Below are 72,089 nucleotides of genomic sequence, written 5' to 3'. Positions count from 1 at the left end.
TACCCTCTCCAAGGCCTTTACATCCTTCTTAAAATGTGGTGCCCAGTGTTGGATACAATACTCCAGCTGAGGCCTAACCAGTCTTTTGTAAGGGTTTAACATGACTTCCCTATTTTTTTATTCAATGCCCCTCTTTTACAAACCCATGTATCCCATCCGCTTGCTTAACCACCTTATCAACTTGCCCTGCCACCTTCAAAGATTTGTGAATATGCGCCCCCAGGTCCCTCTGCTCTTCCACCACCCCCAAAATAGTACATTGAGTTCCATCGAGTTACTTCGAAATTACAGCACAGAAACTGGCCATTCGGTCCAACTTGTTTATGCCAGCATGTATGCTCCATACGAGCCTCCTCCCTCCCTACTCCATCTAACCCTATCAGGATACGATATTCCATTATGCCTCTTGTGCTTATCTACCTTCCCCTTAAATGCATCTACGTTATTTCCCTCAAGTACTCCTTGTGGTAGCGCATTTCACATTCTTACCACTCATTCGGTAAAGAAGTTCCACCTGAATTCCATATTGGATTTATCAGTGACAGTCTTATATTTATGAACTCTAATTTTATACTCCCTCCCAAGTGGAAGCATTTTCTCTTCATCTACCCGACCAAATTCTATCATTATCTTAAAGACTTCTATCAGGTCACCCCTCAGCCTTCTCTTTTCAAAAGAAAAAGTGTCCCAGCCTGTTCAGCCTTTCCTGATTAGGATATCCCCTCAGTTCTGGTATCATCCCTGTGAATCTTTTCTGCACCCTCTCCAATCCCTGTATATCCTTTCTATAATATGGAGACCAGACTGTGCACAATAATCCAAGTGTGGCCGAACCAAGGCTCCACACAAGTTTAACATAACTTCTTTGTTTATCAATTCTATCCCTCGAGAATTCAACCCCAGTGTTTGACTCGCCTTTTTGTAAACCTGCGTCGCTACTTTTAGTGATTGGTCTGTTTGTGCCACAAAATTTTATTAAAATTTCAAAATATGCTTTATTTCATAAAATTTAATGATACACACATTTCAATGAAAATGTCACAATTACCGTTCAAAACAATACAATACAGGTCGTGCACACTAAGATCTCATTATTACAATTCAAAACACAGTACATATGTTCAAATACATTCTGTACCATACAAAGTGACATGTCCTTACATGGTCGCCTTTCCTCAAAGAACCTTTACGTAGGCAGCACCTCACTTCAGTGCGTCCCTCAGAACATACTCCTGGACCTTGGAATGTGCCATTCGGTAACAGTCGGTCGTGGACAGCTCCTTCAACTGGAATCCAAGCAGGGAGTGGCCCTGGGAGTCCTCAACATTGACTCTGGTACCCATGAAATCTCATGGCATCAGGTCAAACATTGGCAAGGAAACCTCCTGCTGATTACCACCTACCGTCCTCCCTCAGCTGATGAATCAGTCCTCCTCCATGTTGAGCACCACTTGGAGGAAGCACTAAGGGTAGCAAGGGCACAAAATGTACTCTGGATGGGCGAATTCAATGTCCATCACCAAGAGTGGCTCGGTTGCGCCACTACTGACCGAGCTGGCCGAGTCCTGAAGGATACAGCTGGCAGACTGGGCCTGCGGCAGGTGGTGAGCGAACCAACACGAGGGAAAACCTGCTTGACCTCGTCCTCACCAATCCACCTGTCGCAAATGCATCTGTCAATTACAGTATTGGTCGGAGTGACCAGCGCATCGTCCTCGTGGAGATGAAGTCCCGTGTTCGCACTGAGGACACCATTCAACGTGTTGTGTGGCACTACCAACGTGCTAAATGGGATAGATTCAGAACATAGAATCATAGAATCATAGAAGTTTACAACATGGAAACAGACCCTTCGGCCCAACATGTCCATGTCGCCCAGTTTATAACACTAAGCTAGTCCCAATTGCCTGCACTTGGCCCATATCCCTCTATACCCATCTTACCCATGTAACTGTCCAAATGCTTTTTAAAAGACAAAATTGTACCCGCCTCTACTACTGCCTCTGGCAGCTCGTTCCAGACACTCACCACCCTTTGAGTGAAAAAAATTGTCCCTCTGGACCCTTTTGTATCTCTCCCCTCTCACCTTAAATCTATGCCCCCTCGTTATAGACTCCCCTACCTTTGGGAAAAGATTTTGACGATCGACCTTATCTATGCCCCTCATTATTTTATAGACTTCTATAAGATCACCCCTTAACCTCCTACTCTCCAGGGAAAAAAGTCTCAGTCTATCCAACCTCTCCCTATAAGTCAAACCATCAAGTCCCGGTAGCATCCTAGTAAATCTTTTCTGCACTCTTTCTAGTTTAACAATATCCTTTCTATAATAGGGTGATCAGAACTGTACACAGTATTCCAAGTGTGGCCTAACTAATGTCTTGTACAACTTCAACAAGACATCCCAACTCCTGTATTCAATGTTCTGACCAATGAAACCAAGCATGCTGAATGCCTTCTTCTCCACCCTATCCACCTGTGACTCCACTTTCAAGGAGCTATGAACCTGTACTCCTAGATCTCTTTGTTCTTTCACTCTCCCCAACGCCCTACCATTAACGGAGTAGGTCCTAGCCCGATTCGATCTACCAAAATGCATCACCTCACATTTATCTAAATTTAACTCCATCTGCCATTCATCGGCCCACTGGCCCAATTTATCAAGATCCCGTTGCAATCCTAGATAACCTTCTTCACTGTCCACAATGCCACCAATCTTGGTTTCATCTGCAAACTTACTAACCATCCCTCCTAAATTCTCATCCAAATCATTAATATAAATAACAAATAACAGCGGACCCAGCACCGATCCCTGAGGCACACCGCTGGTCACAGGCCTCCAGTTTGAATAAGAACCCTCTACAACCACCCTCTGTCTTCTGCCGTCAATCCAATTTGTATCCAATTGGCTACCTCACCTTGGATCCCGTGAGGTCTAACCTTATCTAACAACCTACTATGTGGTACCTTGTCAAAGGCTTTGCTAAAGTCCATGTAGACCACGTCTACTGCACAGCCCTCATCTATCTTCTTGATCTAGCAGCTCAAAACTGGGCATCCGTGAGGCAATGTGAGCCAGCGGCAGCAGCAGAATTGTATTTCAGCACAATCTGTAACCTCATGGCCCAGCATATTCCTCACTCTACCATTACCAACAAGCCAGGGGATCAATCCTAGTTCAATGAAGGGTGTAGAAGAGCATGCCAGGGGCAGCACCAGGCATACCTAAAAATGAGGTGCCAACCTGGTGAAGCTACAACTCAGGACTACATGCATGCTAAACAGCGGAAGCAACATGCTACAGACAGAGCTAAGCGAGTTCACAACCTACGACTCAGATCAAAGCTCTGCAGTCCTGCCACATCCAGTCGTGAATGGTGGTGGACAATGAAACAACTAACGGAAGCAGGAGGCTCTGTGAACATCCCCATCCTCAATGATGGTTGAGTCCAGCACATGAGTGCAAAAGACAAGGCTGAAGCGTTTGCAACCATCTTCAGCCAGAAGTGCCGAGTAGATGATCCATCTCTGCCTCCTCCTGATATCTCCACCATCACAGAAGCCAGTCTTCAGCCAATTCGATTCACTCCACGTGATATCAAGAAACGGCTGAGTGCACTGGATACAGCAAAGGCTATGGGCCCCGACAACATCCCAACTGTCGTGCTGAAGACTTGTGTTGCAGAACTAGCTGCGCCTCGAGCCATGCTGTTCCAGTGCAGCTGCAACACTGGCATCAACCCCACAATGTGGAAAATTGCCCACGTATGTCCTTTCCACAAAAAGCAAGACAAATCCAATCCGGTCAATTACCGCCCTATCAGTCTGCTGTCAATCATCAGCAAAGTGATGGAAGGTGTCATCGACAGTGCTATCAAGCGGCACTTACTCACCAATAACCTGCTCACCGATGCTCAGTTTGGGTTCCGCCAGGACCACTCGACTCCAGACCTCATTACAGCCTTGGTCCAAATATGGACAAAAGAGCTGAATTCCTGAGGTGAGGTGAGAGTGACTGCCCTTGACATCAAGGCAGCATTTGACCGAGTTTGGCACCAAGGAGCCCTAGTATATAGAAGTCAATGGGAATCAGGGGGAAAACTCTCAAGTGGCTGGAGTCATACCGAGCACAAAGGAAGATGGTAGTGGTTGTTGGAGGCCAATCATCTCAGCCCCAGGGCATTGCAGCAGGAGTTCCTCAGGGAAGTGTCCCAGCCCCAAGCATCTTCAGTTGCTTCATCAATGACCTTCCCTCCATCATAAGGTCAGAAATGGGGATGTTCACTGATGATTCCTCAGTGTTCAGTTCCATTCGCATCCCCTCCCCCTCAAATAATGAAGCAGTCCGAGCCCGTTTGCAGCAAGACCTGGACAACATCCAGGCTTGGACTCATAAGTGGCAAGGAAAATTCGCGCCAGACAATTGCCAGGCAATGACCATCTCCAACAAGAGAGAGTCTAACCACCTCCCCTTGACATTCAACGGCATTACCAGCGACGAATCCCCCACCATCAACATCCTGGGGGTCACCATTGACCAGAAACTTAAATGGTCCAGCCACGTAAATACTGTGGCGACAAAAGCAGGTCAGAGGCTGGGTATTCTGCAGCGGGTGACCCACCTCCTGACTCCCCAGAGCCTTTGCACCATCTACAAGGCACAAGTCAGGAGTGTGATGGAATACTCTCCACTTGCCTGGATGGGTGCAGCTCCAACACTCAAGAAGCTCGTCACCATCCAGGACAAAGCAGCCCGCTTGATTGGCACCCCATCCACCACCCTAAACATTCACTCCCTTAACCACCGGTGCACTGTGGCTGCAGTGTGTACAGTCCACAGGATGCACTGCAGCAACTCGCCAAGGCTTCTTCGACAGCACCTCCCAAACCGGCGACCTGTACCACCTAAAAGGACAAGAGCAGCAGGTATATAGGAACAACAGCACCTGCACGTTCCCCTTCCAAGTGACACACTATCCCGACTTGGAAATATATCACCGTTCCTTCATCGTCGCTGGGTCGAAATCCTGGAACTCCCGTCCTAACAGCACCGTGGGTGAACCTTCACCCCACGGACTGCAGCGTTTCAAGACGGCGGTTCACCACCACCATCTCAAGGGCAATTAGGGATGGGCAATAAATGCCGACCTCGACAGCGATGCCCACATCCCATGAAGGAATAAAAAAAACACACGTAGCGTTGTAAATAAAGTTCGTGAGCTGCAGGCTCAAGTCGCCACATGGGACTATGATCTAGTGGCAATAACAGAGACGTGCTTCAAAGAAGGGGAGGATAATATTTAAAAATATTTATTTAAAAAGTCGTCACCTTGTAGCTCGGTTGAAAATGTAGTCAACTTGAAATTGTAGTTAGCAGTGAGGAGGATAGTAGCAGACTTCAGACAGACTGGTAATAAAATGGGCAGACACATGGCAGATGATATTTAATACAGAGACGTGTGAAGAGATGCATTTTGGGAGGAAGAATGAGGCGAGGCAATATAAACTAAATAGTGCAATTTTAAAGGTGTTGCAGGAACAGACAGACCTGGGGGTGTATGTGCACAAATCATGATAGGTGGCAGTACAAGTCAATAAATCTGTTAAATAAAACTTATAGGATCATTGGCTTTAAAAATAGAGGTATAGGGAAAAGAAGCAAAGAGGTTATGCTAAACCTTTATAAATCATTGTTTTGACCGCAGCTGAAGTGTTGCATCCAATTCTGGGCACCACATTTTAGGAAGGATGTCAAGACCTTACAGAAGGTACAGAGGAAATTTATTGGAATGATATCAAGGATAGGGAACGTCAATTAATTGGAGAGACTGGAGAAGCTGGAATTGTTCTCCTTGGAGCAGAGAATGTTAAAGGGCCATTTCATAGAGGTGTTCACAACCATGAAGGGGTTTGATAGAGTAAATAAGGAGAACATGTTTCCACTGGCAGAAGAGTCGGTGGCCAGAGGGTCAGATTGAAAATTTTTGGCAAAAGAACCAGAGGCGAGATGAGGAGAATTTGTGTACACAGTGAGGCCTATCAAGATGTCCGTTTGCAAATAATTCCAATAATCCATGGTCACTTTCAAAAGGTGGCCTTGAGCCTATTGACACAAAACAGCGTGAAAAGTTCTTCAAAATGCACAAAAGCCCCGGTTTGGGACAGAGTGAAACCGTCACTGAAAGATAAAGGAAAGCAGCTGGGTTGGGTGTGTGTCCAAACATTGTGCATTTTTACAGATTCCCACATCTCCACACCATGAAACAGAATTGCATTAGAAGTGTCGGAGCTCTATTATGGGATGGATGGATCGATGCATTAACGGTGGGAATTGATATGGAAATATTGGGGATTAAAAGCTTCATGCTGATCCCAACGGGCAACTGCAGCACTGAGTTTATTGAAGGACATTAGTCTCCACCCACTGTGCAGATCTAGATCTCAGTGATATGGTCAGCTCTAGCATACTGAAAGAGGAAGTGGAGTCTAAATAATGAGAACCGAATGGTGGTAGAATCCACTGGAAACCGGTACTTTGAGAGACACTTTACTCACTGTCACGAACATCATAATATGAGTGTCATCGCTTTGGAGGGCGGACTAAAAATACAAGATAAATAAGTAAAGAATTTGAAAGTATTATATGGTACATTTTGGTAGAAGGATTAAGGAGGCCACGTACTCCCTGGAAAATAAGAGTCTAAATTGGACACAGGAGCGAAGCAATGTAGGGGTCCAGATTCACAAATCATTAACAGCAGCAAATAAAGTTAACAAGGCCATAAATTGCAAACAAAGCACTGGGGTTCATTTCTAGAGCAATAGAATTGAAAAGCAGATGAGTTATGTTAAACTTATATAGAACCTTGGTTGGACCACACTTAGAATACTGTGCACACTTTTGGTCGCCATATTAAAAAAAGGATGCAGAGGCAGTGTAGAAGGTGCAAAAAAGATTTACAAGAATGAAACCAGAACTGAGTGGTTACGCCCATCAGGAAAGATTGAACATGCTGTGGATCTTTTCTCTGGAAAAGAGAAGGCTGAGGGGTGACATGATAAAGGTTTTAAACATTATGAAGTGGTTCGATAGGGTAATCGTAGAGAAAACACTCCCACTTGTGAGACAGTCCAAATCCAGGAGCCCTAAATATAGAATAGTCACAATAAATCCAATAGGGAATTCAGGAGAAACTTCTTTACACAGAGAGTGGTGAGAATGTGAAACTTGTTACCACATGGAGTAGTTGGGGCGAATAGTGTAGATGCCTTTAAGGGGAGGCTAGATAGGTACATGAGAGATAAAGGTGTAGAAGGAAATGCTGATCGGGTTAGCTGATGTAGGATGGGGCGAGACTCGCGTGGAGCATAAACACCGGCACAGACCATTTACGCCGAATGGCCTGTTTCCATGCTGTAAATTCTATATAACATCAGGTTGAAGTTACCAGTGAGAGCAAATACATAAAAAGGAAACCTGAGGTTAAACATTTTGAACGTAAATTCACTGTGTTAATCTTTCTGATATGCTTTCAACTGAAAGTTAATTTCAAATAATTATTTAATTATTTGAAAACCACCAATATTCGAGGTGTAGTAACAGACTTATTCATGGTCATTGATTTATTAATAAATTCAATTCAATTCACTTGAAATACGTAGACATATTTAATATTGCAACTAATATCGCCTAAGCCATGAATAAGGAGATGTATTTAGGTACAGCATTCAATCAGAATAGGAGAAAGCAGAGGAAACAAACAGTCTCACGGCAAGAGGAGGACAGTACCTGAGGAAACTGACCATTCACAATTTCACCTGGTTTGGGGCTCGGAATGGAAGTTGGGTAGTCAGCTGTTTCCACCGAATAAGGTCAAGGGAGCAGGAGGTGGGTCTAATGGGCAAGCTCAGCTCGGAAAGTACATGCGTGGAGATCGGAGGGAAACTCGAAAAAGGCTCAGGATCAGGGCTGGATGATGGGGGAGCCTTAGGAGAGGTTGGGCTTGGTGATATTGGGAATTGTGGGATGCAGCACAGGCATCTGAATGGATGGTCTTAATCTTAGTGACTTCGGTTATGTAGAGAGACTGGAAAAACTGGGATAGTTCTCCTTAGAGCAGAGAAGGTTAAGTGGAAATTTAATAGGGGTGTTCAAAATTATGAGGGGTTTTGTTCGAGTGTGTAGTGAGAAACTGTTTCCACTGGCAGGAGGGTCGGGAATCAGAGGATACAGATTTATGTTAATTGGCAAAAGAATCAGAAGGAGATGAGGATAAATTTTGTTACGCCACAAGTTGTTATGATCTGGAATGGTGGTGGAAGCAGATTCAATAGTAACTTCCAAAAGTGGATTGGATAGAAAGTTGTAAAGGGAAAGAATGCAGAGCGATGTGGAAAGATCAAGGGAGTGGGATTAATTTGATAGCTCATTTAAAAGCTGGCACATGCATGACGAGCCGAAAGGCCTTCCTCTGTGCTGTAAGGCTTCATGAAGTTCAGTAGGTCCTCGTATGTTTTGTTGGAGGAGAGTGTGGAGGGGGCTGGGAAAGAGATTTATGGAGATTGTGTGTTGTGGGCAAAAGAAGCTGGAGGTTATCTTTGGTCCCCAGGGTCATTCTGGAGCAGCAGGCGGTTTTCAGAGAGGACATAGTGCTTGTTCTAATTCTGGGTCAGCCATATCTGGTGATGGATGGCTGAACCAGTGGTGATCCAGATATGCTCAAGTCTGCACCCCTTGGAATTAAACCAGCAGGAACGATCAGGATAGAAGAGAGTAAACGTTTTACTCGGGGCAAAGGCATCATCGGTTGAAGAACGGGAGTGGTTGAGAAGTTACACAGCCTCAGAAGTATGATGACAAATGGCGGGTCAAAGTCAAGGCAACAGGGAATGTGAAAGTGTTTATTCCAAAGTTGGAACGCAGAAGTAATTTGATTTGAAGTAAGTAAGGAGATGTGGGTTATGATGGTTGCAAGGAAGTGACCGAGGCCTTGGCAGTGTACAACTCTGGGCACCACACTTTAGGAAGGATGTCAAGGTCTTGGAGCGGGTATAGAGGAGTTTTACCCGGATGATACCAGGGATGAGGGACTTCAGTTATGTGGAGAGATTGGAGAAGCTGGGGTTGTTCTCCTTAGAGCAGGTAAGTGTAAAGGCAGACCTAATAGAGGAATTCAAAATCATGCGGAGCTTTGATAGAGCAAGTAGTGTGAAATTTTTCCGCTGGCAAGTGGTCTGTAACCAGAGGTCACAGATTTCAAATAGTTGGCTAAAGAACTAGAGGGAAATGAGGAGAAATGTTTACATAAAGAGGTTTGCGAAGATCTGGAACACACTACCTGAAAGGGTGATGGAAGCAGATTCCATAGGAACTTTCAAAGGGCAATTGGACATGTACTTGAAGGGGACTAATTTGCAGGGTCATGCGGAAAATAATTGGGGTGTGTTACTAATTTGGATAGCTCGTTCAAGAAGCCAGCATAGACTCGACGGGCCGAAAGGCCTCCTTCCACGTTGTAAGATTCTATGATTCTATGATTCTTGTCAACTTGAAATTTTAGTAAGCAATGAGAAGGTTATTGGCAGAGCTCAGGAGGGCATTGGTAGATTGGTGAAATGGGCAAACACATGGCAGATGACATTTAATGTAGAGAAGTGTGAAGTGATGAATTTTGGAAAGAAGAGTGAGAAAAGGCAATATAACCTGAATGATCCAGTTGCACAGCGGGAACATTAACAGAGAGACCTGGCGATTAAAATACACAAATCTTTAAGGTGGTATTTGAAGATTAAACGTTAAATGCCGACCCTCCTGCCAGTGAAAACAGTCTCTTCATCTCCTCGATTAAAACCTTTCATTATTTTTTTCTGAGCAACTGCCAGCAGTAGCACTGTGTCTGTTGAAGGACATTAGTCTCACCCACTGTGCAGATCTATATCTCAGTGATATGGTCAATTGCAGCATAGTGAAGGAGGAGGTGGAGTCTAAATAATGAGAACAGAATGGTGTTTGAACTCACTGGGAACCGATACTTTTACAAACAGTTTACTCATTGTTACAAATGTCACAATTCGGGTGAACGGTATGGAAGGAGGAAGTAAATTGAACATGAATAAGTAAAGAATCTGAAAATATTGCAGGCAGAATTTAACAATGATATCAAATACTTAGAACGGAAGCCAATGGTTTCAGCTCAGAAGCGCTTCACCTCGGACAAAGAGGAAGTTTAACCGCGACAGTAAGGACAGTCAGCAGAACAAGAGTGTGTTTAAACACACTGAATGAAAATTCATTGTGCCAATCTTTCTGATTTTCTTCCAACCGATGGTTATATTCATTAATTCTTTGAAAGCTACCACTATTAGAGGTGCAGTAACGGATATATTCTCAGGCATTCATTTATTAATAAAATACAATTCAAGGGACTTAAAATGAATAAAAATATTTAACATTGCAACTAACATCTCCGAAGCTTTCATTAAGGGAATCTATTTAGGGACAGCACTCAAACAGAATGGGAACCCCTGACAGTAAGAACATTGTAGCAGAACCAAGAATGTGTTGAAATATATTGAATGAAAATACATTGTGGCAATCTTTCTGATAGGCTTTTAACCGAGTAATTAATTAATTCTTTGAAATCCACCCCTAATAGTGGTGCAGTAGCACACTGATTATCAGGCATTCATTTATTAATGAAATTGAATTGAATTCACTTGAAATTGATAGAGATGTTTAATATTCCACCTAATATCTCCTAAGCTAGCAATAAGGGGATATATTAGATTGTGCCCCCTTGTTCTCCATTTCACCACCATAACTTAATAAGGTCTATCGAGAGGTGTAAATTTGTAACTAATTCCATTAATCCATGGTAATTATCAATTGGTGCACTTGGGTCTAATTACACAAAACAGCATGAAAAGTTGGAGATAAGGGGTTAATGCTGAGCCCAACTTGCAGCTGCAGCACTGTGTTTATTGAGGAACATTAATCTCCACCCACTGTGTAGATCTGTATCTTAGTGACATGGTCAATTCCAGCACACTGAAGGAGGAAGTGGAGTTAAAATAAATTCCTAGAGCTGAATGCCGTCAGAATTATTGACCAGAAACATTTAGTTGTACAGACAGTACACACACGCACATAAATATCACAAAACCCCTAAAATCGAGATGCAAGATGGAATAGAGGACGAAAAATAAGCAAGCAAACTGAAAATGGCCAGTCCTGAAGAGAACAGGAAGAGCAGTTGGCTTCATGGCGGAAGACAGCGGTTTCAACTTAGCGGTGGGTTAGTTCAAAGAAAGAGGAACTTAAACTCTGACAGAGGGAACAATGTCTCAACACCAACTGAGTCGCTAAAAATATATTTACCAGATTATCCACTGAATGTGTTCAAATGTTTCTTCTCCCCATTTTTTTCTCTCTATCTCCCCCAAAGACGTGTATTCACGAAGGGAGTTGCTCAGGGCCGCCCTCCAATACCCCACCGCATTATCTGCTCATGTCTGAGTGCAGGGGGTTGATTGACCTGAGGTCAGCCGTGGTGACCCCTGGATAACTGCACCCTCCTAACGCGCATGCTCACTTCCAAGCATGGAACATTTCGTATCAGAGAATCAGAGAAGGTGACTGCACGGCAGGAGGTCATTCGGCCCATCGAGTCCGTGCTGGCTCCATGAATGAGCAATCCAGCTAGTCCCACTGCCCCGCCAAAAATAGCAGGGCTCGTTCGAGATGAAATAAGATGCGATAAGGCGACACTTGGCCGATATTTCATTCAATGGCTTTGGGGCTCTGAGCCCAATGGTATCGTTGCTATCACCCATCGCCCCCACTCCACCCCGCCCCTCCCCCCCGCCTTGATAGAGATCAGCAAACTCAGCGGATGTTGATCGTGGAATTTTCCTTTTATATACATCTTACTTCTACACTGTAGACAGTAACTGGGCTATCGGGAGACCAATATCTCCAATTTTCACCCCGTCTCAAGGCGCTTCACGGGAGCGTTATCAAACAAAATGTGACACCGAGCTGCTAAATGAGATATTAGGTCAGGTGACCAACAGTTGGTCAAAGCTGTAGGTTTTAACAGACAGATTCTCATGGATTCAATTGTCAAAGAAAAACTAGATCCGAGATACTTTAATACCGATATGAAGAGAGATTGTCCCCTCACCGTTACACTCCCCTCACCGTTACCCGCAGAGAATTCAGCACAAGCAAGCAACCGCTCTGAATGCTTTCCAATGTCGAGGGCTCCACGCCAAATTATGAGTTGCTTTCATCCACTGAGATACCGGAGTTCGGACACCGCCTGGTTCAGTCGCACTCTCCCGCTTACAGTTGCCCACTCAGACCGGGAATTGGTATAAAATTGTTTCACGACTCACCAAACAGCAGTAAAAAGCCGGTTGTATCCATTTTCGAAGAAGTGCTCCTTTGAGGCATGAGAGCTGCAAGGAACGGTGACTGAATCACTTGCTCCAACTCACAGAAGGACAAACCCGGAAGGGTTGAGAGACTTGAGAGCGGATATGGAGGATGGGTGGGAATGAGTTGGTCCCCACAATTAAAGCAACAACACAGAGTTTTGTGCAACCTGAAATAAGATGTGGTTTGGAACATTGCAATGATCTAATATGGCGGCCTTTGACTATTAGACGGTGATCATAGGATGAAGGGGTTAGAATGGACCATGTACCCAGAAAACAGCGGAAATCATTTGTGTTCAGTTAGAACGATTGCTCCCATCATGGTCAGGATCTCCATTGCTGGGAAGGGACTGTGTCCCACTTCAGGCACTCGGTGTCAGCATCAAGCACCCAAAATTCAGGCGCAGGAAAATGTAACAACAAAGTGCCTCAACCCAAACCTCAGAAGAGCTACTGTATCGATCATTGCTTTTCTATTTCCCAAAACAGCCCTCTCGTGGGCTTGTTTCGTGAAGTGTTTTCCTTATTACATTACAGACGATTAAAAATAAAACTGGAACATCCAAACCCGGTAGCAATTTAGTTCCACGGATGTCTGGTATAATGAATGTAGAAAGATATGTTCAATGTGACTCTGATATTGAGTTGGTTTACTCTCTCATATCGCCCTGGTAACGACTGTGAGAATGAAAATACCACCTCCAGCTTTCTCCAACCGCCAATTTCAAACCGTTTCTCGATAATAGAACCAAAACACAGCGCTCCGCACAAACCCTTACAGACTCGGGCTTCATATTCAAGGATTCCCAGAAGCCCGGAGCTTTTAAATAAACCCCGTTACAATTAACATTCAGTAATATTTCTGCCTAAATACAGTCCCTTCGATAACAAGTCAACCCGCCTCCTTCCATTGCAGTCCCAGACCCGATTCTATCTCCCCACACATCCCCTCGCAGAAGGGTTCAGCAGTTTACAAACACCTTATTCCAGCTGATATGGTGAATCTCGTGTGTTGGTGTTTGAGTTGTGGCGCAGAATTTCTCCGCCAGTGTTACCGTCTCACAGAGACTCTCGCCCTGAATCTGTTAAAAAAAATGAGCATGAACTGGGACTGGAGCCGAACACATCCCCAGTTACAGTGAGGCCCGGCCCGGACATCTCATTCTCTCTATTTTATATCAGACGGTCTCCCACCTTCATGTTCAGCACTAGAGAGAGACAAACACACACTGTCAGTCTTACACTTCCAATCAGTGTGTCTATATTACGCTTGCCAGCAGTATCCAACATACGTAGACAGCACCAGAGAGAGAGAGAACGACAGACATAAACAGTATTTGTTCCAGACTGATCTGTAAAGTTGCGTTTTATCCAGAAAGATCCCGTTGGAGAGACAAAAGATGCGGTCTCATCTCTCACTGTTATTGTACCAGAGACAGGCACGCATTTAATCCCAAACTCAGGGACAGTGCAGAGAGTGACAAAAACAATTGGCGACATTGAACCCTCTTTTGCCTGTTCTACCATCTGCAGTTATGCAGCTCAGGGCCTTTTGGTATAACTCTCATTGACCGAGAGTTTCACTCCGGTTAAGTTAATCTGTGACTTTTACTGTCAGATATGAATGCTATACGGTCCCAACAAACACACCGACTCACTCTTTCCTCGTATGTTTCTCCAGGATTGGTTTGAGAAATCATCGCATCTGTTTTATCAGTAAAGGGGCCAAGAATGAACAGAATCCATAGGTTCATTTCAGAACCGCTCACTTTATCTCTGAAAGACTCTTTACCATCAGAAGATTCTGAGAGAAACAGCAGGGATGGAAACATCTAGTTCAATAGTTAGAGATTGTAAAGTCAGTCTGGATTCCAGCGTTAGGCACTGGTGGAATCCCATCTGTTTTCCATTCTGGTGCCTGTTCCTGCACTGCCTGTGGACCCCATTCCCTCTGACCTTTCCCCCAGACCCACTTCCTTTGCTCAGACTCGGAAAAATTCCAATTGGGGAAAGTTTCCATCGATTTTTGTATTGGGAATTAAACCAGATATCTGCGCATGCGTGACTCAGCCCCGCCCGCAGCGCTGGTCGTTGGTGAGCAGAAGAGCGCATGCGCGCTCCCCTCCCCCAGCTCGGTCTGTGGGCGCCATTCCCTCAGTGAGCGGAAGAAGATGGTTTAAAACAGCCGGGAATGGAGAGATCACGGCCCCCGGGGGAAGGGAGCAAAGAGCAGCCTCGTTACAGCAGCTCATCGCTTCGGGACCGTGTCCGCAGATGGGCTCAGAGATCGGCATTGAGTCCGGGGGAAGGTCAGGGGGAGTCCGGGGGCTGTTTGTAAGAGGCGGAGTGGATCAGGAACTGGTCCTGGAACATGGAGTGAGCGGGGGAAGTGAGAGGTCATTCTCGGGCTGTGTGTGTCCAGGGTGTGTCCAGGGTAAGGGAGACAGAATGGGAAGAACCTGCTATTTAAAATCATTGCTGCTTTCTCTCCCCAAACCAGCAGTGAATGTTCCTGGTTTAGTTCCAGTCTCACCCTGTTTATTGTTATTGGACAGTGAAGAGTGGAAACAGAGCCGGACAGTCAGGATGTGGGGAGTTATACAAAGAGCATCTATTGCAGGCACCAGGTGAGAAGTGTGAAGGACACATTTTAAATAGCTTCTGTTTGCTTTCAGTTGAACGGTTAGTCCCATGGGAGAGGGGATTAGAAACCTGACCTGGACAAAGGTCCCTGCCGCATCGGGTAGTCCCACTCATGGATCAGTGCAGGAGTTGAGTTGTGTCTCGAGGTCACGAAATTGTTTTAAAATCGCCCAACACACCTGGTGTGCAGAAGCTGAGTGCTGCAGTACTGCAGTGGAGTCAGACACTGACACCGTTTGTATCACTGGTTTTCATTTGTGGATATTCAAAATAATTATTAACATGGATATTGAACTGATCACTTCTGTATTTTCTACCTCACCTGTTCTTGAGTTACAAGATATATGTTTCTTTCTACAGGCAAACCCTTGAAGGAGCCAGAATGAAAGTGAAGTTTCCTCCATCCGAGGCAAAGGAACATTGCAGCCAGCTCCTTCTCACGCACAGTAAGTACATTATCACTCACAGAGCACAGAGATACAGACAGATCATCAGTTCCACAGTCTCAGACAGCAGAAGTATTCAGTCCCACACTGATCCCAAGTTCCAGAGACACATTTTCAATCCAACAGTCAAACAGAGCAGGTGAGGCAGACGCTGTTCCATTTCCCCCTCACTCAGTCCCGCTGACAGGGAGATACAAAAATCCCAGTCCAAAGTCATGCTTTCAGATTGTCAATTTCAATAAAGGACAACTTTAGCCATGAATTAAATCCCAGATACCCCAAGATTCCGATTGTATGCGAGCCCAAAACTCTCTCACACACACACGTGAGTTTAATACATGAAGTATCCATTCGAATTGTGCACCATTCGAATACAAATTGCAAGTCCAAAACTCATGTACAGTATCAGATTGAGAAATGCTGTGACAGTGTAACCTGAGAAACACATTAGATACCAGTTTATAATAAACTCATAGTATGAGATTTAAAGATAAAGTATCAATTCTGTGAGCACACATTACACACGAGTCCAAAAATCTTATAATAAAACTTAAAGATGCAGTATCAATTCCTTCAGTGCAGACTGATCTACACATTATATACCAATTCAAAAATGTCACCATATCAGGTTGAAAGATATATTATCATTCACAACAATACTGACAGAGATACAGATTTAATAGTAGTCCAAAATCATACAAATTATCTGATTAAAACCTCCAGCATCAAATCCTAAAGTGTATCCATATTTACCAATTAAATAATGAGAAAAACTACTTTAGCATTAAGATATTAAAGCTACAGTATTGAATACCATAATGTAATCTGAGAGAATAATGATGGACAGATACAGAATGAATCTCACACTCAGATACAGTACAGAGACACACAAACACAGAATGAATCTCACACTCACATACCGTACCAGAGACTGACAGATGCAGAAGGAATCCCAAGCACACATACAGTACGAGAGGTTGCCAGACACAGAGTGAATCCCACACTCAATTATGGAACCAGAGATGACAGAAACAGAATGAATCCCAAACGGGCTGACAGTACCAAGGACTGACAGATACTGAGTTCATCCCACACTCACACACAATACCAAGGACTGACAGATATGAGTTCATCCCATACTCTCATAAAGCACCAGAGACTGGCAGATGCAGAAAGAATCCAACACTCACATACAGTACCAGAGACTGACCAATACAGAATGAATCCCTCACTCACAACCAGTACTAGATGCTGACAGATACAGAATGAATCCCACAGTCACAAAGAGAATCAGGAACTGACAGTCACAGAATGAGTCTTACATACCAGTTCAAAGATATCATCGTGTCAGATTGAAAGATATAGTATAAATTCCATTAGTGCAGACTGAGCTACATATTAGATATATTAGTAAATACTCATAGAGTATTATACTGAAATAAACATTATCAATACCATTGGTTCAGACTGAGCTACACATTACATACGAGTCCAAAAACCTCATAAATGATCAGACTGGAAGATACAGTATCAATTCTATTAGCACTGCCTGACCTGTACATTACATACCAGACTGAAAATCCCATACAATATTAGACTGAAAGATACATTATCAATTCCATCAGTGCAGACTGAGCCACACATAATATAGCAGTCCAAGAATCTCATACCCGATCAGACTCAAAGATACAATATCAATTCCATAGCACGTACTGAGCTCCATGTTACTCACCAGTCCAAAAATCACAGAGAATATCAGATCGAAACATTCAGTATCACTTCCATTATTGAAGACTGAGCTACACATCTCATTCCAGTCCAAAAATCTCATACAGTGTCAGACTGATAGATACAGTATTAATTCCTTTAGTGCAGGCTGAGCTACATATTACATACCAGTGCATAAATCTCATACAATAACAGATTGAGATACAGAATTAATCCCATTATTGCAGACTGAGCTAAACATTACATACCAATCCAATAATTTCACTGTGAACAGATTGAAAGGTACATAATCTCTTAACTCTATTGTGAATGATAAAAATGTAATACTACTCCAAAGCTCACACATATTTGATTAAAGAAAATCGAAAAGTGTATCTATATTTACAAATCAAACACGAGATGAAGAACTGTATATAAATTAAAGTATTAAAGATACAGTTTCAAATTCGATACTGTAAACTGAAATAAGAATACAGAATGAATTCAGACTTGCACATTGTCTCAGAGACTGAATTACAGAATGAATCCCACACTCAGATAATGTAGCAGAGAATGGCAGATCCAGAATGAATCCTACACTCACACACGGTACCAGAGACTGAAAGATAATGAATCCCACACTCACACACAGGAGCAGAGACTGACAGATACGGAATGAATCCCACACTCACTCACAGTACCTGAGACTGACAGATACGGATTGATTCCCACACTCACACACAGGAGCAGAGACTGACAGATACAGAATGAATCCCACACTCACACACAGTGCCTGATACCTGCAGATACAGAATGAATCCCACACTCACACACAGAGCAGAGACTGACAGATACAGAATGAATCCCACACTCAAACACAGAGCAGAGACTGACAGATACAGAATGAATCCCACACTCACACACAGTACCAGAGACTGACAGACACAGAATGAATCCCACACTCACACACAGTACCAGAGACTGACAGATACAGAATGAATCCCACACACACACAGTAACAGAGACTGACAGATACAGAATGAATCCCACACTCACAGACTGTACTGGAGACTACAGATACAGTATGAATGTCACAGTCACATTACTACAGACTGAGTTACACTTTACAGACCAGTCCAAAGATCTCATTGTGGCAGATTGAAAGATACAGTATCAATTCTATTGGTGCAGACTGAGCTACATATTAGATATATTGGTAAATACTCGTGTGATACTGAAATAAACATTATCAATACCATTGGTACAGACTGAGCTATACATTACATACGAGTCCAAAATTCACAAATGACCAGACTGGAAGATATAATTTAAATTCTATTAGCACCGCCTGAGCTCAACATTATATATCAGTCCAACAATCTCATACAATTTTAGACTGAAAGATACAGAATCGATTCAATTAGTGCAGACTGAGCCACACATTATATAGCAGTCCAAGAATCTCATCCCGTATCAGACTCAAAGATACAATATCAATTCCATTAACACAGACTGATCTGTATGTTACTCATCAGTTCAAAAATTTCACACAGTATCAGACTGATAGATACAGTATCAATTCCTTTAGTGCAGGATGAGCTACATATTACATACCAGTCCAAAAATCACCTACAGTGTTAGACTCAGATACAGAATTATTGCAGATTGAAATACACATTGCATACCAGTCCAGTAATTTCACTGTGAACAGATTGAAAGGTACATTATCATTCACAATCGAGTTCAGAGATTAAGATGTAATACTACTCCAAAACTCACACACGTCGTTTGATTAAGGAAAATCGAAAATGTATCCACATTAACAAACTAAATGCTCGATGAAGAACTGTATATAATTTAAAGTGTTAAAGATACAGTATCAAATACGATACTGCAAATTGAAATAAGAATACAGAATGAATCCAGACTTGCACATTGTCTCAGAGACTGAATTACAGAATGAATCCCAAACTGAGATAAAGTAGCAGGGAATGGCAGATACAGAATGTATCCCACAACAGACAGTACCAGAGACTGACAGATACAGAATGAATGCATCAATTATATATAGTACCTGGAGACTGACAGATGCAGAATATACCCCATGCTCACACTCAGTAACAATGACTGACAGATACAGAATAAATCCCACTCTCATATACAGTACCAGAGACTGAAATATACAGAATAAATCCCACTCTCATATACAGTACCAGAGACTGACCTCTATTGGCGGTAATCGACAACTGTAATGAGGGAACAAATTCACATGATCTGTCATGGTTGCAGAAACAGGACAATGTGCAATGTGAGGAAAGTTTCTGTCTGTAACTTTTACTCTCGTATTTTTGCACTTTTTGACGGTGAAAAATGAAGACAATTGATTCATAATAAAGTTTTTGTTTCACTCATTCGATAGTTGTGAATTTGCCCCATTATATTTCACTGTACATTGCACAGTGTTTGTCTCTGATTTCTCAGGATGATTTACATTGCTCCTCTACCCCATTTAGAATCTTATTTTCCAAGCAGTATGTGGCCTCCTTATTCCCCCCAGCGAAATGCCCCACCTCACACCTTTCTATATTGAAATTCAATGGCCATTGACAGGGCCGTTCTGCAAGTTTATTTTGTCCCAGTCTTCCTCAGTATAATTGTAAACAATTTTACAACACCAAGTTATAGTCCAGCAATTTTATTTTAAATTCACAAGCTTTCGGAGATTTTCTCCTTCCTCAGGCAAATGTTCCTCAGTATAGACAGTATCCCCTCAATCAATTACAGAATGAGTGTTTGAATGACAGACAGAGCATGAAGTGCGGGAGGGGAGGAGACTGGCTCAGAATGACGGACAAGTGGACGTGTAACTTCAAGCTCCGCCTCCAGGAATTAGTCACCGTCCTTTATAAAATTTTCACCAGCATCAAATCAAATGCGAAATATAAATTCAGACACAATCCTTACAGACTCCGGCTTAATATTCAAGGATTGCTCGAAAAAAAAGGCGGAAAATACAATTTAAATTCAATAATTGAGGCACACTACAGTTCCAATACAATCACTATCATAACAGAATCAATCAGTGCCGCTCCGGGACCGTTGGAAGAGGGAGTTTTAGTTTTCAGATTTGTACCTGACAGAAGGCGACCAAAAGTTCAATAAACTTGAATCGGTGTGGAAGGCACCCGATACCTTTCCGTGCTTGGGTCAGTATGGGACTGGATAGATTCAGGCACCGGGATGGATGGAGAATTATCCTGTGTGGGGACTGGATTCAAGGACTTGGATGGACAGAGACTTGTCCTTGGCCACTGTGAAGCGGAATCATAAAACGTCGCAACCTCAGCGTCTAATTTGACCCTGAGATAAGCATCTGACCCCATTTCCGCTCCACCACCAAGACCGCCAACTTCCACCTCCGAAACTTCGCGCGTTTACCCCCCTGCCTCAGCTGTTCTGGTGCTGAAACCCTCATCCACGCCCTTGTTGCCTCCAGACTTGCCTATTCCAATGCTCTCCTGGTCAGCCTCCTATTTTACGCCCTCTGCAAACTTCAACTCCTCCAAAACTCCATTCCCCCATCCCAACTCCCAACAAGACCCGTTCACCGATCACCCATGTGCTCGGTGACTTACATTGGCTCTCACTAGTTTAACCGCTGTAGCGATGTAATATATTAACGTAGAACGGGGATAACTGTAATCAATAGGTCAGTCTCTCCAGACAGTAACCAGCCCATTCATAGATACAGTGGGTGGCTCTGAAAAGAGCCTTTGGGTTATCAGATTAAATCTTGGCCGCTTTACTTGCTCTTGGAGCTCACAGTGCTGGTTTTCTTCGGCAGCAGCACGGCCTGGATATTAGGCAGCACCCCGCCCTGGGCGATGGTCACCCGTCCCAGCAGCTTGTTGAGCTCCTCGTCGTTGCGGATGGCCAGCTGCAGGTGTCTGGGGATGATGCGGGTCTTCTTGTTGTCCCGGGCCGCGTTGCCGGCCAGCTCGAGGATTTCAGCCGTCAGATACTCGAGCACAGCAGCCAGATAGACCGGGGCTCCGGCACCCACACGTTCAGCGTAGTTCCCCTTTCGTAGGTGCCTGTGAACACGGCCCACAGGGAACTGCAGTCCGGCCCGGGATGAGCGAGACTTGGCCTTGGCCCGAGCTTTACCGCCAGTTTTTCCTCTTCCAGACATTTCCACAATCTCACAAACACTTTCACAAAGAATGAAGAATGATTTCCGTATTTACCCTTCTTGTAGACTGAAAGGTCATCTGATTGGTTGTTCTTTAATACACCTCATTTGCCAATTTCATTAACCAATCAGATAGCTGGGAATCAGAAGAGGGCGGGATTTTCCGGCCTCAACGGTCAGACAAGGAATTTGATCAATTTCAAAAAGCCCGCCAATTTCAGTGTAGTAAAGGACCGGATTTCGATCAATGTTCTCCCTGAGCACAAGATTTTAAACCCGTTCTTTTTATCTTGTCTTATTCAGCGCTCCCCGTCACCAATCGCTGGCGCCGTTTTAAAATCTGCTTTAAATTATCGCTAATTTTTCATCGCTTTCAAACTGTACCGTTCGGGACGAAATCTCCATTCACAGCATTCCGTGAAGGGACACGTTTCAATTTAGTCTTTATAAAAGTGACACGTTATAGATTGGTCCCTTCTCACAGGGCCGGGAGTGTTTCTGTGAAAAGAGGGACCCGGACGGAGTTCTCATTCTGCCCCGACTCCGCTGTGTTTCTGCAAGGGGTGGGTTTGCTTTTAATGTGGGGAGACTGAATTCATACAGATCATGGAAATGCTAAGGGGTCATTCAGGGTGTGTTCGTCGCCGGAATAGTAACGCTGTAAGAACAAAGCTAATGGGAAGGAGCGGATCAGAAACTCGTGTTCAGTTTATGGGTCAGAAATTTCAACGGCGTAGAGTATCAGTTTTCGATTGGAATAATATCGCGGTGTTAAAAACATACTATGTAAATATATCGGAAATGCAGCTCCTTCAGAGAGGTTGTGGGTGGCTCTTAAAAGAGCCGTTGTTTTTTTTTCAGTACATTGTGGAGTTTTACTTGGAGCTGGTGTACTTGGTCACCGCCTTTGTCCCTTCCGACACGGCGTGCTTGGCCAGTTCCCCGGGCAGCAGCAGGCGCACGGCGGTCTGGATCTCCCGGGAGCTGATGGTGTGCCGTTTATTATAATGGGCCAGGCGGGAAGCCTCACCCGCGATGCGCTCGAAAATATCGTTCACAAAGGAGTTCATGATGCTCATGGCCTTGGAGGAGATGCCGGTGTCGGGGTGAACCTGCTTCATCACTTTGTAGACGTAGATGGAGTAACTCTCCTTCCTCGACTTTCTCCGCTTCTTGCCGCCCTTGGCTGGTGCTTTACTCAAGGTTTTCTTGGCGCCCTTCTTGGGAGCTGCTTTCTTGTCCTCAGGCATTTTCAAACTCAATTTCAGACCCAGAAATGACCCAAATCCGCTCCGAGCTCGGATTAAATAGGCAGCCCCACAGCCCTATGGTAATGAGGGATGGGGGAAGGCAATGATTGTGATTGGTTCATTGGGAGTGAGGTCACAATAATTATTAACTGTAACTCTCTGAATGGATATCTGAAGAAACCAATCAGATTTAGTACCTGCCACCAATCACAAACACGCTCACACTGCACATTGTCCGGTTTCAGCAATTTGTTCCGAACTGTTGCAGTTCTGCTTCCGGCCAGTAGATGTCCCCAAACCCCGGGTCATTGAAGTTTACAGATGAGAGAGGGACAGAAGATAAACTCATTCTTCACATTATATTGCACGGGTGGGATTTAGAAAAACTGGGAATGGAGACGAGCTGCAAGTACATTTTGTTAGATCAAACATTAGTTTTAATGCTGTGTTAAATTCTTGTAATTAATTTAGCGGTTGTTGTCTATACTGAGGAAGACTGCGACAAAATACAAGAAGACTTGAATAAGCTTGCCGAAAGGCCGTGTAAATGGAGTTTGAATTTCCTTATCAAAAGTTTTGAGGTGGTGCATTTTGCTCTGGGGAATAAGGAGGCCAAGCACTGCTTTGAAAATAAGAGCCTAAACGGGGTAGAAGAGCAAAGGGATTTAGGGGTACAGATTGACAAATCATTAAAAGTAGCAACACAGGTTGATGAGGCCACAGAAAGCAAACACAACACTGGGGTTTATTTCTAGAGGAATGGAATTGAAAAGCAGATAAGTTATGTTGAACTGTAATTTAAACTGTCAAACCTTGTGCCAAACTGTTAAACCTTCCCTTTCTGAAATCCGTGCTGACTATTCTTTATTATATTTTCGGTTTTCAGATGTTTTTCTATTGCTTCATTGAGTAAAGAATTCCATGATCATTCCTACCACCGACCTCCAGTTAACTGGTCTATAGTTCCCTGGACTTGTTCTATCTCCTGTTTTAAAATATAAGAATCACATTAACTGTCATCCTGTCCTCTGGCACTATTCCTTTTTGTGATGATTTTTTCTATATATGTAACAGTGCCTCTGCTGTCCCTTTCCTTGCTTCATTTAATATGTGCAGATGCAATTCATCTGGACCAGGAGTTTAACCACCCTTTCTAACTTAAATGTCTTGATATCTTTATTGACCTCTTCCTCTAATATCATGTTCACCCTGTTAATCTCCCGGGTAAATACTGAGGAAAAGTAATAATTCAATATTTCTGGCATTTCACTGACGTTACCACTGAGTTTATTTTGTGCATCCCTTTGTGGCACTGAAGCTGTTCTGATTTTCTTGTTTTATTTATGCATCTGTAGAATAATTTACGATTTCTTTTGATATTCCTTGATAAATTAATTTCGTAGTTCCTCTTTGCTTCCGCAATTGTTCTTGTGAAATCTTCCTGACCGTTTCCTGTTCTCTTTTGTCATCCTCTTATTTAATATTTATAAATGAGAAATTCCACCAGCTTGTTGTGTCTGTTCAGGGGCTGGTGTTTGGGAACTATTTATTGTCTATGATTAAAGTGCCAGAAACTCAAAACCCAAACTCCACAGAAACACTCTATTTCTCCCTCCTAGTGAACTAAGGCGCTATAATGGTGAGTATAGCTGCCTTCCAAACAGTTAATTCCAACAAGTTTGAATCCCAGTTCGCTTAATTCAGAAACACCAAGACTGGTACCGAATTTGATGCTGTTCAGAGCGATAGTGTTTCCAAAACACAAAGGGTCGAATTTACATTTGAAAAAATACTTTTAAAGCTCATTTATATCCCCCATAATGTTAAATTTATCTCTGTCCCTTTGTATTTTTATTTCCCCTGATCTGTACTGTGGATATTGGACACAATTGTCCGGATTCAGTGAAATTAATTGATTTTCTGAAGTTTTTCCCTCTGCTGATTCCCGTTCCTTATTTAAATTATGTCGGATTAACCTTTCTGATCTATAGAAGGGTCATAGTCCTGAACCGTTAACCCGAGCTTCCCTTCTCCACAGATGCTGCCGGACCTGCTGAGTCTTTCCAGCATTTTTGGTATTTTTTTCTCTCTATTTTATCCCTTTCACCTTTGACGGTCGCCATTAAAACTTCCAGCTTTATGCTCAGTTTTTATTCGTGTTTCAGTTCGGTTTATTTGAATTAATCTAAATCGTGTCCTGAGAAATCAGACAGAAATATTGCGCAATGTCGAGTGAAATATAATGGGGCAAATTCACAACTATCGAATGAGTAAAACAAAAACTTTATTCTGAATCAATTGTCTTAATATTTCACTGTCAAAATATCAAAAAATACGATACTGGAAGTTACAGAGAGAAACTATTTCCTCACACTGCACATTGTCCTGAATCTGGAACAACGACAGACAATGTGAATTTGTTCCACTCTGTTACAGTTCTCCCTTCCGGCCAGTAGATGTCAGACTGTATATTCATTCTGTATCTGTCAGTCTCCAGTACTGTCTGTGAGTGGGAGATAAATTCTCTCTCTGTCAGACTCTGGTACTGTGTGTGAGTGTGGGATTCATTCTGTATCTGTCAGTCTCTGGTACTGTGTGTGAGTGTGGGATTCATTCTGTGTCTGTCAATCTCTGGCACTGTGTGTGAGTGTGGGATTCATTCTGTATCTGTCAGACTCTGGTACTGTATGTGAGTGTGGGATTCATTCTGAATCTGTCAGTCTCTGGTACTGTGTGTGAGTGTGGGATTCATTCTGTGTCTATCAATCTCTGGCACTGTGTGTGAGTGTGGGATTCATTCTGTATCTGTCAGACTCTGATACAGTGTGTGAGTGTGGGATTCATTCTGAATCTGTCAGTCTCTGGTACTGTGTGTGAGTGTGGGATTCACTCTGTGTCTGTCAGTTTGTGGTACTGTGTATGAGTGTGGGATTCATTCTGTATCTGTCAGTCTCTGGTACAGTGTGTGAGTGTGGGATTCATTCTGTATCTGTCAGACTCTGGTACTGTGTGTGAGTGTGGGATTCATTCTGTGTCTATCAATCTCTGGCACTGTGTGTGAGTGTGGGATTCATTCTGTATCTGTCAGACTCTGATAGAGTGTGTGAGTGTGGGATTCATTCTGTATCTGTCAGACTCTGATACTGTGTGTGAGTGTGGGATTCATTCTGAATCTGTCAGACTCTGGTGCTGCCTGTGAGTGTGGGATTCATTCTGTGACAGTCAGTCTCTGGTATTATATCTCAGTGTAGGATTTATTCTGTAACTCAGTTTCTGGGACAAAGTGCAAGTCTGGATTCGTTCTGTATTCTTATTTCAGGTTACAGTATGTTGCTTGAAACTGTATCTTTAATACATGAATGTATGCATAGTCCTTTGTCTAGTGTTAATTTGTAATTATGGATACACTTTAGAACTTTGTTTTAATCATGCAATGTTTGTGAGTTTTGATGTAGGATTACATCTTAATTTCTGTGAAGACTATTTTAAATGAGAATGTACATTTCAATATCTTACTGTGAAATTATTGGACTGGTATTTATTGTGTAGCTCAGTCTGGGCTGGTGGAATTGATACTTTATCTTTCAAGCTGACACTGTGTGATTTTTGGACTGGTATGTAATGTGTAGTTCAGTCTGCATTAATGGGAATGAGACTGTATCTTTCAGTCTGACACTGTGTGCTATATTTGGACTTGTGTGTAAGGAATAACTCAGTCTGCAATAATGGAATTGATGCCGTACCTTTCAGCATGAGCTTGACCTGATTATTGGACTGGTTTGCAATGTGTAGCTTAGTCAACACTAATAGGATTGATACTGTATCTTTCAGTCTGACACTGTGTGCTATATTTGGACTTGTGTGTAAGGAATAACTCAGTCTGCAATACTGGAATTGATGCCGTACCTTTCAGCATGAGCTTGACCTGATTGTTGGACTGGTTTGCAATGTGTAGCTGAGTCAACACTAATAGGATTGATACTGTATCTTTCAGTATGATACTGTATTCGAATTTTGGACCATATATAATGTGTAGCTCAATCTGCACTAATGGAATTGATACTGTATCTTTCAATCTGACACTGAGATTGTTGGGCTCATATCTGTTGTGTAGCTCAGTCTGCACTAATGGAATTCATACTGCATCTTTCAGCATGACACTGAATGTGATTTCTGGACTGATATCTAATGTGTAACTCAATCTGCACTAATGGGATTGATACTATATCTTTCAGTCTGATACTGTGTGAGATTTGTATACTGGTATGTAATGTGTGGGTCAGTCTGTACTAATCAAATCAAAATTGTACCTTTCAATCTGACACTGAGATTTTTAGACTGGTATTTGATGTGCAGCTCAGTCTGCATTAATGGAATTGATACTGTATCTTTCAATCTAATACTGTATGAGAATTTTGGACTGGTATCTAACGTGTACCTCAGTCTGCAGTAAAGGAATTGAAACTGTACATTTCATTCTGACACTATGAGATATTTGGACATATATGTGAGTCAAATATGGGTCACATCTGAACTGATATCTAATTTGCATCTCAGGGTACAATATTGGCATGAATACTGCATCTTTAAGCTCATAATGTGTGAGTTGTGGGCTGGTATTTAATTTGATTCTTGGAGTACACTATTGTAATTCATGCTGTACCTATCAATCAGTACCATGTGTCAGTTCTATCTGGTATGTAATTTGTAGCTAATTCTGAACTAATGTGAGATTAACACAGTTCGTTTCAATCTGATAGTGGGTGTGATTTTGGACTGGGAATTATTTATCTGCCAGTCAGTAGTACTGAGTTGTTGTGAAATGGAAATTCCGTCTGTCTCTCCTGCTCTGTTTTGACTGTTGGATTGGGATCAGTGTGGGACTGACTATTTCTGCTGTCTGAGACTGTGGGACTGATGACCTGTCTGTGTCTCTGTGCTCTGTGTGTGATAATATACATACTGTGTGTGAGAAGGAGCTGGCTGCACTGACTGCTCCTTGTGCCTCGGGAGGAGTAAACATCACACTGATTCTGGGTCCTTCAAGTATTTGCCTGTAGGAAGATAAATTATATCTTGTAATTCAAAAAAAGATGAAGTAGAAAATACATAGGTGATTAATTGAATCTCTCTGTTAATAATCATTGTAATAACAAAAAATGAAAACCAGGGATTCAAACAGTGTCAGTGGCTGACTCCACTGCAGTGCTGCAGCACTCAGCTTCTGCACACCAGGCTGTTTTACAACAGTTTAGTGACATCCAGACACAACCCAACCCCTGCACTGATCCATGAATGGGGCTACACGATGGACCTTTGTACAGGTCAGGGTTCTAATCCCCTCTCCCTTGGGACTAACCATTCAACTGATACATATCAGCCGCTGTTTAAAATGTGTCCTTCACACTCCTCACCTGAAGCCTGCAATAGATGCTCTTTGTATAACTTCCCATATCCTTACTGTCCGGCTCTATTTACTGCTCAATAACAAACACTAAAGGTTAATGAGCAGCTATAAAAATTTAGACTTAATTCCTGCTACCAATCACAAACACGCTCACACTGCACATTGTCCGGTTTCAGCAATTTGTTCCGAACTGTTGCAGTTCTGCTTCCGGCCAGTAGATGCCCCCAAACCCCGGGTCATTGAAGTTTACAGATGAGAGAGGGACAGAAGATAAACTCATTCTTCACATTATATTGCACGGGTGGGATTTAGAAAAACTCGGAATGGAGACGAGCTGCAAGTACATTTTGTTAGACCAAACATTAGTTGTAATGCTGTGTTAAATTCTTGTAATTGATTGAGGAAATATAGTCGATACTGAGGAAGACTGGGATAAAATAAACTTGCAGAACGGCCGTGTCAATGGCCATTGAATTTCAATATAGAAAGGTGTGAGGTGGGGCATTTCGCTAAGGGGAATAAGGAGGCCACACACTGCTTGCAAAATAAGAGTCTAAATGGGGTAGAGGAGCAATGTAAATCATCCTGAGAAATCAGAGAGAAATACTGCGCAATGTACAGTGAAATATAATGGGGCAAATTCACAACTATGGAATGAGTGAAACAAAAACTTTATTATGAATCAATTGTCGTCATTTTTCATCGTCAAAAAGTGCAAAAATACGAGAGTAAACGTTACAGACAGAAACTTCCCTCACATTGCACATTGTCCTGTTTCTGTCACCATGACAGATAATGTGAATTTGTTCCCTCATTGCAGTTGCCGCTTACCGCCAGTAGAGGTCAGTCTCTGGTACTGTATATGAGAGTGGGATTTATTCTGTATCTGTATCTCTGGTACTGTGTACGAGAGTGGGGTTTATTCTGTATCTGTATCTCTGGTACTGTGTACGAGAGTGGGGTTTATTCTGTATCTGTATCTCTGGTACTGTGTACGAGAGTGGGGTTTATTCTGTATCTGTCAGTCTCCAGGTACTATGTATTAGTGTTGCGTTTATTCTGTACCTGTCAGTCTCTGCTACTGTCTGTGTGTGGCGGATACATTCTGTATCTGCCATTCTCTGCTACTTTATCTCAGTGTGGGATTTGTTCTGTCATTCAGTCTCTGAGACAATGTGCAAGTCTGGATTCATTCTGTATTCTTATTTCAGTTTACAATATTGCATTGAAACTGTATCTTTAAAACTTTAAAGTATATACAGTTCTTCATCGAGCATTTAATTTGTAAATATGGATACACTTTTTGATTTTCTTTAAACAAACGACGTGTGTGAGTTTTGGAGTAGTATTACATCTTAATCTCTGAACTCTATTGTGAACGATAATATACCTTTCAATCTGTTCACGATGAAATTACTGGACTAGTATATAATGTATAGTTCAGTCTGCAATAATGGGATTAATTCTGTATCTGAGTCTAACACTGTATGAGATTTTTGGACTGGTATGTAATATGTAGCTCATCCTGCATGAAATGAATTGATACTGTATCTATCAGTCTGATACTGTATTAAATTTTTGGACTGGAATGCAATGTATAGCTCAGTCTGCACTAATGGAATTGATACTGAATCTTTCAATGTGATACTGTATGAGATTTTTGGACTGGTGAGTAACATACAGATCAGTCTGTGCTAATGGAATTGATATTGTATCTTTGAGTCTGATAGGGTATGAGATTCTTGGACTGCTATATAATGTGTGGCTCAGTCTGCACTAATTGAATTGATTCTGTATCTTTCAGTCTAATATTGTATGAGATTGTTGGACTGATATATAATGTTGAGCTCAGGCGGTGTGAATAGAATTAAATTATATCTTCCAGTCTGATCATTTGTGATTTTTGGACTTGTATGTAATGTGTAGCTCAGTCTGTACCAATGGTATTGAGAATGTTTATTTCAGTATAACATGAGTATTTACCAATATATTGAATATGTAGCTCAGTCTGCACCAACAGAATTTATGCTGTATCTTTCAATCTGCCACTATGAGATCTTTGGACTGGTCTATATTGTGTAAATCAGTCTGCAGTAATGTGACTATGACATTCATTCTGTATCTGTAGTCTCCAGTACAGTCTGTGAGTGTGGGATTCATTCTGTGTCTGTCAGTCACTGGTACTGTGAGTGTGGGATTCATTCTGTGTCTGCAGGTCTCTGGTACTGTGTGTGAGTGTGGGATTCATTCTGTGTCTGTCAGTCTCTGTACTGTGTGTGAGTGTGGGATTCATTCTGTGTCTGTCAGTCTCTGTACTGTGTGTGAGTGTAGGATTCATTCTGTATCTGCAGGTCTCTGGTACAGTGTGTGAGTGTGGGATTCATTCTGTGTCTGTCAGTCTCTGTACTGTGTGTGAGTGTGGGATTCATTCTGTATCTGCAGGTCTCTGGTACAGTGTGTGAGTGTGGGATTCATTCTGGATCTGTCCATCTCTGGTGCTGTGTGTGAGTGTGGGATTCATTCTGTAATTCAGTCTCTGAGACAATGTGCAAGTCTGAATTCATTCTGTATTCTTATTTCAGTTTACAGTATTGGATTTGAAACTGTATCTTTAATACTTTAAATTATATACAGTTCTTCATCTCATGTTTAATTTGTAAATATGGATACACTTCTCGATTTTCTTTAATCAAACATGTGTGAGTTTTGGAGTAGTATTACATCTTTATCATTCACGATAGAGTTCAGAGATTATGCACCTTTCAATCTGTTCACAGTGAAATTATTGGATTGGTATGTAATGTTTAGCTCAGTCTTCAATAATGGGATTAATTCTGTATCTCAACCTAATATTGTATGAGATTTTTGGACTGGTATGTAATATGTAGCTCAGCCTGTACTAAAGGAATTAATACTGTATCTATCAGTCTGACGCTGTATTAGATTTTTGGACGGGAATGTGATGTGTCGCTCAGTCTTCAATAATGGAAGTGATACTGAATCTTTCGATCTGATATTCGATGTGATTTTTGGACTGATGAGTAACATGGAGCTCTGTACGTGCTATGGAATTGATATTGTATCTTTGAGTCTGATAGGGTATGAGATTCTTGGACTTCTATATAATGTGTGGCACAGTCTGCACTGATCGAATTGATACTGTATCTTTCAGTCTGATATTGTATGGGATTTGCAGTCCGGTACATAATGTACAGGTCAGGCAGTGCTAATAGAATTGATACTGTATCTTCCAGTCTGATCATTTATGAGGTTTTTGGACTAGTATGTAATGTGTAGCTCAGTCTGAACCAATGGTATTGATAATGTTTATTTCAGTATAATACGCTATGAGTATTTACTAATATATCTAATATGTAGCTCAGTCTGCACTAATGGAATTTATACTGTATCTTTCAATCTGACACTATGATATCTTTGAACTAGTATGTAAAATGTAACTCAGTCTGCAGTAGTGTGATTGTGAGATTCATTCTGTGACTGTCAGTTCCTGATACTCTTTGTGAGTGTGGGATTCATTCTGCATCTGTCAGCATCTGGTACTGGTTGTGAGTGTGGGATTCATTCTGCATCTGTCAGTCTCTGATACTGTGTGTGAGTGTGGGATTCATTCTGTATCTGTCTGTCTCTGGTACTGTGTGTGAGTGTGGGATTCATTCTGTATCTGTCTGTCTCTGGTACTGTCTGTGAGAGTGGGATTTATTCTGTATCTGCCATTCTCTGCTACATTATCTCAGTGAGGGATTCATTCTGTAATTCAGTCTCTGAGACAATGTGCAAGTCTGAATTCATTCTGTATTCTTATTTCAGTTTACAGTAACGTATTTGAAACTGTATCTTTAATACTTGAAATTATATACAGTTCTTCGTCTCGTGTTTAATTTGTAAATATGGAGACACTTTTCGATTTTCTTTAATCAAACATGTGTGAGTTTTGGAGTAGTATTACATCTTTATCATTCACAATAGAGTTCAGAGATTATGTACCTTTCAGTCTGTTCACAGTGAAATTATTGGATTGGTATGTAATGTTTAGCTCAGTCTGCAATAATGGGATTAATTCTGTATCTCAATCTAATGTTGTATGAGATTTCTGGACTGGTATGTAATATGTAGCTCAGCCTACACGAAAGGAATTGATACTGTATCTATCAGTCTGACCCTGTATTAGAATTTTTGGACTGGAATGTGATGTGTAGCTCAGTCTTCAATAATGGAAGTGATACTGAATCTTTCAATCTGATATTCTATGTGATTTTTGGACTGATGAGTAACATGTAGCTCAGTATGTGCTATGGAATTGATATTGTATCTTTGAGTCTGATAGGGTATGAGATTCTTGGACTGCTATATAATGTGTGGCTCAGTCTGCACTAATGGAATTATACTGTATCTTTCAGTCTAATAATGTGTGGGATTTTCAGTCTGGTATGTAATGTACAGGTCAGGCAGTGCTAATAGAATTGATACTGTATCTTCAAGTCTGTTCATTTATGAGGTTTTTGGACTGGTATGTAATGTGACGCTCATTCTGAACCAATGGTATTGATAATGTTAATTTCAGTATAATAATCTATGAGTATTTACTAATATATCTAAAATGTAGCTCAGTCTGCACTAATGGAATTTATACTGTATCTTTCAATCTGACACTACGATATCTTTGAACTGGTATGTAAAATGTACCTCAGTCTGATGTAGTGTGACTGTGAGATTCATTCTGTGACTGTCAGTTCCTGATAATCTATGTGAGTGTGGGATTCATTCTGTATCTGTCAGTCTCTGGTACTGGGTGTGAGTGAGGGATTAATTCTGTATCTGTCAGTCTCTGGTACTGTATGTGAGTGTTGGATTCATTCTGTATCTGTCAGTCTCTGGTACTGTGTGTGAGTGTGGGATTCATTCTGTTTCTGTCATCTCTGGTACCATACTTGAGTGTGGGATTCACTCTGTGTCTGGCAACCTCTAGTACTGTATGTGAGCTTGGGATTCCTTCTGCATGTGTCAGTCTCTGGAACGTTATGTGAGTGTGAGATTCATTCTGTGTCTGTCCATAATTAATCTCTCAGATTACATTATGGTATTCAATACTGTAGCTTTAATATCTTAATGTTAAAGTAGTTTTTCTCATTATTTAATTGGTAAATATGGATACACTTTAGGATTTGATGCTGGAGGTTTTAATGAGATAATTTGTGTGAATTTGGACTACTATTAAATCTGTATCTCTATCAGTATTATTGTGAATGATAATATATCTTGCAAACTGATATGGTGATATTTTTGAATTGGTATATAATGTGTCGATCAGTCTGCACTAAAGGAAATGATACTGCATCTTTAAGTTTTATTATAAGATTTTTGGACTCGTGTGTAATGTGTGCTCACAGAATTGATACTTTATCTTTAAATCTCATACTATGAGTTTATTATAAACTGGTATCTAATCTGTTTCTCAGGTTACACTGTCACAGCATTTCTCAATCTGATACTGTACATGAGTTTTGGACTTGCAATTTGTATTCGAATGGTACACAATTCGAATGGATACTTCATGTATTAAACTCACGTGTGTGTGAGAGAGATTTAGGCAAGCATACAATTGGAATCTTGGGGTATCTGGGATTTAATTCATGGCTAAAGTTTTCCTTTTTCGAAATTGACAATCTGAAAGCATGACTTTGGACTGGGATTTTTGTATCCACCTGTCAGCGGGACTGAGTGAGGGGGAATTGGAACAGTGTCTGCCTCACCTGCTCTGTTTGACTGTTGGATTGAAAATGTGTCTCTGGAACTTGGGATCAGTGTGGGACTGACTACTTCTGCTGTCTGAGACTGTGGAGCTGATGATCTGTCTGTGTCTCTGTGCTCTATGAGTGATAATGTACTTACTGTGTGTGAGAAGGAGCTGGCTGCACTGTTCCTTTGCCTCGGATGGAGGAAACTTCACATTCATTCTGGCTCCTTCAAGGGTTTGACTGGAGAAAGAAACATATATCTTGTAACTCAAGAACAGGTGAGGTCGAAAATACAGAAGTGATCAGTTTAATATCTGTGAATAATTATTTTGAATATCCACAAATGAAAACCAGTGATACAAACGGTGTCAGTGTCTGACTCCACTGCAGTACTGCAGCACTCAGCTTCTGCACACCAGGTGTGTTGGGCGATTTTAAAACAATTTAGTGACATCCCCTCCACTGATCCATGAATGGGACTACCCGATGGGGCAGGGACCTTTGTACAGGTCAGGTTTCTAATCTCCTCTCCCATGGGACAAACCGTTCAAATGAAAGCAAACAACCGCTGTTTAAATTGTGTCCTTCACACTTCTCACCTGATGCCTGCAATCAAAACTGCTTGTCTAACTCCCCACATCCTGACTGTTCACTGTCCATTAACAGGGTGAGACTGGAACTAAACCAGGAACATTCACTACTGGTTTGGGGAGAGAAAGCAGCAATGATTTTAAATAGCAGGTTCTTCCCATTCTGTCTCCCTTCCCCTGGACACACACAGCCCGAGAATGACCTCTCCCTTCCCCCGCTCACTCCATGTTCCGGGACCAGTTCCTGATCCACTCCGCCTCTTACAAACAGCCCCCGGACTCCCCCTGACCTTCCCCCGGACTCAATGCCGATCTCTGAGCCCATCTGCGGACACGGTCCCGAAGCGATGAGCTGCTGTAACGAGGCTGCTCTTTGCTCCCTTCCCCCGGGGGCCGTAATCTCTCCATTCCCGGCTGTTTTAAACCATCTTCTTCCGCTCACTGAGGGAATGGCGCCCACAGGCCGAGCTGGGGGAGGGCAGCGCGCATGCGCTCTTCTGCTCACCAACAACCAGCGCTGGGGGCGGGGCTGAGTCACGCATGCGCAGATATCTGGTTTAATTCCCAATACAAAAATCGATGGAAACTTTCCCCAATTGGAATTTTTCCGAGTCTGAGCAAAGGAAGTGGGTCTGGGGGAAAGGTCAGAGGGAATGGGGTCCACAGGCAGTGCAGGAACAGGCACCAGAATGGAAAACAGATGGGATTCCACCAGTGCCTAACGCTGGAATCCAGACTGACTTTACAATCTCTAACTATTAAACTAGATGTTTCCATCCCTGCTGTTTCTCTCAGAATCTTCTGATGGTGAAGAGTCTTTCAGAGATAAAGTGGGCGGCTCTGAAATGAACCTATGGATTCTGTTCATTCTTGGCCCCTTTACTGATAAAACTGATGCGATGATTTCTCAAACCAATCCTGGAGCAACAGACGAGGTAAGAGTGAGTCGGTGTGTTTGTTGGGACCGTATAGGAGTCATATCTGACAGCAAAAGTCACAGATTAACTTAACCGGAGTGAAACTCTCGGTCAATGAGAGTTATACCAAAAGGCCTGAGCTGCATAACTGCAGATGGTAGAACAGGCAAAAGAGGGTTAAATGTCGCCCATTGTTTTTGTCACTCTCTGCACTGTCCCTGAGTGTGGGATTAACAGCGTGCCTGTCTCTGGTACAATAACAGTGAGAGATGAGACCGCATCTTTTGTCTCTCCAACGGGATCTTTCTGGATAAAACGCAACTTTACAGATCAGTCTGGAACAAATACTGTTTATGTCTGTCGTTCTCTCTCTCTCTGGAGCTGTACACGTATGTTGGATACTGTTGGCAAGTGTGATATAGACACACTGATTGGAAGTGTAAGACTGACAGTGTGTGTTTGTCTCTCTCTAGTGCTGAACATGAAGGTGGGAGACCGTCTGATATAAAACAGAGAGAATGAGATGTCCGGGCCGGGCCTCACAGTAACTGGGGATGTGTTCGGCTCCAGTCCCAGTTCATGCTCATTTTTTTTTAACAGATTCAGGGCGAGAGTCTCTGTGAGACGGTAACACTGGCGGAGAAATTCTGCGCCACAACTCAAACACCAACACACGAGATTCTCCAAATCAGCTGGAATAAGGTGTTTGTAAACTGCTGAACCCGTCTGCGAGGGGATGTGTGGGGAGATAGAATCGGGTCTGGGACTGCAATGGAAGGAGGCGGGTTGACTTGTTATCGAAGGGACTGTATTTAGGCAGGAATATTACTGACTGTTAATTGTAACGGGGTTTATTTAAAAGCTCCAGGCTTCTGGGAATCCGTGAATATGAAGACCGAGTCTGTAAGGGTTTTTGCGGAGCGCTGTGTTTTGGTTCTATTGTCGAGAAACGGTTTGAAATTGGCGGTTGGAGAAAGCTGGAGGTGGTATTTTCATTCTCACAGACGTTACCAGGGCGATATGAGAGAGTAAACCAACTCAATATCAGAGTCACATTGAACATATCCATCTATATTCATTGTACCAGACATCCGTGGAACTAAATTGCTACCGGGTTTGGATGTTCCAGTTTTATTTTTAATCGTCTGTAATGTAATAAGGACAACACTTCACTAAACAAGCCCACGGGAGGGCTGTTTTGGGAAATAGAAAAGCAATGCATCGATACAGTAGCTCTTCTGAGGTTTGGGTTGAGGCACTTTGTTGTTACATTTTGCTGCGCCTGAATTTTGGGTGCTTGATGCTGACACCGAGTGCCTGAAGTGGGACACAGTCCCTTCCCAGCAATGGAGATCTTGACCATGATGGGAGCAATCGTTCTAACTGAACACAAATGATTTACGGTGTTGTTCTGGGTAAATGGTCCATTCTAACCCCTTCATCCGATGATCACCGTCTAATAGTCAAAGGCCGCCATATTGGATCATTGCAATGTTCCAAACCACATCTTATTTCAGGTTGCACAAAACTCGGTGCTGTTGCTTTAATTGTGGGGACCAACTCATTCCCATCCATCCTCCATATCCGCTCTCATGTCTCTCAACCCTTCCGGGTTTGTCCTTCTGTGAGTTGGAGCAAGTGATTCAGTCGCCGTTCCTTGCAGCTCTCATGCCTCAAAGTAGCACTTCTTCGAAAATGGATACAACCGGCTTTTTACTGCTGTTTGGTGAGTCGTGAAACAATTTTATACCAATTCCCGGTCTGAGTGGGCAACTGTAAGCGGGAGAGTGCGACTGAACCAGGCGGTGTCCGAACTCCGGTATCTCAGTGGATGAAAGCAACTCATAATTTGGCGTGGAGCCCTCGACATTGGAAAGCATTCAGAGCGGTTGCTTGCTTGTGCTGAATTCTCTGCGGGTAACGGTGAGGGGAGTGTAACGGTGAGGGGACAATCTCTCTTCATATCGGTATTAAAGTATCTCGGATCTAGTTTTTCTTTGACAATTGAATCTATGAGAATCTGTCTGTTAAAACCGACAGCTTTGACCAACTGTTGGTCACCTGACCTAATATCTCATTTAGCGGCTCGGTGTCACATTTTGTTTGATAACGCTCCCGTGAAGCGCCTTGAGACGGGGTGAAAATTGGAGATATTGGTCTCCCGATAGCCCAGTTACTGTCTACAGTGTAGAAGTAAGATGGATATAAAAGGAAAATTCCACGATCAACATCCGCTGAGTTTGCTGATCTCTATCAAGGCGGGGGGGAGGGGCGGGGTGGAGTGGGGGCGATGGGTGATAGCAACGATACCATTGGGCTCAGAGCCCCAAAGCCATTGAATGAAATATCGGCCAAGTGTCGCCTTATCGCATCTTATTTCATCTCGAACGAGCCCTGCTATTTTTGGCGGGGCAGTGGGACTAGCTGGATTGCTCATGCATGGAGCCAGCACGGACTCGATGGGCCGAATGACCTCCTGCCGTGCAGTCACCTTCTCTGATTCTCTGATACGAAATGTTCCATGCTTGGAAGTGAGCATGCGCGTTAGGAGGGTGCAGTTAACCAGGGGTCACCACGGCTGACCTCAGGTCAATCAACCCCCTGCACTCAGACATGAGCAGATAATGCGGTGGGGTATTGGAGGGCGGCCCTGAGCAACTCCCTTCGTGAATACACGTCTTTGGGGGAGATAGAGAGAAAAAAATGGGGAGAAGAAACATTTGAACACATTCAGTGGATAATCTGGTAAATATATTTTTAGCGACTCAGTTGGTGTTGAGACATTGTTCCCTCTGTCAGAGTTTAAGTTCCTCTTTCTTTGAACTAACCCACCGCTAAGTTGAAACCGCTGTCTTCCGCCATGAAGCCAACTGCTCTTACTGTTCTCTTCAGTACTGGCCATTTTCAGTTTGCTTGCTTATTTTTCGTCCTCTATTCCATCTTGCATCTCGATTTTAGGGGTTTTGTGATATTTATGTGCGTGTGTGTACTGTCTGTACAACTAAATGTTTCTGGTGAATAATTCTGACGGCATTCAGCTCTAGGAATTTATTTTAACTCCACTTCCTCCTTCAGTGTGCTGGAATTGACCATGTCACTAAGATACAGATCTACACAGTGGGTGGAGATTAATGTTCCTCAATAAACACAGTGCTGCAGCTGCAAGTTGGGCTCAGCATTAACCCCTTATCTCCAACTTTTCATGCTGTTTTGTGTAATTAGACCCAAGTGCACCTATTGATAATTACCATGGATTAATGGAATTAGTTACAAATTTACACCTCTCGATAGACCTTATTAAGTTATGGTGGTGAAATGGAGAACAAGGGCGCACAATCTAATATATCCCCTTATTGCTAGCTTAGGAGATATTAGGTGGAATATTAAACATCTCTATCAATTTCAAGTGAATTCAATTCAATTTCATTAATAAATGAATGCCTGATAATCAGTGTGCTCCTGCACCACTATTAGGGGTGGTTTTCAAAGAATTAATTAATTACTCGGTTAAAAGCCTATCAGAGAGATTGCCACAATGTATTTTCATTCAATATATTTCAACACATTCTTGGTTCTGCTACAATGTTCTTACTGTCAGGGGTTCCCATTCTGTTTGAGTGCTGTCCCTAAATAGATTCCCTTAATGAAAGCTTCGGAGATGTTAGTTGCAATGTTAAATATTTTTATTCATTTTAAGTCCCTTGAATTGTATTTTATTAATAAATGAATGCCTGAGAATATATCCGTTACTGCACCTCTAATAGTGGTAGCTTTCAAAGAATTAATGAATATAACCATCGGTTGGAAGAAAATCAGAAAGATTGGCACAATGAATTTTCATTCAGTGTGTTTAAACACACTCTTGTTCTGCTGACTGTCCTTACTGTCAGCGGTTAAACTTCCTCTTTGTCCGAGGTGAAGCGCTTCTGAGCTGAAACCATTGGCTTCCGTTCTAAGTATTTGATATCATTGTTAAATTCTGCCTGCAATATTTTCAGATTCTTTACTTATTCATGTTCAATTTACTTCCTCCTTCCATACCGTTCACCCGAATTGTGACATTTGTAACAATGAGTAAACTGTTTGTAAAAGTATCGGTTCCCAGTGAGTTCAAACACCATTCTGTTCTCATTATTTAGACTCCACCTCCTCCTTCACTATGCTGCAATTGACCATATCACTGAGATATAGATCTGCACAGTGGGTGAGACTAATGTCCTTCAACAGACACAGTGCTACTGCTGGCAGTTGCTCAGAAAAAAATAATGAAAGGTTTTAATCGAGGAGATGAAGAGACTGTTTTCACTGGCAGGAGGGTCGGCATTTAACGTTTAATCTCCAAATACCACCTTCAAAGATTTGTGTATGTGAATCGCCAGGTCTCTCTGTTAATGTTCCCGCTGTGCAATTGGATCATTCAGGTTATATTGCCTTTTCTCACTCTTCTTTCCAAAATTCATCACTTCACACTTCTCTACATTAAATGTCATCTGCCATGTGTTTGCCCATTTCACCAATCTACCAATGCCCTCCTGAGCTCTGCCAATAACCTTCTCATTGCTTACTAAAATTTCAAGTTGACAAGAATCATAGAATCATAGAATCTTACAACGTGGAAGCAGGCCTTTCGGCCCGTCGAGTCTATGCTGGCTTCTTGAACGAGCTATCCAAATTAGTAACACACCCCAATTATTTTCCGCATGACCCTGCAAATTAGTCCCCTTCAAGTACATGTCCAATTGCCCTTTGAAAGTTCCTATGGAATCTGCTTCCATCCCCCTTTCAGGTAGTGTGTTCCAGATCTTCGCAAACCTCTTTATGTAAACATTTCTCCTCATTTCCCTCTAGTTCTTTAGCCAACTATTTGAAATCTGTGACCTCTGGTTACAGACCACTTGCCAGCGGAAAAATGTCACACTACTTGCTCTATCAAAGCTCCGCATGATTTTGAATTCCTCTATTAGGTCTGCCTTTACACTTAGCTGCTCTAAGGAGAACAACCCCAGCTTCTCCAATCTCTCCACATAACTGAAGTCCCTCATCCCTGGTATCATCCGGGTAAAACTCCTCTATACCCGCTCCAAGACCTTGACATCCTTCCTAAAGTGTGGTGCCCAGAGTTGTACACTGCCAAGGCCTCGGTCACTTCCTTGCAACCATCATAATCTACATCTCCTTACTTACTTCAAATCAAATTACTTCTGCGTTCCAACTTTGGAATAAACACTTTCACATTCCCTGTTGCCTTGACTTTGACCCGCCATTTGTCATCATACTTCTGAGGCTGTGTAACTTCTCAACCACTCCCGTTCTTCAACCGATGATGCCTTTGCCCCGAGTAAAACGTTTACTCTCTTCTATCCTGATCGTTCCTGCTGGTTTAATTCCAAGGGGTGCAGACTTGAGCATATCTGGATCACCACTGGTTCAGCCATCCATCACCAGATATGGCTGACCCAGAATTAGAACAAGCACTATGTCCTCTCTGAAAACCGCCTGCTGCTCCAGAATGACCCTGGGGACCAAAGATAACCTCCAGCTTCTTTTGCCCACAACACACAATCACCATAAATCTCTTTCCCAGCCCCCTCCACACTCTCCTCCAACAAAAAATACGAGGACCTACTGAACTTCATGAAGCCTTACAGCACAGAGGAAGGCCTTTCGGCTCGTCATGCATGTGCCAGCTTTTAAATGAGCTATCAAATTAATCCCACTCCCCTGATCTTTCCACATCGCTCTGCATTCTTTCCCTTTACAACTTTCTATCCAATCCACTTTTGGAAGTTACTATTGAATCTGCTTCCACCACCATTCCAGATCATAACAACTTGTGGCGTAACAAAATTTATCCTCATCTCCTTCTGATTCTTTTGCCAATTAACATAAATCTGTATCCTCTGATTCCCGACCCTCCTGCCAGTGGAAACAATTTCTCACTACACACTCGGACAAAACCCCTCATAATTTTGAACACCCCTATTAAATCTCCACTTAACATTCTCTGCTCTAAGGAGAACAATCCCAGTTTTTCCAGTCTCTCCACATAACCGAAGTCACTAAGATTAAGACCATCCATTCAGATGCCTGTGCTGCATCCCACAATTCCCAATATCACCAGCCCCAACCTCTCCTAAGGCTCCCCCATCATCCAGCCCTGATCCTGAGCCTTTTTCGAGTTTCCCTCCGATCTCCACGCATGTACTTTCCGAGCTGAGCTTGCCCATGAGACCCACCTCCTGCTCCCTTGACCTTATTCGGTGTAAACAGCTGACTACCCAACTTCCATTCCGGGCCCCAAACCAGCTGAAATTGTGAATGGTCAGTTTCCTCAGGTACTGTCCTCCTCTTGCCGTGAGACTGTTTGTTTCCTCTGCTTTCTCCCATTCTGATTGAATGCTGTACCTAAATACATCTCCTTATTCATGGCTTCGGCGATATTAGTTGCAATATTAAATATGTCTACGTATTTTAAGTGAATTGAATTGAATTTATTAATAAATCAATGACCATGAATAAGTCTGTTACTACACCTCGAATATTGGTGGTTTTCAAATAATTAAATAATTATTTGAAATTAACTTTCAGTTGAAAGCATATCAGAAAGATTAACACAGTGAATTTACGTTCAAAATGTTTAACCTCAGGTTTCCTTTTTATGTATTTGCTCTCACTGGTAACTTCAACCTGATGTTATATAGAATTTACAGCATGGAAACAGTCCATTCGGCGTAACTGGTCTGTGCCGGTGTTTATGCTCCACGCGAGTCTCGCCCCATCCTACATCAGCTAACCCGATCAGCATTTCCTTCTACACCTTTATCTCTCATGTACCTATCTCGCCTCCCCTTAAAGGCATCTATGCTATTCGCCCCAACTACTCCATGTGGTAACAAGTTTCACATTCTGACCACTCTCTGTGTAAAGAAGTTTCTCCTGAATTCCCTATTGGATTTATTGTGACTATTCTATATTTAGGGCTCCTGGATTTGGACTGTCTCACAAGTGGGAGTGTTTTCTCTACGATTACCCTATCGAACCACTTCATAATGTTTAAAACCTTTATCATGTCACCCCTTAGCCTTCTCTTTTCCAGAGAAAAGATCCACAGCATGTTCAATCTTTCCTGATGGGCGGAACCACTCAGTTCTGGTTTCATTCTTGTGAATATTTTTTGCACCTTCTCCAGTGCCTCTGCATCCTTTTTTTAATATGGCGACCAAAAGTGTGCACAGGATTCTAAGTGTGGTCTAACCAAGGTTCTATATAAGTTTAACATAACTCATCTGCTTTTCAATTCTATTGCTCGAGAAATGAACCCCAGTGCTTTGTTTGCAATTTATGGCCTTGTTAACTTTATTTGCTACTGTTAATAATTTGTGAATCTGTACCCCTACATTGCTTCGCTCCTATGTCCAATTTAGACTCTTATTTTCCAGGGAGTACGTGGCCTCCTTAATCCTTCTACCAAAATGTACCATATAATATTTTCAAATTCTTTACTTATTTATCTTGTATTTTTAGTCCGCCCTCCAAAGCGATGACACTCATATTATGATGTTCGTGACAGTGAGTAAAGTGTCTCTCAAAGTACCGGTTTCCAGTGGATTCTAACACCATTCGGTTCTCATTATTTAGACTCCACTTCCTCTTTCAGTATGCTCGAGCTGACCATATCACTGAGATATAGATCTGTACAGTGGGTGGAGACTAATGTCCTTCAATAAACTCAGTGCTGCAGTTGCCCGTTGGGATCAGCATGAAGCTTTTAATCCCCAATGTTTCCATATCAATTCCCACCGTTAATGCATCCATCCATCCATCCCATAATAGAGCTCCGACACTTCTAATGCAATTCTGTTTCATGGTGTGGAGATGTGGGAATCTGTAAAAATGCACAGTGTTTGGACACACACCAAACCCAGCTGCTTTCCTTTATCTTTCAGTGACGGTTTCACTCAGTCCCAAAACGGGGCTTTTGTGCATTTTGAAGAACTTTTCACGCTGTTGTGTGTCAATGGGTTCAAGGCCACCTTTTGATAGTGACCATGGATTATTGGAATTATTTGCAAACGGACATCTTGTTAGACCTCACTGTGCACACAAATTCTCCTCATCTCGTCTCTGGTTCTTTTACCAATAATTTTCAATCTGACCCTTTGGCCACCGACTCTTCTGCCAGTGGAAACATGTTCTCCTTATTTACTCTATCAAAACCCTTCATGATTTTGAACACCTCTATGAAATGGCCCTTTAACATTCTCTGCTCGAAGGAGAACAATTCCAGCTTCTCTAGTCTCTCCAATTAATTGACGTTCCCTATCCTTGGTATCATTCCAATAAATTTCCTCTGTACCTTCTGTAAGGTCTTGACATCCTTCCTAAAATGTGGTGCCCAGAATTGGACGCAGCACTTCAGCTGCGGTCAAACCAATGATTTATAAATGTTTAGCATAACCTCTTTGCTTCTTTTCTCCATACCTCTATTTTTAAAGCCAATGATCCGATAAGATTTATTGAACAGATTTATTGACTTGTACTGCCACCTTTCACGATTTGTGTACATTCAACCCCAGGTCTGTCCGTTCCTGCAACACCTTTAAAATTGCACTATTTAGTTTATATTGCCTCGCCTCATTCTTCCTCCCAAAATGCATCTCTTCACACGTCTCTGTATTAAATGTCATCTGCCATGTGTCTGCCCATTTTATTTCCAGTCTGTCTGAAGTCTGCTACTATCCTCCTCACTGCTTATTACAATTTCAAGTTGACTACAATTCGAACCGAGCTACAAGGTGACTTGACATTTTAGATAAATGAATGGTGGAAACTGGAACAAATGGATTTCTTTCTTGTGAAAATGTGATTCAAATCTTGTGGTTTCAACGTCATTTAATAACTTTAAATAATTTGGACACAGAAATAAATTAGTTTGGTTTCAAGGCTCAGTTAAAATTGCAGCATAATACACGATTAAAAGGCCGTTTATATCCTCCGATTTCTCCCAATCAGTTTGTATATAAGTCGCCTTATATCAAATATAAGAGATGCTGGGTGAAATTCTATCTTTGCATGTATTTTAACAGAATTGAATTCAGTGTTATTACTCAATGAAAGCCTGAGAAGCAGTCTATTACTGCAACTCAAAAGGGAATTAGGTACATACTTGAAAAGGAAACATGCAGAACTATGGGAAAAGTGCAGGCAGCTGGGACTAATTGGATTGCACTTTCAAGGAGCCGGCACAGGCACGATGGGCTGAACGTCCTCCTTCTGCGCTGGAACAGGCTATAACTTTATGATTCTAATTGTGGTGACACTCGAAAATTAATTATTCGGTTTAAAATGTATTGGAAAGATTGCCACAATGTATTTTCATTGAATGTGTTTAAACACATCCTTGGCTCTGATGCTCTGCTCTTACTGTCAGGGTTTAACTTCCTGTTTGTCTGAGGTGAAACGCTTCTGAGCTGAAACCTTGGGTTTCCGTTGTAAGCATTTCCTGTCGCAATTAACTTCAGCAATAATTATTTTTTGCTGCTTTACTTATTGGTATTCAATTTTCCTCTTTCTTCCATGCCGAGGACACCCGCATTGTGCAATTTATGTCAGTGAGTAAACTGACTGTAAAATTATCGGTTTCCAGCGAATTGAAACACAATTCTGTTCTCATTATTTAGACTCCACCTCCTCCTTCAGTTGTAAACAATTTTACAACATCAAGTTATAGTCCAGCAATTTTATTTTAAATTCACAAGCTTTCGGAGGCTTCCTCCTTCCTCAGGTGTCCTCCTTCAGTGTGCTCGAGTTCACCACATCAGTGAGATATGGACCTGCACAGTGGCTGGAGACTAACGCCCTTCAACAAACACAGTGCTGCAGCTGTCCGTTATGCTCAGCATTAACCCCATCATCTCCAATTTTTAAAATCTCAATTCCCACCGTGAATGCATCCATCCATTCCATAATGGAGCTCCGACGCTTTCATTGCAATTCTGTTTCGTGATGTGGACGCATGTGACGATCTGTAAAGATACACAGTGTCTGCACACACACTCCACACCAGCTGCTTTCCCTTGTCTTTTACTGACGGTTTCACTCAGCCACAAAATGGGCCCTTCGTGTTTTTTGAACAAGTTTTCATGCGGTTTTGTGTCATTAGGCCCAAGGGCATCTTTTGATACTTGTCGTGGGTAATTGGAATGTTTTACAAAGGGACGTCTCGATTGATTTTATTCAGTTATAGAGGGGAATCCAGAACAATTGGGCATGGTATTAAAATTAGAGCTGGACCATTTGGAGTGAAAGCAGGAAGTACTTTTTCAAACAAAGTGGAGTGGAAATCTGGAAATCTCTCAAGTTCTGGAGTGGGAGTTTAACCGAAACGGACCAAAATGCCACCAATGTAATCACACTGAGAAATATCCCTAAAACAATTCACGAAAATCAGCTTGTTATATTCATCGTCTGAAGGTGTTGGTGTTCATTTAACTAATTAATGTTTTCTCCTTTTAGTTATCTTTGGGGATCGGCTGAGCGTTTCTCAAGGTTAGTGTCGACGTTTTTCTCTAAAATAATGAAATTCAATAACTACTGCTCTAGACTGCTAAATCATTCAGTTAGTTTTTATGTAAATAAATTTGATTACTGTAACCAATCGTGTTGTGTCATTGGTAGCAGTAATACAGATCTGTATCTCAGCAGCTGTCATTGCAAAGGCACTATGGGATATGTCCATGTTATGGACAGTACATCTATACACCTACTCTGTCGTGGGTTACAAAACTGCAAACAGCACTCCAGGTGGAACATAGGGACATAGGAACAGGTGTTGACCATTCGGCCCCTCGAGCTTATTCCACCATTCATTTAGACCATGACTGATCTTGCTTAGATCACATTTGGAGTACTCTGAACAGATCTGATCTCCATTTTATAAAAAGGATATGGAGGGACTGGAGAAAGTGCAAAAAGAATTACTCGGATGATTCTGGAACTGAGAAGTTATACCTATCAGGAAATATTGAGCAGGCTGGGCCGCTTTTCTCTAGAAAAGAACAGACTGAGGGATGACCGGATAGAGGTCTTTAAGATTATCAAATGGTTTGATAGGGTAGATATAGAGATGGTGTTTCCACTTGCGGGGAAGACCAGAACTAGAGGCCATAAATATTAGGTAGTCACTAATAAATATGGAATTCAGGAGAACCCAGGGAGTGGTTAGACGGTGGAACTCGCTACCACATGGTGTAGTTGAGGCAACTGGCAGAGATGCATTTAAGAGGAAGCTAGATAAACACATAAGGAAGAAAGGGATCGAACGATGTGCAGATAGGATTGGATTTGTAGGGAGGGACAATGGGATCATTTCTTTTCAACAATTTAAAGGTGATGAGTCCTTTTGTGATGTCCAAAGAACCGCTTAACGTTAAGGCAAATAATTTAAAACCTGACAGTAAATATAGTAACAATAATTGCAATAATATTTCGAAATAATAAAAATGATAACTACATATTAATATCAATCCGATTGCATTTTTCATATTGCTGGGTTTAAACCGATGATGTAACAATCTTTTCTTTCTCTTTTAGTTTATTTGACAGTTATGTGGAAAGTCGTCTCTGCAGGTATAACAATCCTTCATATTTCCAAACTGATTATGGGCCGAGTACAATTAATACATTGCAATTGACCGCGAGTTCTAAATAGCTATCGTTTTAATTTCATTCTAGTAACAACAATAATAAGAACAATGAGAAGAACACTAGGGATAATTTTAACTTTTAGCTGTAGTGCAAAACCGCCGATATTGGCTCAACCGTCCGTTATACATCGCTCCCGATTCCCATTTCTTTTGATTTCGGTGGAAGTAAAAAGTGGGAAAGGTTTATAACCGATGGCCGATCCGATATGGCCCGTTTTACTTAATCCTCAACAATTCAAATGAGAGGAAAGTGTAATTAAGAAGCAGGATGTTCCGTTTCATAACTATGCTCAAAATACTTCAGTGAATGAAAAGTGACGCATTATGTTGACTGCGAACTATAGTCCTCGCTTCCAACTTCCCATAACAACCAGTTAAATTGCTCCCCGTTATAGTGAGGAGCGGAGGACGGGGAAATCGATCCACTAGACTCTGCTCTATTTCTACAGTTTAAAAAAGGTTAATATAGAAAACGAAAATATGGAAAGACAATAGACAAAAACTTTCCGGTAAAGAAATGTTTCAATGGATTACAAAAGGTGACTCTTTTCAATCTTCCCTCATTTAGATGAGATCACGTTACGATTGGTGAACGGGAGAGACGCTTGTTCCGGAAGAGTGGAGATGTACTATAATAACACTTGGGGAGCTGTGTGCGATGATGATTGGGACATGCTTGATGCGAACGTCGCCTGTCGGCAACTGGGCTGCGGACCCGCCCAATCAGTTCCTGCTAACGCTCATTTTGGAACCGCGTCTGGGTCTTTTTGGTTGGATGATGTTCAGTGCAAAGGGACCGAGTCGACTCTGTGGCAGTGCCGAGCAAAGTCGTTGGGAGAACACAACTGTAACCCTGGCGAGGAGGCGTCTGTTATTTGTTCAGGTAGAGATAGATTGATTTTACCTGTTTTATGCAGGCATGATAATTGATTTCGAATAAGAAATGGCAGGTAAGGAAACTAATGCATCATCACGGTGAGGGACTGAAGTTTCGCTGTCCGTCGCCCTTTGGGTTGCAACGAGTTACGAATATAAATTTGGAGAAAGGAAAAGATGTTCGATTATGGAAGACCTTTTCATCCCGACTCTATGGCTGGGATTTTCCCTTACGTGGACTAGGCACACCTCAATTATCCTGTCCATCAAATTGAGTGGGAAGGAAACCGTGGGGGTTGAAGGTGAAAAGCCCTGTCTATGAAACAAAAGGAAACGACTCGCCCTTTGGTGCCGGTGCAGCTGCTAGTTGTAAACTGCCGACCCCTGGAGTAAAATTGAACATGGGTCGGGACGCAGAACAAGCGGTATCGCATTGGTCGCCCGCTGGATATTCATTTCCAGTGACTTCATATCATGATAGTATCACAGTGGGTACAGCACAGGAGGAAGCCATTCGGCCCATCGTGCCGGTGAAGGCTGTTCGAAAGATCTAACCAATTAGTCCCATTCCCCTGCTCTTCCCCCATTAGCCCTGTCATTTTTCCCGCTTGAAATATTTACCAAATCCCCTTGAATATAACTGATTTTCAGGGATGTCGAATAACAGTGGGAAATTCCGATTCTGCCTTCCGATTTTGCGTTCCCTCCCGAGTCTAATTTCACAACGTCGACTCTAATCTATGTTCGGCGCCTTTTGCAGCATTCTCTGAGATTCCTCCCTTTCGAACGTGTCTACAATTGTATTCCCAGTAATTTAAATGCATTCATTTGTTTTAACTCCCTCAGGACAACTTGAAGTCAGACTAGTGAATGGAGAAAGGCCATGTTCAGGACGAGTGGAGAGTGGGGAACCGTGTGTGACGATGATTGGGATGTATTCGACGCTGAAGTTGTCTGTGCACAGCTGCATTGCGGGTTTGCTGAATCCGCACCTGGAAAGGCCCAGTTTGGGGAAGGGAACTCCTCTATTTGGCTGGATTCTGTTCAATGCAACGGGTCGGAGAGCAACCTTTGGCAGTGTAAATCAAAGGCCCTGGGTCAGCACAACTGCAATCACCAGGAGGACGCGTCGGTCGTTTGCTCAGGTACATAACACGTCGTTTTTTGATTCAAGGAGAAAAACTTAACGAAAACAAAGATAGAAAGAAAGAAAGAAGGAAAGAAAGAGAGAAAGAAAGAAGGAAAGAGAGAAAGAAAGAAAGAAAGGAAGATGGAAAGGAAGAAGAAAGGTCGGAAGGAAAGTAAGAAAGGTACAAAGAAAGAAAGTTAGAACGAAAGAACGGTAGAAAGAAAGAAGGAAACAAATAAAGGAAGAAAGAAAGAAGGAAGGAAGGAAAGAAAGAGAATGAGAGAAGGAAGGAAAGAAATAAAGAAAGGAGGAACGAAAGGAAGAAAGGGAGAAGGAATGAAAGAAGGAAAGAGAGAAATTAAGAAAGAAATGAAGAATAAAGAAGGAAAGTAAAAAGGAAAGAAAGAAGTAAATAAAGAAGGACAGGAAGAAAGCAAGAAGGGAAGGAAAGAAGAAAGAAAGAAGGAAAGAAAGGGGGAAGGAATGAAATAAGGAAGTAAATAAAGAAAGAAGGAAAGAATGAATGAAAGAAAGAAAGCAAGAAGGAAAGAAAGGGGGAAGAAAGGAAATAAGGGAGCAAAGAAAGAAAGAAAGAAGGAAAGAATGAATGAAAGAAAGAAAGCAAGAAGGAAAGAAAGAAGGAAAGAATGATAAGATGTGAAGAAGGAAAGAAGGAAACAAAGAAAGAAAGAAAGAAAGAAAGGCATGAAGGGAAGAGAGGAAGAAGGAAAGAAGGAAAGAAAGAAAGGCAGAAGGAAGGATATAAGGAAGGGAATGAAGAATAAAGAAATAAAGAAGGAAAGGAAGAAGGAAGAAGGAAAGGAAGAAAGAAGGAAGGAAAGTAAAAATGGAAGAAAGAAGGAAAGAAAGAAAGGAAGAATGAAGGAAAGAAAGAAGAAAGGTCGGAAGAAAAGTAGGAAGGAGGATGGGAGGAAGGACAGGACAAAGAAAAGTATAAAGAAAGAAAGTTAGAACGAAAGAACGGTAGAAAGAAAGAAGGAAAGAAATAAAGAAAGAGATAAAGAAAAAGAAAAGCAGTATAGATAGAAGATGACCTCTCTAAAGTACAATTTCCAATAATTTCCGGCACAATAATTGTTTTTTTTTTCAAATTTCTTTTAATGTCGGCAAAATTATGGGCTACTTCACAGGGCAAAAAAAGACAAATGATTTCAATGAATCTGAAATTCATCTGCTTTTTGTGAAGTTGGATCAGGGAGATAATTTGTTGATCATACCGGAAAAACTCCTTTCTTTTCTTGGAGTGTTAAAACGAGACATTTAGCTTCCACCAGAACAGGGGAGAAGCGAATTGACCAACTCCAGCTATCCTGGAGTACTGCGCTTGGGTGCTGGATTATGCAGCTAAATTATGGTGTGATGGTCACATCATAAACTATTAGAGATAACAGTGCTTCCATGGCAGCCCAAGTGACGAATATTCGTATAGGGGTAAGAGTTCCCGTTTGCTGCCGACTGACACATTCTCTAATTGCACATCAGGAAATTGCTGTACAATTTACATATACAACCTCCTCAGTAAAATTAAGCATTGACGATGAATTGCAAGGAATTTAAAAGGACCATTCGGGTACAAAACGGAGGAATAACGATATGGTGCACCTTTCGGGATAGTGAGGGAACGGTTTGGGTGCGCTGCTCCTGTTCGGTGATGAAGAAGAGTGGGAAAGCAAAATCGGAACTGTGTTTGTCCATTTTCAATTGAAATTCAGAGTGTGAATAAAACATATAAAATTCTTACAGGGCAACCCTGGATGCAGGGAGGATGTTTCACCTGGTTGGGGAGTCCAGAACGAGGGGTTCACAGTCTCAGGATATGGGGTAGGACATTTAGGACTGAGATGAGGAGAAATGTCTTCACTCAGAGGGTGGTGAACCTATAGAATTCTCTACCACAGAAGGCAGTGGAGGCGAAGTCACTGAATATATTTAAGAAGGAGCTAGATAGATTTCTGGACACAAAAGGCATCAAGGGGTATGGGGAGAGAACGGGAATATGATATTGAGATAGAGGATCAGCCATGATCATATTGAATGGCGGACCAGGCTGGAAGGGCCGAATGGCCTACTCCTGCTCCTATTTTCTATGTTTCGATGTGATCTTTTGACATTCACGATGCGTGTTGAATTGGAGATGAACAGAAGAGAATAGAACAGGAACTTGGCGTTACAAGTGACCCAAAATCAATTTGAATGCATTGCTGCCTCCATATAATGAAATTTAGGATCCGCTCAATTATAGTTCCTGGTTCGTAGTTAACGTGAGTTTTGAACGTTTGATTACAGATCGACCATTAAAGCCCATTCTCTCACTGGAAACGGAATCCAGTATCTTTCTAAAAGGAGACACGGTGAGGATGACATGCAGGGCTTTGAGTTTGTACACCGGGAGCACCTTTTATTTGACGAAAGTTGGTGAAGTTTATCCCATTGCATCCCGAACTGCCCCAGAAGGAACTTACAGCATCAACTTCACCATCAAGGATGCAGACGTTAGCAAGGATGGTGACTACACGTGTCACTATCAAACAGGGAAATCAGGAAGACTTGTGAACTCAACCAGCAGCGATTCAGTGTATGCAAACGTAAGAGGTAGGCAAGAATAAGCCAATGGTATCTCTGGTCCATGAGAGAATGGTAATCGCATTCTCTCTCTCTCTTTCTCTCTCTCAGCTGTTGTTCATTTGGAAGCAATCTCGCCTCTGGGGTTATCTAAGAGTAATGGGTTCAAATCCAAAACTGAGATGCTTGAGCACAAAATCTAGACTAGCACTCCCAGTGCAGTGCTGAGGGAGCGCTGCAACTTTCGGAAGTTGGTGCCTTTCCGAAGAGGCATTAAACCAAGTTGTAGTTGATGTGAAAGATTTGTCTCAGGTTGATGTAAATTTCGAAGAAAAGCAGCCAGAGTTCTTCCAGGGGTCCTGGCCAACATTTAATCCTCAACCATTAATCAGGAAAAGAGATTATCACATTGTTGTGCGCAAAATGGCTGTCGCATTTCCTTCATTGCAACAATGACTGTACTTCAAAAAGGACATCATTGGCTGGAAACAGATAGGAGTTTTTTTAAACGCAATTTTTTTGTTATTTCTATCTTTCTTTTATTCTTTCTTTCTTTCCTTCTTTATTTTCTTTCTTTCATTCTTTCTTTCTTTTTCTACCTCTCTGAAACGCTTTTAGTTCTTTCTCAGTGAGCAGAGTTGCAGAGATTAACATTGCCGATTTCATGCAGTTTTGGCCCGTTGACCGAGCCTGACATCCCAAGTTAGTTGATGGGTATTTCGAATCGCTGCAAATACTCTTAGAAATAGAAAGTGAGATCCGTTTATCATGTTGATGTGAGCATAGCATAGTGGTTATGTTCGTGATCTAGTAATCGAATAGGCCTAGTCTACTATTCTAGCATCATGAGTTCAAATCCCGCTGTGGTAACAGGGGAATTTAAATTTAATTAAATAAAATCTGGAATTTAAAAAAAGCTGTTATCAATAATGGTGGCCATGAAACTACCAGGTTGTCGTTAAAACCCACCTCGTTCATTAATGTCCTTAAGTAAAGGAAACCTACCGTCCTTACCTGGTCGAGATGTGACTCCAGACCCACAGCAATGTGGTTGATTCCTAATCGCCCTCTGAAATGGTTGAGCAAGCCACTCAGTTGTTCAAGAAGGTGGCTCGCCACCACCTTCTCAAGGGCAATTAGGGATGGACAATCAACGCTGGCCTTGCCAGCGACGCCCACATTCCACGAACGAACAAAAAAAATAGTCACTATTTCCTCCTCTATCGCAAATGAGCACAGTTGTTCCGGGATGAATTGGGCATCAAAGTTAGGCACATAGAAAATAGGAGCAGGAGTAAACCAATCGACCCTTCGAGTCTGCTCCGTCATTCAATATGATCATGGCTGCTCCTTTGTCTCAATATCATATTCCCGCTCTCTCCCCGTACCCCTTGATGCCTTTTGTTTCTAGAAATATGTCTAGCACCTTCGTATATCTAATCAGTGACTTGGTCTCCTCTTCTGTGGTAGAGAATTCCACAGTTCACCACTCTCTGAGTGAAGAAATGTCTCCTTATCTCAGTCTTAAATGTCCTACCCCCGTATCCTGAGAATGTGACCCCCTCGTTCTGGACGCCCCAGCCAGGGGAACCATCCTCCCTTCATCCAATCTGTCTAACCCTGTCAGAATTTTATATGTTTCAATGACATCCCCTCTCATTCTTCTAAACTCGAGTGAGTACAGGCCCAGTCGACCAAATCTCTCCTCATAAGACAGTCCCTGCCATCCCAGGAATCAGCCTGGTGAACCTTCGCTGCACTCCCTCTATGGCAAGTATATTCTTTCTTAGGTAAGGACATTCAATTACGCCGACTTTCACGCCCAGCTTGCTGACTGGATGTTACACCGAAATTTAAAAGCAGGGTTCATTTGCCTATGCCAGATTATACAAATCGGTCCAAATGGAACGCCAGCAATAAGATCACAGTGGGTGAGCTGATATCCTCTGCGGCTTCAGCTCAGTGTCAGAGCTTCTTGCCTGTGCTGCTACTGTTGCTCCCATTATTATGCAGAACAGTGAAATGTCTATTAAGAAGGTTGCGCCAGCCCCTTCTGGACATATGGAGGGCGGGGACCCGGAAGTAATTAATGTGAACCGCGACTGACAGCTTAAGTATATTGCAATTCTCCATGAGAAAAAAACGTTTTAGAATTAATTGCGCAGAAAATCTCTGTGCTGCTCTTAAATTTTAGGCAACATTCTACACCACCGCTCCTGATGTGAGTACAGGAAAATGGCGTGAGTTAATCTTTTGAATGGGGACAGTCGTGTGTAAATATGAGGCAGAGGGGTTTGACGGTGAACGTTGCAAGTTAATTGTATTACAAAAACAGCGCTATGCTCTCCTTGCTCCGAGGTACGCCGCAAAATTCGACCCATTGTAAACAGGCTAATTGGTAATGAACAAGTTAAGTGAAAAATAATTGGAGATGCTTCAAAGGAGTGGAGCATCCCTCAAATCCAAGGATAGTAATTTATGCTCTTGGCGATAGTGTTAACTCGGATCGACTGCTCGCGATACACCTCGCTCCCATTTTCCATTCTATTGACTTCACTGTGAATAAAATCAGACAGCCCGACGATATCGCTCGTTTTAAACTATCGCCTGGAGTTAAACTTGCCCCCTTCTCCCCGCCAAGGTGTTAAAGGAACGAGGCTGTCATATTTTATACCTGAAGCGGTAAATATTGATCAACGTTTGGTGCTATGTCGACCCAGTCCTTGAAATTAACCTCCTTCACTACAATAACAATGTGTGTTCACATAGCGCCTTTAACGTAGTCTCACATCCCAAGGCACTACACATGAGTTATTCGGACAGGTGACCGAATTCTCGGTCAAAGAGGGAGTTTTTAAGGCGCATCTTAGAGGAGGAGAGAGAGATGGTGAGAGGCGGACTGGTTTCGGGAGGCGAGTCCAGAGCTTAAGACCGAGGCAGTTACTTCCTGTAACAGCCAAATAATTCGTTCCCGATTGGAGGCGAGTCAATCAGCAGTGAGGCAGATAGAAATCGATCCCCTGGTTTCAACTGTCTTTGTGCAGATTAAAAAAAATATTGGTGAATAAGGCATGAGGAAATTATGGAAACATGGGAAACGAAATTGCTCACGACATTATTTTGCTTTTTGTTTAATAAATATGAAGATTGGAACAGGAGTAGGCCATTCAGCCCCTCGAGCCTGTTGCGCCATTCAAATAGATCATGGCTGATCTGCATCTTAACGCCTTCATTCCGTAACATTTAATATCCTTGCCTAACAAAAATCGATCAATCCCAGTTTTGAAATTTTCAATTGACCCCCAGCCTCCACAGCTTTTTGGGGGAGAGAGTTCCAGATTTCCAATCCCCTTTGTGTGAAGAAGTGTTTCATAGCATCAAAACTGAATGACCTAGCTCTAAATTTGTGGTTATTCACCGTTCTCTGGACTCCCTCGCCAGAGGCAATAGCGTATCTCTATCTACCCTATGAATTAGTTTAATCATAATAGTGTTTCAATAGACACTTCAACTTTTTTTTAACACTTTCTCCTTTAGATGAGATCGCAATGCGTTTGTTAAACGGGACAGACTCTTGTTCCGGAAGAGTGGAGGTGTACTTTAATAACACTTGGGGAGCAGTTTGCGATGATGCTTGGGACATGCTCGATGCGACCGTTGTTTGTAGGCAACTGGGCTGCGGACCCGCCGAATCGGATCGTGGTAATGCTCATTTTGGAACCGCGTCTGGGCATTTTTGGCTGGATGATGTTCATTGCAAAGGGACCGAGTCGACTTTATGGACGTGTCCAGCAAATTTGGTGGGACAACACAACTGTGGTCCTGGCGAGGAGGCGTCTGTTATTTGTTCAGGTAGAGCTACAGTTTGTTAAAAAATATGATGACGGTATCACAACTCGTTAGAAATATGAACTACAGATAACCACACTAATGTGTTATGGAATTATCGTATATAATCCCACTTAGCAGACATATTTTCCTGGATTTTTTTTATAACTTGAAATTGTAAATTCTGCAAGGCAATTGGCAAATGCTAGTTTTAAAACTTCAAAACCCTGGACAATCATTTGGCAGTCTCGTTGAGCAATGTGGAAAGTTGTGATTTTGTTGTTGCGCTGTAGCATTGGTGATATTAGGACAGGTGACCTAATGCTTGGAAGGGAGAACAGATTCTGCACAGTATGTTCTAGCAAGCAACGTTGAATGGGTTTATTGAATGGATGCATCCAATTTTTAGCTGGACGGGGCGATTCAGAAGGACCTACTTTATTCGCTAGGCATGTGAGAGATCATGGGCCGCTGTGAATATTCAGTTCTGTCTCCGTTACACATTGAAAAAGTGAAGTGGACAATTATTGTCCTCCAAAAAGTGCCACGATGTCCATCCAGAGGAAGAATGTACCGAATTGGCAGATGAATTTCAATATAGATCAATGTGAGGTGGCACGTTTTGTTAGGAAGAATAAGACGGCCACGTAGCCCTTGGGAAATAAGAGTGTAAACGGGGAAGTAGAGCAGCTAGATTCAGGGGTACAGATACACACGTCACCAAAAGTAGCGACGCAGGTTAACAAGACCATAAAAAAGCAAGCCAAGCACTGGCGTTCAATTCTAGAGGGACAGAATTGGAATGCAGAGAAGTTACGCTAAAGTTGTACAGAACCATGGTTCGACCACACTTGAAGCTGATCTGGTCTCCACACTATAAAATGATATGGAGGCACTGGAGAAGGTGCAAATAAGATGTACTGGTAGGAGTGGGACTAACTGTATTGCTCTTGCAAAGAGCTAGCACGGGCTGAACGGGACGAATGGCCTCTTTCTGTGCAGTAACCATTCTATGATTCTATCATACCAGAAATGAGAGGTTATACCTATCAGGAAAGATTGAACAGGCTGGGACTCTTTTCTCTAGAAAAGGGAAGACTGAGAGTCACGTGATAGAGGTCTTTAAGATTTTTATAAGGGTTTGATAGGGTGTTTCCAATTGCGGGAGAGACCAGAACTAGGGGCCATGAACAAAAGATTGACACTAACCAATCCAATATCGAACTCAGGAGAAACATCTTCATCCAGGGAGTGGTGAGAATGTGGAACTCGCTCCCACAAGGAGTAGTTGAGGCGAATAGTGTAGATGCATTTAAGGGGAAGCTGGATAAACACATGAGGGAGAAAGGAATGGAAGATATGTTAATAGGGTGAGATAAAAAGGGAGGGAGGAGGCTCACATGGAGCATAAACACCGGCATGGATCCGTTGGGCCAAATGGCCTGTTTCTGTCCTGTAAATTCCAACTATTTCTTTGCAATTGAACGCCATACCATCGTGCTGATGACTGGGACTTAACTCGACGCGGAATTGTCTGCACGCAGCTGCATTGTGGATTTGCTGAATCCTCCCATGGAAATGCCAATTTTGGGGAAGGGAGCTCATCTATTTGGCTGGCTTCTATAAAATGAGAAGGCCGGGAGACCGACCTGTGGCATTTGCCAATCAAACGACTGGGGTCAGCACAACTGCAATCACAAACAGGATACTTCGGTTGCTTGATCAGGTACACACTGATGCTGCGTGTTTGACAGCGAGAGCAAAACAGACAGAAGGTTAGAAAGAAAGAAAGAAAGTTGCCAAATCTTTCACATCCAATTAATTGTATTTTTTTGCTGTAACCCTGCTTTGGGAAGGGTTGAGATTGGAAAACTATCACCTCTGTTTTTCCCTTTGACAGTGGAATTCAGAGTGTGATCTTTTAACATTCGTGGTACGTATTGAATCGAAAATTATAAGGACAGCGAACAGAACAGCAATGTAGATGATCCGACACAAGATTAAAGATATTTATATACAGTATTCCTATAATGAGGTTTACACTCTGCTCATCGCTGTTCCTGATTCACAGAAAATGTTAATTCTGAATTTCTGATTTCAGGTCGACCATTAAAGCCCATTCTCTCACTGGGAAGGAAATCTGGCCCCTTTCTGAAAGGAGACACCGTAACGATGATGTGCTGGGCTTCGCGTCTTTATGCAGGAGGCACCTTTTATTTGAATAAAGTTGGCGAATCTAAGCCCATTTTGTCGCGAACTGCACCAAAAGGAACTCATAACATCACCTTCACCATCGACGATGTAAATGTTAGCTGGAGTGGAGACTACACGTGTCACTGTCAAACAAGGAATTCAGGATGGCTGATCAACTCAACCAGTAGTGAACCAGTCCATGTACACGTAAGAGGTGAGCGAGATTGTCTATTGAGAGCTAAAATCGTCCCATCGCTATCTCTCTCTCTCTATTTAACCATCTCTGAAATGCTTTTAGTTGTATCTCCGACAGAAAGAGAAAGAGATGCAGAGATTGAACGAGTACAGTTAGCAACTTGATTCATTGTGGATAGGTTCACCTTACCTGACATCTCGAGTTAGTTAATGACTGTTTGAAATTGCCGTGAATACTCTTGTAAAGACAAAGTTAGATCAGTTCGTTCAGGTCATTGTCAGCACTGGTCATTATCTCCAGCTCTATCACAGTTCTGTTGATTTACCTGCAGCCCATGGTCGGATTGGGCATAACAGCAAGCATACTTCTGGGATGTATCTGCAGATCCACACACAGCGCTTGGGGAACACATGAAACTTGGATGGGGATGCTAAATGGATAGGATCGCATGGGCCGACGTTTATACGCCCCACTTGATATTCAGTCCTTTTGAAGTCAATGGGGGAAAAGTTGGATAAGGGCCGTTTTTGGGCACGGGTAGCGTGATGCTCTATTACCCCGCGCCCAATGGCCCCTGCGAGTTTCGGCCAGCCGGAGGGCTCACCTGCAAACAGCATTCCATTCAGGATCTTGCACGTGGAATCAATACAATTCGCACTTTCCACCACCAGGGGGAGCTCAATCTCTTAAAGGGAGGATGTTTCTTAGAAATCTCTTAAAGGTAGCTGGTACATGTTATTTCCTGAAAATAACAGTCTACTGTCTGCACGGAGTCTGAACAGATATCAGACATCACACATGTAAAACACAGATGCAGGTCCCATCCCTATGTTTACACACTGATGAGTTATGTTAAAACATTGAATAAAGGTTGCGCACTACTAAATCCCACATCCTCCAGACCTCACCAATGTGCCGATCTGAGTTGGTACTAGGCCTGCGAGAGTGCATGCACCAAGGTTCTCTGCTGATGCACTAGAGGCCTTGGTGCAAGAGGTGGGCAGAAGGAGGGACATCCTATATCCGCTGTGGGGGAGCAAGAGGTCCTCCAGACATATATCCAAAAGGCAGTGGGAGGCAGCGGGGGACGAAATCAATGCCAGGTGAACAGCATCATGAACATTGATGCAGTGGAGGGAGAAGTTCAATGCCTTGACATGAGTGGTCGAGGTGAGTGAGGTGCGTGCGCATCCAAGACGCCATTTTGGATGTCAGCGAGGCCGTGGAGCGCCGAAACAACGGGCGCTACACTGCCCAATTTTGCGCCCAATGTGCCTGAATATCAGACGAGGAGTATAAAGGGCGATATTATACCGCCCGTTTTGCACTACTCTTCAAGCCGAATTTCTACCCCTGGATATTTTACTGACAGGTTGAAGACCATCAATTGTCTAGTTCCGGCGCGCCATTAGTTAATCTGGTTCACGTTAATGAAATAATGGTGTCACAGATTTCGGAATGTTTGCATTACAGAACACAATTTCATGGAAGCATTGATCCGCCTCTGCCTTGCTGCTGTTTTCCTGGTTCTTATTATATTTCTACTTGCGTGGGGATTGACGAAAAAATATCGGCGTAAAGATAAAACCTACAGTAGCACAGGTGAGAGTGTACTGCGGATGTTATTGAACTTAAGACTCTGTGCTTTATTTTATTGTCTTTTTACAATCTTGTAGTGAGATTTGATTAATTAACATGTGCTGTACATTGGGATATATGCGTCCGGTAGTTGTAACAACGATTGTTGTAACATACTAATCGATCCCTTTACTTAAATATATTAATGTCACCGCTTTGAAATTTAAATATATATATATATATATATATATATTAGAATTTCCTGGCTGCTTCTCCCACTCCTCCGCCGAACTTCCACCAAAACTACAGTGGCAGAGCGGGCGAAGACCTGAGGACATTCTCTGGGCGAAAAGAACAGTAGTCATTTTTGTCTGGCCGATGATTAATGTCTATTTTTGTTTTCACTGCAACAGAAAATTGCAAACGGTTCAACGATCCTGGAAATTACCGGCGATATAATTCAAGTGCAGCAGACAGCCTGCATCGGGAGAGCAGTTTGTAGTTATGGGAAGTGCACACGGAACTGACCCGTATTGAATGATCCAGTTAAATTGCGTGATTCAGAAAGGCGCATACTGTCGAATTGACCGCTGATCCACAATGGAAATCCATAACCAACAGATCAGTCTGCTTAAAACGTCGTCTGTTTCGTTAAAACTTAGCGTTAAATTCTTTGTGTTCAATTTGTAGCACATTTGCTATCATATCTTTGTCATAATTCTGTATGAAGGTACTTCATTATAAATTCCTAGCTCCACATTTAAAATGAGCTCTATGAAAAAATAACACAGTGTGATTGCACCTCCCCTTCAGTGGTGACCCACTAATCCCTTAGTTTTGCCTCTCTAAGTTCCTCAACTTGTACGTCAGAGACTTTCCGATGCTTCCACCAACTCTGCTGCCCCACTTCCCAAGTTACTGCACGTTTTGCTATTCAACTGTAAGTAATCAGGTCAAAGTACTCAATAAAAAAACAACGACAGAATGTATTTCATTGAAAACGGGGGCTGAATCGTTGCATGCGTACCTTTATCCAATTAACCAATACCCTGTAATGCGACTTCCCCTGAAGATTACACTCGGTCTTGATTGGAGTATCTGAGCTCCTCTGCAGTACAGGCCGAGGAAATGAGAGACGCAAAACCGTGGTGTTACAGTACCAAGGGTGAATAGATCGGACTTCAGCGTGACAATTTACATAGAAATGTGCACATTGAAATTTATAATGGGAAAATGTGTGCAGAGACCTAAGTTATATTAATGTATATCAATGCATATTATTACTCGACCTCTCCAGTGTGAGTCATTGAGATGTCCGCCGTGCCCTTGTCCATTTGAATTATGCTTCATAATATTATGCTTTCTTGTTGACTCATAATCTCCAGTACAATGACTTACCATTAAGTGGCAGGAATGAAAATGGTGAATATAATGAAATAAAGCATATTTCGCATATTATTTTCAGTTCAAACAAATACAAAAAGAACCAAACGTACATAGTCAGAATGACAAATCAATAAAACCAATTATAATAACGATTAAATGAGAAAGCGAGTTTATGCTGACAAGCTATTTATTAATGAATCAATTATTACACAAGCAACAGTAAAACTCCATTCAGAGAATAAAAAACACGCCAGAAATATTTCGGCATCTATTCGCAGACATGAGGTAGCCTTTGGATGGCGGATGCAATGGTTTGGGGGGAAATGGCCTGCAGAATGTGGGGTGAAATCGGCGGTGGAGCAATACAAGCGATAGAGCACAGGCAGATCGATTTACATCTCACCAAGGAAACGAAGCTCGGGCGTTGTGTAAAACGGGCGGCCCATCCGTTGTCGCCCGTGTTATCGCGAAAGAGAGAACATTTTTGGTGGGCGAACAAAAGTAGGAGCAAGGAGAAATCAATATCCTGACACAGCTAACCATGATACGAAAAACATTTTTTAAGACATTCAGGGGCACTGTAATCCCGGAAGAATATTAACAGGGAATTGGGGCTGAGGTGCTGCCTGAATCGTGCCGCTGTGTGTCTAAGTGTAGGAATCAGTGGCTTTTGGAGTTCCATCTAGTGATAGAAATGTGCAGTTGCAGGTATTGAATGTGATGTGGCGATGCCAGTGATGGACTGGGGTGGACAAATGTAAGGAGTCTTGCAACACCAGGTTATAGTCCAACAGCTTTATTTGAAATCACAAGCTTTCGGATGTGGCTGATCTCCACTTTCTCGCCCAATCCCCATATCCCTTGATTCAATTAGCGTCCACAAATCCATCAGTCTCATCCTTGAATATACTCAACGACTGAGCATCCACAGCCCTCGAGGGTAGAGAATTCACAACCCTCTGAGTGAAGAAATTCCTTCTCGTCTACGTCTTGAATGGCCGACCCATTATCCTGAGACTATGTCCCCTAGTTCTGGACTCTCCAGCCAGGGGAAACAGCCTCTCAGCATCTAACCTGTCAAGCCCCCTCCAGTATCTACAATGAAATCACCTCTCATTCTTCTAAACTCAAGAGAGTACAGGCCCATTCTACTAAATCTCTCCTCATAGGACAACCCACTCATTCCAGGAATCAATCTAATGAACCTTCGTTGCTCTGCCACTCAGGCAAGCATATCCTTCCATTGATAAGGAGATCAAAACTGTACACAACATTCCAGGTTTAGTCTCACCAAAGCCCTACACAATTGAGGTGCGACTTCCTTAATCTTGTTGGCTATACCAGTCAGATGGAGGTAGGTACAAATTTGTAATTTTAATGTATTAGTTTCCCTAAGATTACAGCTGTCCGTGGAAGGAGGGCCTACCTAAGAGCTGAGGATCCAGGAGCGAAGAGATATCACACCTACTGACGATCGCTCACCACTTTGGCCACAGTAGGGAGCGGATATCGCACCACCCCCATTCTGTAGGGGGTTAAGACCATCATCTCACTGGAAGGCGAGGCAACCATTCCCACTGCGCCAACTCATAATGATAAGATTATATAGGTTCCTGGGTTAAATGCTCAAAGCTGCTAATATATTAGCGGTAAGATGAACTCACAATACAGGACGCCGAATGCTGTCTTGAGCCAGCTACATAATGACTCTAATCATAAACTAATCTAGCCAATTGGTGTCAATATAGGACACTGGTGTAAACGAGCAAATTGGAACCAGACAACTAATTAATGTGGAATTACCATGACATAAATAAATTGCCTTTGTAACCTTCTTTACTGGATCTGGCAGTTAACTCTATCTCGTAATAATTTGCATACATTATGTCTACTGATTAAATGCTGTTATTAAGGACACGAGGATAATGAAGATACTTTAATTCATGACTATATGGTCTGTATTCTCCTCTCAGAATGTTGTCAAGAAAGGGTTCGTTCCTTCACTGTGTACTCAGTTCCAACACTGCAAGGTAGTGGACAGGTAAGAAAATAATAAGAAAGGCTAATGGAATGCTGGCCTTTATTTCAAGGGGGTTGAAAAACAAAGGCGTTTAAGTTATGCATCAGTTTTACAGCCTTGGTTAGATCCCACCTGGAGTATTGCGTTCAGTTCTGGGCACCGCATCTCAGAAAGGAAATATTGGCCTTGGACGGGTCGCAGTGCAGAATCACCAGAATGATACCGGGGCTAAAAGGATTGCATTATGAATACAGGTTACCTAAACATGGGTTGTATTCCCTTGAGCTTAGAAGGTAAAGGGGTCGATTTAGACAATGTATTTAAAAGGATCAGAGGAATCGATAAGGTGTATACAGATAATCGATTTCCCCTGGTGGAGAGATCCAGAATAAATCGAAACAATCTTAAAATTCGAGTTAAATCGTTCAGGAGTAACATCAGGAAATACTTTTTTCACAATAAGAGCAGTGGAAACTCATAAGTCGCTCCCACAGAACATACAAACTAAGTGCAGGAGTAGGCCACTCGGCCCCTCGCACCTGCTCTGCCATTTGATAAGACCATGGCTGATCTGATTACGACCTCAAATCTACTTTCCCGTCTACCTACTATAACTTTTGACCTCCTTGTTAATCAGGGCTCTCTCTAACTCAACCTTAAAAATATTCAATGACCATGCCTTCACCGCTCTCTGGGAAGGGAGTTCCACAGACTCACGACCCTCGGAGAGAAAAAAAATCTCCTCATCTCCGCTTAAATGGGACACCCCTTATTTTTAAACCGTGGCCCCCTAGTTCTAATCCCTCCCACAAGGGGAAACATCCCCTCAACATTTACCGCTTCTAGTCCCCTCATGATCTTATATATTTCAATAAGATCACCTCTCATTCTTCTAAACTCCAGTGTATACAGGCCCAAATTGTCCAACCTTTCCTCATCCCAGGAATCAGTCGTGTGAACCTTCTCTGAACCACCTCGAAAGCAATTATGAGGTAAAAGCTAAAGAATTCCAGTTCCCCTTTTTTGTAACATACAATTTCTTCATCTTCCCGTTTATTGGCGAAACTTTTAACTTCGGTGACGGAGTAAAACGCCCGTTCTACCGCCAAATTTTCCTTTCAATTGACTTCAATGGATAATCTAGCTTTCCGCTTAAACACCTTGCCTGAATTTTCTTTGCATTGAAGTCACAGGTAAGGATAATCAACTGCCAATATAATCAAAAATTACCTTTTTTTTCTTTCACACGACGATCGAATTGCTTCATATTCCAAGCTTTTCCTGAAATCTTCCAGAATTTGAATTCAGAATGGACAATTGGGCCACCCATGTTATGAATTCAAATTAAAACGTTAGACATTAGAATATCTTCTGAGTTTGGAGTTTAAATCTTACATTAACAACAATAATGAGAAAGATTTCATCTGCTTTTATTGCAAGAAGTCACAAGTTAGGATAACCTGACCAGCAATCGGTATTCAACTAACTGTATCTGACTGTGACGAATAATATTAATACAGCATTAGTATGTTTGTATTTTCAAAAGGCATTCAATAAGTTGCCACATAAAAGGTTGTTACACAAGGTAAGGTCTCATAGGGTTGGGCGTAATATATTAGCATAGATAGAGGATTTATTAACGGACAGGAAACAGAGTGTAAGGATAAACGGGTCATTTTCAGGTTGGCAGGCTGTAACTAGTGGGATGCCGCATGGATCAGTGCTTGGACCTCAGCTATTTACAATCTATATTAGTGACTTAGATGAAGGGACCGAGTGTAATTTATCCAAGTTTGCTGACGATACAAGCAAAAGCTTGATGCGTAATCTAATTGACGTGTTTAAAATGATAAAACATTCGATAGGGTAGATAAGGAGAAACTACTCCATCTGGTGGGCAAATCCAAAACAAAGGAGCAAAATCGGAAAATTAGGGCCATTTCGGAGCGAAATCAAGAACCACTTTTTAACTCAAAGGGTTCTAGAAATCTGGAACTTTCTCCTCTAATAGACTGCGGATGTTGGGTCAATTGGAATTGTCAAGGATGAGATCGATATGTTTTTGTTAGGTGAGGGTATCATGGAAAATTGATCAAAGGCGGGTAAATGGAGTTGAGGTGCTGATCACCCGTGATGTAATAGAATGGCGGTGATTGCAGGAGGGGCAGAATGGCCGACTCCTCATCCTATGTTTCAACCAACATCGTCAGAACAAATTATATCGGCATGGATCTCATTTGTTATTTGCGGCTGCTTGCACAAGAATTAAACTTGAAAAATAATTTCATGGACTGAAAGTATTTGCAGACGTCTTGCAGATGTGGGAAAAGCACGGTTTGTAAATCTAAGTTCTTTCTTCCTTAAAGCTGAGAAGCTCCAACAATTGAGAATAAGAGAAATAGGCTCTAAGTTTCTTCTCCGTGTCACCCACTGTGTTTTGTCCTCTTCTCGAATCTTGTCATCTGAGCCCCATCGACCTCTCCACTCACTGTACACAGTTTCACCTTCATCCATCTCCCTCTTGTATCACTCACTCTCACCTTTATCAATCTCCCTCTTGTATCACTCACTCTCACCTTTATCAATCTCCCTCTGTATCACTCACTCTCACCTTTATCAATCTCCCTCTTGTATCACTCACTCTCACCTTTATCAATCTCCCTCTGTATTGACTCACTCTCACCTTTATCAATCTCCCTCTTGTATCACTCACTCTCACCTTTATCAATCTCCCTCTGTATCACTCACTCTCACCTTTATCCATCTCCATCTGTATCACTCACGCTCAACTTTATCTATTGTCCTCTGTATTACTCACCTTTATCCATCTCCCTCTGTATCACTCACTCTCACCTTTATCAATCTCCCTCTTGTATCACTCACTCTCACCTTTATCAATCTCCCTCTGTATCACTCAATCTCACCTTTATCCATCTCCCTCTGTATCACTCACTCTCAACTTTATCCATTGTCCTCTGTATTACTCACCTTTATCCATCTCCCTCTGTATCACTCACTCTCACCTTTATCAATCTCCCTCTGTATCACTCACTCTCACCTTTATCCATCTCCCTCTGTATCACTCACTCTCACCTTTATCCATTGTCCTCTGTATTACTCACCTTTATCCATCTCCCTCTGTATCACTCACTCTCACCTTTATCAATCTCCCTCTGTATCACTCACTCTCACCTTTATCCATCTCCCTCTGTATCACTCACTCTCACCTTTATCTATTGTCCTCTGTATTACTCACCTTTATCCATCTCCCTCTGTATCACTCATCTCACCTTTATCCATCTCCCTCTGCATCACTCACTCTCACCTTTATCCACCTCCCTCTGTATCACTCATCTCACCTTTATCCATCTCCCTCTGCCTCACTCACTCTCACCTTTATCCACCTCCCTCTGTATCACTCACTCTCACCTTTATCCACCTCCCTCTGTTTCACTCACTCTCACCTTTATCAATCTCCCTCTGTATCACTCACTCTCACCTTTATCAATCTCCCTCTGTATCACTCACTCTCACCTTCATCCATCTCCCTCTGTATCACTCACTCTCACCTTTATCTATTGTCCTCTGTATTACTCACCCTTATCAATCTCCCTCTGTATCAATCACTCTCACCTTTATCAATCTCCCTCTGTATCACTCACTCTCACCTTTATCAATCTCCCTCTGTATCACTCACTCTCACCTTTATCTATTGTCCTCTGTATTACTCACCTTTATCAATCTCCCTCTGTATCAATCACTCTCTCCTTTATCCATCTCCCTCTGTATCACTCACTCTCACCTTTATCTATCGTCCTCTGTATTACTCACACCTTTATCCATCTCCCTCTGTATCACTCACACCTTTATCCATCTCCCTCTGTATCACTCACGCTCACCTTTATCAATCTCCCTCTGTATCACTGACTATCACCTTTATCAATCTCCCTCTGTATCACTGACTCTCACCTTTATCAATCTCCCTCTGTATCACTCACTCTCACCTTTATCTATCGTCCTCTGTATTACTCACACCTTGATCCATCTCCCTCTGTATCACTCACTCTCACTTTTATCAATCTCCCTCTGTATCACTGACTCTCACCTTTATCAATCTCCCTCTGTATTACTCACTCTCACCTTTATCTATCGTCCTCTGTATTGCTCACACCTTTATCCATCTCCCTCTGTATCATTCACTCTCACCTTTATCTATCGTCCTCTGTATTACTCACACCTTTATCCATCTCCCTCTGTATCATTCACTCTCACCTTTATCTATCGTCCTCTGTATTACTCACCCCTTTATCCATCTCCCTCTGTATCACTCACTCTCACCTTTATCTATCGCCCTCTGTATCACTCACACTTATATCCATCTCCCTCTGTTGGTGTCACCACTCTACACACAGTCTCACCTTAATCTATTTCCCTGTGCATCACTCAGTGTACTCCCTCTCGCCTTTATGTTGGAGTCTCTCTGTATCACTGTGCTCAGTCTCACCTTTATCTAGCTTCCTCTGTATGCTGTCTCACTCTTATCCACCTCCAGCTGTTAGAAAGGCGGCAGCCAAATTGCGCCCAGCAAACAGCAATGTATCAATAGCCAGATCATCTGTGTTTTCATGATGTTGGTTAAGGGATAAATATGGGCCAGGATATCGGGGACAAATCCCATGCTCTTCTACCAAATAATGCCATTGGATCTTTCACGTCCACCTAAGAGGGCAGTCGGGGCCTCGGTATGAAGTCTCATCTGAAGGTCGGCACCTCCGACAGTGCAGCACTCCCTCAGCACCGCACTGGGAGCGTCAGGCTGCGTTAGTTGCTCAAGTCTCTGGAGTGGAACTTTATACCCACGACCTTCATGACTCAGGCGAGCGAGTTATCAACCGAGGCACAGCTGACACTAATTGATCGCCCCAGAAAGTAGACTGTGCTGTGGTCCGAATACTTAAAACGTTGCAGACGACACAAAGCTGGGGTGGAATGTGAGCTGTGAGGAGGATGCAAAGAGGCTCCAATGTGATTTAGGCAAGTTGGGTGAGTGGGCAAGAAGATGGCAGATGCAGTATAACGTGGATAAATGTGAGGTTATCCACTTTGGTTGAAAAAAACAGAAAGGCAGATTATTTTCTGAATGGAGATAGATTGGGAAAAGGGGAGTTGCAACGAGACCTGGGTGTCCTTGTACACTAGTCGCTGAAAGCGAGTATTCAGGTGCGGCAAGCAGTTAGTAAGGTGAATGGTATGTTGGCCTTCATTGCAAGAGGATTTGAGTACAGGAGCAGGGATGTCTTACTGCAGTTTTACAGGGCTTTGGTGAGACCACATCTGGAGTATTGTGTGCAGTTTTTGTCTCCTTATCTGAGGAAGGATGTCCTTGCCATGGAGGGAATGCAACGAAGGTTTACCAGACTGATTCCTGGGATGGCAGGACTGACGTTTGAGGAGAGATTGGGTCGACAAGGCCTATATTCACTGGAGATTAGAAGAATGAGAGGTGATCTCTTTGAAACATATAAAATTCTAACAGGACGAGACAGACTAGATGCAGGATGGATGTTCCCATTGGCTGAATCAGTGGAGGGTATGGTTTGTGTCTGGATGTCAATCATTTTTTAAAAATCGCCCAACACACCTGGTGTGCAGAAGCTGAGTGCTGCAGTACTGCAGTGGAGTCAGACACTGACACTGATTGTATCGCTGGTTTTCATTTGTCGATATTCAGAATGATCATTAACAGAGATATTAAACTGATCACTTTTGTATTTTCTACCTCACCTGTTCTTGAGTAATGAGAGAATATTTTATTTATACAGGCAAATCCTTGAAGGACCCAGAATAAATGTGATGTTTCCTCCAGCCAAAGCAGAAGGAACAGTGCAGCCAGCTCCTTCTCACACACAGTAGGTACACTATCACTCACAGAGAGCACAGAGACACAGACAGGTCATCAGTTCCACAGTCTCAGACAGCAGAAGTAGTCAGTCCCACACTGTTCCCAAGTTCCAGAGACACATTTTCAATCCAACTGTCAAACAGAGCAGGTGATGCAGATACTGTTCCATTTCCCCCTAACTCAGTCCCGCTGACAGGGAAATACAAAAATCCCAGTCCAAAATCACACTCTCAGATTGAAAAGCACTGTGTCAATCTCACAACAGGGCAACATTAAATATCAGATAGAAATCACACATGGTACCTGATTGAAAAGGTACAGAATGAATCCAACGATGTACCGTGTGATTCCAATTGAATACTAGCCCAGAACTCACATACAGTATCAGATTGAGAAATGCTGTGAGAGTTTAACCTGAGAAACACATTAGATACCAGTTTATAATATATTCATAGTATGAGATTTAAAGATACAGTATCAATTCTATTAGTACAGACTGAAATACACATTACATACCAGTCCAAATATCTCATACAGTATTAGATTGAGGGATACTGTATCAATTCCATTATTTTAGACTGAGGTACACATTATAGCTACTATGTCAACATATCAGTTTGAAAGATATATTGTCACTCAAAATTGTACTCACAGAGATACAGATTTAAGAGTAGTCCAAAAAGTGCACACATTATCTGACTAAAACCTACATCATATCCTAAAGTGTATCCATTTTAACAATTAAATAATGAGAAAAACTATGTCAGGATTACATCATTTAAATTGTAGTTTTCAACATCATAAATATAATCTGAGTGGAAAATTGCATACAGATACAGAATGAATCCCAAACTCACACACAGTACCAGGGACTGACAGATACAGAATGAGTCTCACACTCACATACAGTACCACATACTGAGAGATACATAATGAATCCCACACTCACACACAGTACCAGAGAATGACAGATACAGAATGAATCTCAAACTCACATACAGTACCAGGGACTGACAGATACAGAATGAATCCCAACTCACACACAGTACCAGAGACTGACAGATACAGAATAAATCCCACACTCACTCACAGTACCACATACTGACAAATACAGAATGAATCTCACACTCACACACATTACCAGAGACTGACAGATACAGAATGAATCCCACACTCACACACAGTACCAGAGACTGACAGATACAGAATGAATCCCTCATTCACACACAGTACCAGAGACTGACAGATACAGAATGAATCCCACACTCACACACAGTACCAGAGACTGACAGATACAGAATGAATCCCACACTCACACACAGTACCAGAGACTGACAGATACAGAATGAATCCCTCATTCACACACAGTACCAGAGACTGACAGATACAGAATGAATCCCACACTCACTCACAGCACCACAGACTGACAGATACAGAATTAATCTCACAGTCGCATTACTGCAGACTGAGTTACAACTCTCACACATGTGAGTTTAATACATGCAGTATCCATTCGAATAGTTTATCATGAGAGACAAATTGCAAACAAGTCCAACACTCTCGTACAGTATCAGATTGAGAAATGCTGTGACAGTGTAACCTGAGAAACACATTAGATACCAGTTTATAATGAACTCATAGTATGAGATTTAAAGATACAGTATCAATTCTATTAGTACAGACTGAGATACACATTACATACCAGTCCAAAAATCTCATACAATATTAGACTGAAAGACAGAGTATCGACTACAATAGTACAGACTGAGCTACACATTATATACCAATTCAAAAATCACCATCAGTTTGAAATATATATTATGATTCACAATAGTACTCACAGAGATACTGATTTAATAGTAGTCCAAAGAGCACACAAATTATCTGATTAAAAAACCTCCAGCACCAAATCCTAAAGTTTATCCATATTTACCAATTAAATAATGAGAAAAACTGTTTAAACATTGAGCTATTAAAGCTACAGTATTGAACGCCATAATGTAATCTGAGAGAATAATTATAGACAAATACAGAATAAATCTCACATTCATTCTCTATCTGTCACCACAGTTGACAGATCGAGAATGAATCACTCACTCTCATAATGTACCAGAGACTGACAGATAAATTATGAATCCCACACTCACACAGTACCAGAGACTGAGAGATACAGACTGAATCCGACACTCACATAGAGTATAGAGTATGAGAAACTACATATATATAAAATTATTCAACACCCATACACAATACGAGGTGATGTATTCTAAGAATGAATCCAACACGCACATATAGTACCAGGGAGTGACAGAAACAGAATGAATCCCACACTCACACACGGTACCAGAGATTGTATATACAGACTGAATCCCACACTCAAACACAGTAACAGAGATTGTATATACAGAATGAATCCCACAATCATATATAGTACCAGATTACAGAATCAATCCCACACTAACATAGATTATGAGAAACTGCATATATAAAGTGAATTCAACACACACATACAGTACTGGAGACTGACAGACACAGAATAAATCCCACACTCATACAGTATCAGAGACTGCATATATCGAATGAACTGACAACTCACACACACTACTGACAGATACAGAATGAATCCCACACTCACACACGGTACCAGCAACTGAGAGATACAAAATGAATCTCACAGTTGCCTCCAGTAATGCACACTGAGAGATACAAAATGCAGACTGAGTTGAACATTATGTACCAGTCCAAAAATCTCTTGGTGTCAGATTGTAAGGTACAGCATTAATTCCATTAGTGCAGACTGAGGTACACATTATATACAACTGTAAAAAACTTATACAGATTCAGGCTGAAATATACAGTGTTCTGTTCATGCAGATTAAGCTGAACATTATGTGGAAGTTCAAAAATGTCACCATATCAGTTTGGAAGATATACTAATTCACAATTGTTTTCACATCGATACAGATTTAAAAGTAGTCCAAAAAGTGCACACATTATCTAATTATACCCTTCGGCATTACATTTTAAAGTGTATCATTATCTACCACTTAAATACTGGGAAAAAATATTTATACATTTCGGTATTGAAGATACAGTTTTGAACGCCATACTCTAAACTGAGATACAGAAAAAGAATGAATCTCATACTCAGATCCTGTGCCAGAGTCTGACATGTAGAATGAATCCCTCACTCACGCAACGTACCAGTGGCTGATACAGAATTTATATCACTCATTACAGTATCAGAGATTGATGGAAACAGGATGAATGTCTCACTCACATACGGCACCAGAGACTGATAGATATGGAATGAATCCCAAATTCACACACTGCGCCAGAGACTGACA

The 72,089-nt window shown here is 42.1% G+C and overlaps 1 protein-coding gene across 1 annotated transcript; it reads left to right on the top strand.

Moving 5' to 3' along the window:
• The first annotated feature begins 45,598 nt into the window (after window positions 1-45,598).
• LOC137316797 (scavenger receptor cysteine-rich type 1 protein M130-like) lies at window positions 45,599-60,951 on the top strand. The gene is made up of 9 exons (XM_067980638.1): window positions 45,599-45,894; window positions 46,939-46,974; window positions 47,620-47,934; window positions 48,774-49,072; window positions 51,364-51,669; window positions 55,177-55,491; window positions 57,569-57,874; window positions 59,330-59,458; window positions 59,848-60,951. Exons 4-9 carry the CDS (start codon window positions 48,811-48,813, stop codon window positions 59,934-59,936), a joined length of 1,407 nt encoding a protein of 468 aa, XP_067836739.1. The 5' UTR covers window positions 45,599-45,894; window positions 46,939-46,974; window positions 47,620-47,934; window positions 48,774-48,810; the 3' UTR covers window positions 59,937-60,951.
• Window positions 60,952-72,089: the final 11,138 nt, after the last annotated feature.

This window comes from Heptranchias perlo, unplaced genomic scaffold, assembly GCF_035084215.1.
Source record: "Heptranchias perlo isolate sHepPer1 unplaced genomic scaffold, sHepPer1.hap1 HAP1_SCAFFOLD_60, whole genome shotgun sequence".
Lineage (NCBI taxonomy): Eukaryota > Metazoa > Chordata > Chondrichthyes > Hexanchiformes > Hexanchidae > Heptranchias > Heptranchias perlo.
The sequence above is the reverse complement of the archived record's forward strand: the minus strand, read 5'-3'. Positions and strand labels throughout refer to the sequence as shown.

Excerpts from the sequence above, each read along its gene's own strand:
- LOC137316797 (XM_067980638.1), top strand. The coding sequence starts at position 48,811 with ATGTTCAGGACGAGTGGAGAGTGGGGAACCGTGTGTGACGATGATTGG. Across the intron at positions 51,670-55,176 it reads AGTGTATGCAAACGTAAGAG|ATGAGATCGCAATGCGTTTG; the intron begins GTAGGCAAGAAT and ends TTTCTCCTTTAG. Across the intron at positions 59,459-59,847 it reads TAAAACCTACAGTAGCACAG|AAAATTGCAAACGGTTCAAC; the intron begins GTGAGAGTGTAC and ends TCACTGCAACAG.